The sequence below is a fragment of the Eptatretus burgeri genome, chromosome 3 (assembly GCF_056783735.1).
Source record: "Eptatretus burgeri isolate ZD-2024b chromosome 3, Ebu_testis_v1, whole genome shotgun sequence".
NCBI classification, from domain to species: Eukaryota; Metazoa; Chordata; class Myxini; order Myxiniformes; family Myxinidae; genus Eptatretus; species Eptatretus burgeri.
Window position 1 is genome coordinate 124,612,959 of NC_140963.1, and position 72,089 is coordinate 124,685,047.

The 72,089-nt window shown below is 45.1% G+C and overlaps 1 protein-coding gene across 1 annotated transcript; it reads left to right on the top strand.

The window, feature by feature from the left end:
* Positions 1-21,379: 21,379 nt before the first annotated feature.
* On the top strand, positions 21,380-50,693 carry LOC147030911 (uncharacterized). Its single transcript, XM_085875474.1, has 3 exons — positions 21,380-21,488; positions 21,688-21,900; positions 48,001-50,693. The coding sequence occupies exon 3, from the start codon at positions 48,328-48,330 to the stop codon at positions 50,002-50,004; it is 1,677 nt and encodes a 558-aa protein (XP_085731600.1). The 5' UTR covers positions 21,380-21,488; positions 21,688-21,900; positions 48,001-48,327; the 3' UTR covers positions 50,005-50,693.
* Positions 50,694-72,089: the final 21,396 nt, after the last annotated feature.

The window sequence follows — 72,089 nt, forward strand, 5'->3', positions numbered from 1 at the left end:
TGCACTGTAATTCAAATACAATCAAAAATGGAACAAGCCACCAAAGCCATCTCTTTGACAAATGCTACCAGGAATCTGTCTCACCTTGCCACGTCGGTAACTGCCACACCACCGTTCTACCTGCATCCTCTTTGTTATGACTTTTTGTGGTTGTTACTGTGATTCAGCTCCAGTTACACATAATCTCTTTCAATCTTTGCAAAAACAAGTATATCTATATATATATAAATATATATATATATATATATATATATATATATATATATATATATATATATATATATATATATATATATATATATTTGGAAACACCTGGGTAATTGAGGGACACTAAGTATATTGAGAGCAACGGTTGCCACCCAGGCATGGCCCATGTATTAATTAAGCAAATAACATCCCAGCATGCTTAGGGTCATGTAAAAAAATTGCTGCACAGGCCTGGATGCCTGCAATTATGGCTTGCATGGCTGCAAAAAGAGACCTCAGTGACTTTGAAAGGGGTGATTGTTGGGACACGTTTCACAGGAGCTTCGTTGACAAAGACAGCTCAACTTGCAGATGTTTCATGAGCAATGGTGTCTAATGTGATTTCAGAACGGAACTCAGAGGGGAAAGACATCATTAGCAAAGGGCAACAGTGTGTGGAAGCGCATACACCAGCATTGTGATATTCATGCATTTATTTGAAGTGCAAGGCAAAGCAGGTTTGCAACTGCAGATAAAATGACTAAATTTCAACCTGGGGAGTCAGGTAAGGTCAGGAATTGGAGCATGCACTGGAGCAGCGAATCGCTGCGTCCACTTCCCACCGGTGATCCAGAGACCTCTGTCTGGCCACCCCCCAGGCAGATGCCTGGCCCATCACCATCTCTTTGAGATGCCGATCAATCTGCGGCAACCACGAGGTGCATAGTCGGCCATTAGCCACCTCCACTCATGAGGCTCCCTTGCTGTGAGAATCTGGTGAGCAGGATCAGTGTCAGGAAAACAAGCCACATGTCCATACAGCCGCAGCTTACACTGCACCAAATACAAGTACCAAATCTCATCTGAGTCTCTCTCAGCAACCGCTCATTGGACACAAAGTCTGACCAGTGATAGCCAAGGATTCTCCAAAGAGACCTGGTATCAAAGCAGTTAAGTCTCAATCTTGGATCCCTGCCTCACATCAAGTCTGAAGTTCAAGTCTCACATCCGTAGAGCAAGAATATAATCACCAAAGACTTAAACACTCGGCCGTTCGTCCTCCTGCATAGGCACTACAAGTGCCACACTCCATGATCCAGGGACTCCATTGCTCCCTAGGCCAGACCCAGACGTCTACTGACCTCTGGCTCACAATATATGGAGACACCAATATCACTGCCAAGGTAAGTGAATCTCTCCCTGACCTCAACATCCTCATCACAAACAGGTACAGACAATATAGCAGCATCCACAATGTCATTGAAAACCTGGATCTTACTTTTGACTCAGGAAACCCATAATCTCGTGGCTCCAAATCCTCGTTTAGCATCTTGTGGGTCCCATAAGGATAACTAGTCTCCTCAAATATGACTGAATCATCTGCGAAATCAAGGTCAGCGACCTTGATATTCCCAAACGATGCACCGCAACTTGATCTCTCTGACATCCTCCCCAGAATCTAGTCCATACAAGTGCTGAAAAGTATGGAAGCCAGAACACACCCCTGATAAACTCCAGTAACACCTGGAAATAAGTCGGAGATGGCACCACGTCACCTCACAGCACTATCAGTAGGAGAGTATACTTCAAAAATCAGATTCATCACTTTTGGTGGTATCCCACAAAGACTGACTATCCTCCAGAGGGCATACCGATTCACTGAATTGAAAACTTTGTGGAGATCAACATAGGCTACGAGCAGCCCCTGCCAAAACTCTCGTCTGTGTTTGGTGAGGACCCAAAGGCAAGGATATGGTCAATGGTTGACCTCTTTGGTGTAATGCCCGACTCCTCTTGGTGCTGGTGTTCAAGCAGATGGTGGCGAAACCTATCAAGAATTATCTGAACAATGAAATTGCCTGGCACTGAGAGCAGCGTCACCCATCGGGAGCTGTTGCAGTCCTGGCGATCACTCTTCCCTTTCCAAAGAGGAGCAAAAGCCCTCCCCCCTCCTCTTCCACTCAGTTGGGATGATGCCTGTGTTCGAGACGGAGTACAGAACTGCATTCAATGGCATGAGTACAGCATTTCCACCAGCCATGACAAGTTCAGCATGGATGCCACAGATCTCAGGAGCTTTGCCGCATTTCAAATAGATCAACGCAGCCTGTATTTCCACAAACAAAGGTGGATCACAGTTGATTGAAGGATCATCAATATGGATAGTAACACCCCTGACATCCAACTCAGCAGCTGGTGAATTAATCTGGGACAGGCGCTCAAAGTAACCAGCCTAGCAGGCTTTCACTTCGGACTCCACTGTCAAGAGCCTACCACCCCCTCCACTCGAAATGCAGTACACCGAGGGATGGGCTTGGAGGAAAGCAATGCATACAAGCAGGATGGGAATTACTTGACCACAGGTGATGCTCTACCTCTTCACAGATTCCTCACACATATGCCTCCTTGTCTGTCCTCAGCGCACATACAGTTTTATGCCTCAATCCATGAAGAGCTCTGCTCTGCCATTAAGCCTGGCCCTGCGACTCTCGTCAGTGATATTCAGTATCCTTAGGCGTCAATGTTCTTCTTCACCTGACGGTGGGTTTCGAGACATCCACCGGCAATGTCAAGGATGGTGGTGTTGAATGCACTGCACAACTCTTCAGGATTCCCCAATACACCCAGACCCCCAAAAATCTCCACTCAGCCTGTTCGCAAACTCCTCAGCTACCCTCTCATTCTTGAGCTTGCCAACATCCAGTCTCGGCTGGGATGGTACCAATCTCCTGCATTTTTAGATGCAAATTCAGAGTTGCTTCAACAAGCCTGTGGACGGTATTGAGGAACTAATCACTCCGGTGGACCATGCAGTTCTGAATCATTCTCCAGTGCCCATTAACGAGCACATGGTCATTCTCCTTTGCCACACCACCAGCATTGGAATACCAAATCCATCGAAGAGGCTGTAGGGCAGGGGTCGGGAACGTTTTTGACTCAGAGAGCCATTAAAGCAAAATATTTGTAAATCTATTTCAGTGAGAGCCATATAATATATTTTAAGACTGAATTCAACTAAATGTGAGTATAATAAGCCTCTGAATTTATTCTTTTAAATAATGTTGTTATAATACTCACCATTAATGGGACTTCTGGTGCTGCATGGATTTGCTGATGGCTTTGTAGTCTGGTTGGTACTTGGTGAGGTTAAGCTTCATGCAAGCGTTGAGGCTTTCATCCGTTAGACGTGATCGTAGGTTGGACTTGATGTTTTTAAGATGTGAGAATGACTGCTCACATGCATACGTAGATCCAAACAAGGTCAATACAGCAATACTCACACGCTGCAGTGTGAGGTATGTGACAGGAAGCGCGTTCCAAGTTTTGATAATCAGCTCGACTTCGGGTTGATGTTTTTTCATTTCTGTCCACATGTGCTTGCTCGCCAACTCTGCTTTCTGTCGTGCGATTCTTTCCAAATCTTCATTCAGTGACTTGAACTTATTCACCCACATGTCTGAGGCCTTCAGGTCAGCCACTTCTGCTTCAAAATCTCTGACGGAGACACCAGGAATGTAACTCAGGTCGGCTGTGTTCAGTGAACACTCGTTTGGATGGATGATGAACTTAAAAAGACGAGTGTGCTCACGAAATTCTCCAAAGCGTGCTTTGAATGACTGTAGGAGACTGGATGTGAAGCCAGCTAACTGGTGGAGATCAAAGTTTTGAGTGGGCTCACTTGCTGTGCATGCATCTTTAAATTGTCTCAGTTTTTCAAAATGTAGTAAACGACCTGTTTCAAGATCCATGATAAAGAGCTCCAGCTTGTTTTCAAAAGCAAACACGGCTTGTTGAAGGGATAACACTGTATTTCCAATGCCTTGCATTTTCACGTTTAGCTCGTTCAGATGTTCAGACATATCCACGAGATAGTAAAACTTGAGGAGCCACTCAGTTTCGGCTAGCTCAGGATGCTCAATCCCTTTCATTTCAAGGAAAGTCCGGATTTCGTTCAGGCAAGCCGCAAAACGGCTAAGCACCTTCCCTCTTGACAACCAACGCACATTGCTGTGCAAAAGCAGACCGTGATAGTTGTTTCCAACTTCATCCAGCAGTGTTTTAAACTGGCGACCATTTAAGGCTCGGGCAACAATAAAGTTGATCACACGAATGACCAGCGACATCACTTCGCCAAGCTGCCCATCACACATCTGAGCACGAAGTGCCTCCTGGTGTAGAATGCAATGGAAACTTAGGATGGGTCTATTTTCATGTTCACGGAGAAGCGCCACAAATCCTTTGTTTTTCCCCACCATACACGGAGCACCATCAGTACACACCGAGATAAGTTTATCCATTCGTAGATTTTTTTCTTGAGCGAACTCCATGAAAGACTTGAATAAATACTCACCTCTTGTGGACCCTTTTATTGGCAGAACAGCAAGACTTTCTTCGCGCAGTGTATCACCAGCAGCATATCTTGCAATCACACTGAACTGCGACAAATGGCTTTCGTCTGTTGACTCATCCAAAGCCAGGGAAAAGAACGGCGCTGTATTTATGTCCTTCACTTGCGTTTCATCCACTTGGTTTGCCATCATGATGGTACGATCATGAACAGTTCTTGCCGACAGAGGCATGTCTTGTATCCGTTTGATTATCTTGTCTTTGTTCAGAAGATCATCAAAAAGTTCATTGGCGACATCCAGCATGAACGTTTTTGCATACTCGCCATCTGTGAATGGTTTTCCGTTCCTCACTATTGCTAAAGATCCAGCAAAGCTGGCGGAATTATAGTCACCTTGCCGGGTCCATACGCGGAGTTGCTGCTGGCTGGCTTGCACCATGCTCAGTAGCTCTTGGCACGCTTTCTTTCTGCTGTCTCCCACAGGGTATTTTGATGCAAAGGTAGCATGGCGCGTGTCGAAGTGCCGCTTTATATTCGACCGTTTCATCGATGCAATTTTGTCATTGCAAATTAGACACACCACAGAACCTGCTCTCTCCACAAAGGCGAATTCTTCGGCCCATTCGTCCTGAAATGTACGATGCTCCTCATCTTTTTTTCTTTTCGCCATCTTCTTCGTCGAAGGGTTAGCTTTGAGCAAATGAGAGAGAGGGAGATGTTGACTCAAGTGAGTCTGGCTGGCCTGCGCACGGGCTGACATACTCGAGAGGTGCGGCGCGGCCGGCCGACTCTGGGATGCTGTCGCCTCAGCGGTGGCGCGTGATTGATCGAGATGAATTCCGTGACGCGTCTCGGCGGCGGCACGTCATTGTAGGAACCGAAATCACGAGTCGCCTCAGCGGTGGCGCGTGATTGGTCGAGATGAATTCCGTGACGCGTCTCGGCGGCGGCACGTCATTGGAGGAACCGAAATCACTACTCGCGTCGGCCGCATGACTGGACGAAACAAAAACCGCTTCAGACAATTCAGAGGTGTTTTTTCTTCTCTCCTTCTGCCAAGTTCAGCCCTGCACGTGAATGAAGCACGACACCATTCAAACTATAGGTAAAGCTTCTGCGAGAAATATTGGGCTTTCCAAGTTTCAAACTCCAATTTTATCTGCGAGCCAGATGCAATCATCAAAAGAGCCATACCTGGCTCGCGAGCCACACGTTCCCGACCCCTGCTGTAGGGGCTGAAACCATGAACTAGCCATCCTAAGTCCATGACTTCTTGCAAAGTTAAATAATTTAGTGCTATTCTGGTTCACAGTTCCAGATCTATGGGGACTGACATATGTTATGTCTAATAACGTCCCTGTGAGTGCCAGTCAACGCATTGAAATCCCACACGACCAGAAGCGTATCTCACCTGGGGCACCAATCGACACCAGACTCGAGTGCAGCATAGAATGCTTCCTTCACAGTAAGATCACTCACCTCAGTCAGAGCATATGCAGCACTTGGGAAATGACACCCAAGGAGTGACAAATCCTCAGTCTCGTAATCCGCTAGTGTTACCTCATTTACCTGTGGGAGTCAGCTTATTGGACATGGCTATGGCAAACCCTTGGGTATGGTAACCATCAGAGCGACCAGACCAGTCATATGTTTAACCACCCGCTACGATCTCACCACAATTCAGTCTCCAAACATCAAAGAGTGCTGCAAGACTGATGTTCAAACACTGGAGCTCAGATTATGGCTGACAGGTGATCATCGTCTCTTCAATACAAGACATTTCACATGACCATACGTCATGCTTGGAGAGTGAAATCGGTAAGAAGTTGCTCCAACTGCATAAACGTGGTGAACTGTCGAGGGAATATTACAAAAAGATCAAGCCGGTAGGCTCTCCGTCCGAGAAGGTATGGTCCACTGAAGGTTCACAAGAAGAATGTTCCACTGAGACCAATCCTATCCATGGTCGGCTCTGCCCAGCATCAGCTGGCGAAATGGCTGGGAGAGTTACTGCAACCAGCGCTCGAGTCGGTCTCCAAGTTCGTCATCAAAGATTTTTCACTTTTGCTGATGCCATAATGGTGACGTGTCCTACTGGTTTGGAGAATGTAATGTGTTATTTTGACATTGATGGTCTGTTTACAAATGTCCCTTTGACAGAGACCATCGATTATATATGTGCAGATTTGCAACATCACATGGAACTTGAGCATCCGCCCATTTCTGAATCTGTCTGAGTCGAATTGATCGATATGGCTACAAGAGATGTCGAGTTTAGCTTTAATTACATTATATTCGTCCAAATTGATGCGGTTGCCGTGGGCTCTCCTTTGGGCACAGCATGAGCAAACATCTTTGTTGGCTATCAAGAACTGCACAAGTTGACCAAGTTGCAGGTAACTCAATCCCCCATCGGATACTACAGATATGTGGATGACATATTTTGCCTCTTTGAAACTCCTGAAGTCTGTGACCGCTTCTTGAATGAATTGAATTGAATTCTCTTCGTCCTGCTCTCAAGTTAACGGTGGAATTGGAATGCTCGAATTGCTTTCTGGATGTCCTCGTAGAGAGATCTGCATCATTGTTTACTACGTCCATCGATAGAAAGCGCACTTTCACCAGCCAGTATACTCGATGGCACTCTTTAAAAGGGCTGTCACACCTTGACGTTTTAGCCAGCGTATGGCAAGGTCTCAAAATGTATGTAAAACACTGGCATACGCTGAACTATTGATGTTTTTTTAAGTTTTGGGCATATAATAACGTGTTGGACGTATGCATAACGTATTAGTAACGTACACAGAACGTTTTAATCACATATAGATAACTTATACCAACGAATGCTGAGCGTGTTGTCGGCGTTCACAACCTATGCCCAACGATGGTCTAACTTATGCATAGCGCGGCAGCGTATCGCCGACGATCACGTGGCGTAGGCTATTCATCGGCTGCGGCTCGACGATTCAAATCATAACCGCACGAGACATCAAAGTGTGAAGCCGCTGTCACACCTTGACGTTTTAGCCAGCGTATGCCGACGTATTAAAAATTTGCCGAACCAAGCTGGTACACGTCAAATACGTTATGGGTAAGTTTTGTATACGTTAAGAGCACGCTGGCATACATCGTAATACGCTGGCATACGTCGTCATACGCCGAGTACGTCGAGAAATTTTCAGCATGTTTAAAATTTCTCGACATACTCGACGTATGACTCACACGTTCCGCATACGCTGGCATAAGTTGTAGGCATGCTACGCGATCGTTGACACACGTCAACACACGTTACTTGTACGTTACTCATAAGTCGAAACACGTCGAGGTAGTGGTTAGCGTCAGTGTTCCAGACTCCCTGGTTTTTTTTTTGTTTTTTTTTCTTTGGTATGACGGTGATGTTGACACTTCAATTTCTAGTGCGGTTATGATTTTGATGGTTGAGCGGCAGCCTATTAATTATATTATATTATAACCGCACTAGAAATCGAAGTGTTAACATCACCGTCATACCGAAGAAAAAAACAAAAACAAAAAAACAACCAGGGAGTCTGGAACACTGACAATAACAATTACCTTGACGTGTTTCGACTTGTGAGTAACGTACAAGTAACGTGTGTGGACGTGTGTCAACGATCACGTAACGTGCCTTCAACACGTTACTCATAGGTTAGAAATAAGTTTCGGGTACGCTAAACATTACCTCGACGTGTTTTGACTTTTGAGTAACTTACAAATAACGTGTGTCGACGCGTGTCAACGATCGCGTAACGTGCCTACAACTTATGGCCAGCGTTATGCGGAACTTGTGAGTCATACGCTGACATACGTCGAAAAATTTCAAGCATATAAAATTTGTCTAACAGCTCGGCGTACTACGACGTATGCCAGCGTACTACGACGTATGCCAGCGTGTTCTTAACGTATACAAACTTACCCATAACGTATTTGACGTGTGCAGGCGTTTTCGCCCAATTTTGCATACGTCAGGCATACGTTGGCTCAATTGTCAAGGTGTGACAGGGCCTTTAGTTCAACGAGATACAAGATTGGTTTGATCAATGTATTAGTGAGTCGAGCTAAGAGGATATGTTCTAATTACAAGCTTAATACAGAGATGGACAAGATTGCCAGCATCCTCAGTGAGAATGGATATCCTGAGTATGTCATCAGGAGGTTTATGCACAAATTCCTTACTGCTACAGATGAACGGAAGATGGGTCCTGAAAAGTGCCCGGTCCGCATTAAGATTCCTTGGAAATGGAAAATGTCGCAAAGATATGAGGAACAAATCAAAAGATGCATCTCGAACACGTATCTGGCTGTTCGTCCAAGAGAGATTTTAACCTCTCGAAGTCTGATTCCTGCAGTGAAGAAGGATGTTCTGCTTGCCTCAAAACTGAGCAACATCATTGATGAGTTCAAGTGCCGATGTGATGCTCGGAATGTAGGCAGAACTACCCAGACTCTGACTGACAGAATCAAACAGCATTTCCCTTTGTCCATCAGGAAAAACACAATTGGTCCACGAATACAGCAGGAACATGCTGGTAGGAAGGTCCCAGCATCAATTCCAACATCGTGTGCATCTGCGACTGGACAGCATTTGATTGAGAATGCAAACTGTGCTCAACATTATAATGCGGATGCATTCAAGATATCGAGTAGAGGACTAAGTATAACGCATCTCCGAATACCAGAAGTGACATTTATCTATTCCATGGATCCCATGTTATGTCGGCAAAAAGAGTTTGTCCACTCGCTTTGCATATTTGTGGAAAGAAGAAGAGGAACACGAACTCGTCTCACGATCACAGATGGTGATGAAGAAGATTCGACAAAAGCCTTGGTGGCTCCGCCTCAGACTCTGCAACCTCCAATTTGAGATCTGAACCCTGAACAGGCTCCTCCCACCGAGACGATTGGGGGGTGATGACGCATCAGTAGGGAACGTCCAATCAGAATTGACTTTGTTGATATATATATATATATATATATATATATATATATATATATATATATATATATATATATATATATATATATATATATATATATATATATATATATATATATATATATATATATATATATATATATATATATATATATATATATATATACATATATATATATATACATATATCCATATACATATATATACATATATATATATATATATATATATATATATATATATATATACATATATATATGTATATACATATATATATATATATATATATATATATATATATATACATATATATATGTATATACATATATATATATATATATACATACATATATATATACCTCCCTGACCCTCAGCTCGACTCAGGTCAGCTTCCCTGACCCTCAGCTCGACTGTCCTCCGGGCTGGAGGTCCCATTGAAGACCAAGGGGGTCCATTTCTGTCTGGGTGTGCGTGTGTCTGTTTGTGGCGCCAGTCTTGTAAGGAGTAAAACTGTATAAGTGCCTGTGCTGTATATTATTTGCCTTGCTTTTTATTCGGTATAAATCTTCCCTTGCGTGCTCCCCAACAATTCCCTCATTATTTGTAAAGTAAACCCCAATTGTTAAAAGTACTCAGCCCGTCGTATCGTTTCCTTCATTAGCTGAGCGTGTTGTGCGTGTGAGGGATGATTCGACCATTGCCAGGGTCCCAAAATAATCGCGCCGGCGGAATTCGGCGATATCACTGCTCGGCTACGCACACGGGACGGGCCGCTTAAGCGGCTCGCTTCTGTACGAATTCCGCCGAGGGTGAAGTACCCCGGTAGCTGGATCACGTGGGTACTTAGGTAAGTTGAAGTTAGCAATTAACCCTACCCCACGTGATCTCCCCATTGGCGTATTTCGGTCCTAAAACTACCAGGACCTGTCGACCCGCGCCTACCTGGGCCGTCGATCTGTAAATTCCGGGCGATTGAGCCGAGACAGCCCCATTGCTTCATCGAGGGTCGTGCTCGTGGCAACGCGCCGGCGGGAAACCTCAACAATATATATATATATATATATATATATATATATATATATATATATATATATATATATATATATATATATATATATATATATATATGTACATTATCTATCTATAATTCCAGCAATGTGTGTGTGTGTGTGTGTGTTCACTGTTTCTCGACAACCTCTGGTCCGATCTAATTGAAACTTGCCAGGTATATTGCTGGGGACCTGAGTATGTGCCTTTTCAAGGTTTGATATTAATCGGACAAGTGGTTCCCAAGTTATGGCCATTTATTTCCCAAACCAAAGACAGGACATGTTGCTGCATAGGCGTGGCCAATGGGGAAAGGGTGCCATTTAAGCATGAGTCACATTTGCTCTACAGCTAGGATACGGTGGCCGTACCCCCCCCCCCCCGAATTGACAGAAACGTGCGGCGGCCGCAGAGTTTCTGAGGTGGCCCTACGCCGTATGGCTATCTTTTACAGGCCGTAGCGGTCTCTGTGGAATTAGAGCTCGGAGTTATAGCTTTTTTCATTTCTAGGTTGGCCGTAGTAATTCGGCAAGCCGTAGCCATGACGCAGATGTGTTCCACGTCGACCGTACGGTGGGCTTGCGTTATTCGTGCGGCTGCCGTAGGCTCTTATCAATGAAAAATGAATTTTGCCAACCCCCAAAAAATTACGGTGGCCACACTATTTCCATGGTTGCCGTAGGGTAGTCCTAAGGCATCCCTGTGTTCAACGTACGGTGGCCTTGCAGTCTGTGTGACTACCTGCGGACAATGCGGGGTCGACGCATGGTTCCTGTACTGCCTCCGTGGCAGTCAGCGTCGACCGTGCGCTACTGCCTGAGATCAGAGTATAGGTGTTTGCCACCAGTGTTGGGCACAAAATCAATAATCCGATAACAGATAATTATCGAAGTTTACTTTTTTATCGGAAGTTAACTTCCATTTATCGTTATCAGACCAGTTAACTTCCGATAACTCGTTTTTTTTTTTTTTGTTTTTTTTTTAGTCCCATAATGTCCGTTGATTTTTTTTGTCCGATAACATTTTTATCGTTTCCGGGTCGCATTTCGCCGAACTAATTAATTATCAATGAGGAGAAAAATGTACATGATTATAGATTACTTGTTTTACAAGATAATGCTGAATCAGGCCACCACGTGAAGAAGAAGAGGAGGAGGAGGAGGAAGAAGAAGAAGAACCCTTGCAATGGCGACTTCCTCAGCCATGCGGCTGCTAGGCTCTGCAGGTACTGGGTTCGGTCAAGGTTGGGAAACCCGGAAAATAAAAACATGTGACTGCTACATTGTGTGACCGTGGAAATACTGCGGCCGCCCTATAATTGCTAGTGGCCGTAGATTTTTTTAGACCCTACGGCCGCTAAGCCAAATGTGACTGACGCATTAGTTACCAATGACAGGACACGTTGCTGCGTAGGCATGGCTGTTGGGGAAGATATCCTCAGCCGCGTTCCCCATTACGGGTTACAACGTACGGACTTCCGGATAGTGATGACTTACTGTATTCTAAAAATTTCTCGATTTCTTATGCGCATTTATAGATAAACACAATTCCCCAATCCAGGCGTCGTTTACAAGAGCGAAGGAACGGCTGTGTGGTTGTTTGAAAGTTTTTTTTTTTTTTGCACGTACGGCCACGCACGAACGGCCACGCATGTATGGGCATGCACGTACAGGCACGTGAGAGCGAAGGAATGGCCTGTGTGGTTGTTTCTGGCATGCGGTTTGAAAGTTTTTTATTTGTTGTTTTTTTTGCATGTATGGCCACGCACATATGGGCACGCACTAGTATTACTAAAACTCTCATCTTGTATGTACGTATGTATGTATTATGTTCCCGAAATACAGCCAAAACGGTACACGATAGCGCAAAAATGTTAGGGCCACCTTACTCACCATTCTCCTGTGGTGTGCAGTATCAAGTTTCATTCAAATCGGGCAACGAAAAAAATTATTAAAAAATCAATTCCCGATTCAGTGAAGTCCTCTTCGGGAGAATTAGATCAATGCAAACAACCTCGGTGGTATAGTTCACTGGAGCTATCTTTTTTTTTTTTCTTGAAATGATTTATTTAAAAATCTTATACATTTAGTATGGACAAAGAACAATTTCTTTTTAAGCATAAAATAAACCGCCATTTTTATCTCATACTTCAGTGTTCATTAATAAATATAATTGTGTTTAGAAGATTACGCACAATATTTTCAACTTTTTTCTCATTTTTTTTTTCACATTGACGTGCAATATCAACTTTCGTTCAAATCGGGCAATGCAAACAATTATTAAAAAATAAATTCCCGATTCATTCAAGAACTCTTCGGGATTATTTGATCAATGCAAACAACCTCAGCGGTATAGTTTGCTGGAGCAATCTTGTTTTGGGGTTTTTTTTCTTTTTTTGATGGTTTTTGTATCAACAGCTGTAACAACGGGTTCACGGGTCGTCATATATATATATATATATATATATATATATATATATATATATATATATATATATATATATATATATATATATATATATATATATATATATATATATATATGAGATGTTAATCATAAATGTATATAATAATAAATGTCGTGTGTGTGTGTGTGTGTGTGTGTGTGTGTGTGTGTGTGTGTGTGTGTGTGTGTGTGTGTGTGTGTGTGTGTGTGTGTGTGTGTGTGTGTGTGTGTGTGTGTGTGTGTGTGTGTGTGTGTGTGTGTGTTCCATAACTCCAAAACCATGACACCCAGCAGCCTGAAAGTTTGCATGCATACCAAGGGAGCTTGCTGAGAGTGCTTGAGTGAAAATTGGGTGTTTGGGTTCATTTAAACATCCCTTTTGAAGATAATTTACAGACTTATTTAATTGAATTATCTTTGTCAAGGCATCAACCTTGTTCAGCCCTCTGTTAGCTTGCTTGGTCTCAATTGGCCATTTTAATTAGCCTATTTAAACATGCCTTGATGTGGAAACACGATCTACTCTCACAGACTAATGAAAGTGTATAATCAAAATACTATATCTGATTTGAGAATCGGATCTTGTGGACTAAATATGTGTTGAAATTTAAGTGAAATCTGAAAATTTAAACAAATTAGTAATTTTTAGAACTTATTGTATTTACTGAAGCAAAGCATTAAACTCAGTTCTTTTTTTTTCTACTCTTTGGATGATTATCCATCTGTAATTCCAGCAATCTATGTCTGTCTGTCTGTCTGTCTGTCACCGCTGTTTCTCGACGACCGCCTGTCCGATCTGATTGAAACTTGCCAGGAATATTGCCGGGGCCCCGCGGATGTGCCTTTTCAAGGTTTGATGTCAATCGAACGAGCGGTTCCCAAGTTATGGCCATTTATCTGTCGACCAATGACAAGACATGGTGCTATGACATCACGAATGACATCACAATTAATGTTTGTTTATTTTTTATTTATTTTTTTATTATTAATTTGTTTTTTTTTTGCACGATTGACTGTCGAATCTGATTGAAACTTGCCAGGAATATTGCTGGGGACCCGCGGATGTGCCTTTTCGAGGTTTGATATTAATCGGACGAGCGGTTCCCAAGTTATGGTCATTTATCTGTTGACCAATATCTGCGAGAGTGGAGGGGGGAGAGAGGAAGGGCGAGACTGGGGGGCAAGAGATGGTTGGAGAGAAGGGGGCAAGAGAGAGGGGATGAGAGTGGGGGGGGGCGAGAGAGAGGGGGCGAGAGAGGGCTGCACATACTGGCACTCACCTATGGGTACGCACCTATGGGCCCGCCCCTACGGGCCCGTACTAGTATTTATTGATGAAAACATTAAGAAATATACCAAAGTGTAACTTCAGTGTGTGCAGCGCCGTGCTCTCTAACCTGCTTTTGCAAGCCATAACGATACAGTACACAGGGTCCTTTTTCAGCAATTATGGACACAGTTTTCTTTTTACCAATTTGTGCGATCTACTTTCATGACAAAATATTAATATAAATATACTCAAAGTCGCTGCAATATATTAATCTTAAAACGAAGAGGTATGTTGACTGCACACACGGATGTGGTATAAATGACTCCATGGGGTGTGTGCATGCCTGCTTGTGAGGATGTTGGAGGAACAAGTATTTGAGGGTGGAGGGGCATGCAGGCAGGCCTTTGCCAGGTAGATAGCATGGGTTTTAATTTTTAAATGCTCCCACCTGGTTTTATGTACAACATGGCATTGAAAAAAAAACACTGTTTGGGTGCATTTTATCACCCTGGTAATGCCCTGGTGCACTGCATACCTGTTTTAATGCACCCAATTTCATTCAATCCTGTACTCATGCCGGCATAAGGGGACCATGCCCCCCTTCCCCCTCAACTTTCTCTCAAGTCCTCTTCTCAAACGCATGTCCATAACACCCCCTTTCCCTCCCCACTGCCCTCCCCACTCCCAGAGTGGATGGCAATGTGTGCTGAGGCCTTGCTCTCCCTCTTCCTTGCTCTCGCTCACTCTCCCCCACTGCCCTCCCCACTCCCAGAGTGGATGGCAATGTGTGCTGAGGCCTTGCTCTCCCTCTTCCTTGCTCTCGCTCACTCTCCCCCACTCCCTCACTCCCTCCCCCATCCCTTGCTTTCAGCCACTCCAGGCTCCTCTTTCCTTGCTCCCCCACCCCTTACTCGCTCTTCTTCCCCTCCTCACTTCCCTTATCCTCACCCCCCCCCCCCGACTTAACATTCCCTTCAACGAAGCGATGGATTGTATTTGCTAGTTTTGTAACAAAGAAGCAAGAGCAGACCCAGTCTCAGGCGACATTTCAATTTTTGGTTGGATGCACCTTTTTTTTTTTGGTTTGGTTCGGCCAGGATTCGAACTACTGACCTCTCACATTTAGAGAGGAAGCTCTCACCATTACTCCACCAAGTCTTGTTAAGTCTGGTTATACCACATAGTCTGGTTACCCCACAGCCACCAAGTTGGTTGCACAATTTCTGGATCTATGCTGCTGATGTAGTATTACCACAGAAAAGGGACAATTTGCAATTAAACAACGCCACATGATTGATCTATTCTTTTCAAAAGCCACAAGCGAATGTGAGCAGGCAGGACGACAGACAATGCTGCTCCAAATTATGGCGTACTTATTGGTGGAAAGCATCAGTTTGACAGGCTATTGCCTGATTGGGGATGGAACCCACACGAGACAGTTCAAATGATGAGTATCTGAGCTATCTTGCCAGCCACGTAATTAGACAACACAGCTTCATTTTGACATCCTTATGTTTATTTTGAGACCTGTAATTCATTGCAAAACATCATCAGACCAACAAAATCAGCAAGTTCGTTTTTTTTGGATTACAAATACATCGTGTGTGTGTGTGTGTGTGTGTGTGTGTGTGTGTGTGTGTGTGTGTGTGTGTGTGTGTGTGTGTATCTCATATAATATTATATATATATATATATATATATATATATATATATATATATATATATATATATATATATATATATATATATATATATATATTGTTACGGTTGTGGAAATTCGCATTACACCATAAAGAGTCCTCAGGTGAGATATCTCGGTAAGTTCATGTGTCGTTAGCCCAAACCCGTTGTATAGAGGGAATATGTGTGATTCATCCGGGCTGCGACGCTTTGAGTTAGCCATTTTTTCTTTCTCTATTGTTATTTTCAACCATTAATCCCCCAACAACTCAAACACCACCACCTTCACCTCTACCTCCACAACTCCATCCCGCAAACATCGCTTCACCACCATTCTCAAACGACGCACACCAACAACCAAACTCCCACCACCTCCGCCTTTCTACCACACGTCGTGCCATGAGCTGTGAATGCGTTCCTTTCGCTTCGAAAAGTGGATCAGGAATGCTTCACGCCCCCTTCTCATCCACCCAATGACTGAGCATCGGGTAGTGTAGCCCCGCCTCCGAACCCGCTGTGCATGCGTTCCTTTCGCCCCGAAAAGCGGATCAGGAATGCCTCACGCCCCCCTTTTGCCTGACCAATGGCTGAACAGAGGGTGGCGTGGCCCCGCCTCCAATCACGTTATGATCCGAATATTTGCATATAGGCTCCTCCTGAGGCCTATAAAGATGTGAGCGCAATGCGACTCGCGCTGAGTTGAGTTCGGAGTTGCAGGGAAGTTGGAGGGGAGTTGCAGGGAAGTTGGAGGGAGTTGAAGTTCGCGCGGTTCGGTTGCAGGCGGCTGGTTGAGTTCAAGTTCAAGTCAAGGGAAGACGGCGGTTGGCAACGAGGTTGCGGTGTGGGGGTCACTCGTCTCGTCGCGGGGTCCAAGCCAGCCAGCCATACCCCTCTCCCTGAGCATCAGCGATTTTTTTTTAATCCCCCCCCCATCCGCACTGAGATAGTGCCGGGGGGGGGGCCCGTTCCTCCCCCACCCTAAACGTGGTGCCAACAAAACCGCTCGCGCGGAGCACGCCGGAGAGGGCTCGCCGACCACGCTCGGGGCACGGAGTCGGGGCGCAGCTGCGCGAACATTGCGGCTTGCCCGCCATCGTGTCACGAGGACGCGGGTAAGACCTTCCCGGTCTCGTGGACCTGGCCGATCCTCCAGGATCCACGTACATTTGGTCTACGGACCTGTCTGCCTCCTTGACTATGAAGGTGGCTTTCTTTCTTTCGGATTGAATGCATGCTGTGGCGCCGTGTCCAAGAAGTAGAACGGCTTAAGTGTCTGTGCCTGTACATTGCCCCTTTTATTCGGCGTCACTCTTTCTTTTGCATTTGCTTTTGTTGCATGTTTGAATGGCTGTATATACGTGCCCTCCATGTGTGTGAAATAAATGTGCTTACTTGTTGAACTGTTTTCCCGCTTTGCTTCGTCTCCTTCCTTTTATTGAATCTCCATCTTGCATCACGTAAGGGATTTATGGTGGGTTTAAAACGCCCGGTAATTAATCGGAACCGTCAAGGACGACGATAACTCCGCTCGGTTATCCCTGTAATATGGAATGAACCGCTTAAGCGGTTCATGTCCAGAGTCGGCCTGTGGCGTGGTACGATCGCCCGGTCGACCACTCGCGCAGGTACTTTAGTAGGTCGAATTTGGCGAGCAACCCTATCCTGCGCGGGTGGGCAATTGGCACGATCGTGGTGAGGTTAAAGCCCCACCCGTGACTGGCTCCGGGCGGTAGTTCCCGGAGGGTCACGACTGAATTGTCCATTCCGGTGGGCGAGGCGGCCGCTTTTCGCTACACGCGGTCAATCGCACGCTGGTGGGCACGAATTCGCAACAATATATATATATATATATATATATATATATATATATATATATGTATATATATATATATATATATATATATATATATATATATATATATGTATATATTTATATGTGTGTCCAGACATACAAACATAGATATGGATGTGTATATTTATATATTAAAGACCCACCCACATCTTTCACCTGTGAACATATATATACACACACACACTGATGAGCCGAAACATTATGACCACTGACAGTTGAAGTGAATAACATTGATTACGTTGTTACAATGGCACCTGTCAAGGGGTGGGATATATTGGGCAGGAAGTGAACAGTCAGTTCTTGAAGTTGATGTGTTGAATGCAGGAGAAATGGCCAGGAGTTAAGACCTGAGCCACTTTGACAAGGGCCAAATTGTTATGGCCAGAGCATCTCTGAAACGACAAGGCTTGTGGGGTGCTCCCGGTCAGCAGTGGTGAGTACCTACCGACAGTGGTCAGGGGAGAGACAAACCACAAACCGGCGACAGGGTGTTGGGCGCCCAAGGCTCATCGATGCGCGAGGGCAATGAAGACTATCCTGTCTGGTCCGAACCGACAGAAGGTCTACTGTGGCACAAGTCACAGAAAATTTTAATGGTGGTCACGGGAGGAGTGTGTCACAATCCACAGTGCATCGCACCCTGCTGCGTATGGGGCTGCGTTGCCACGGACCGGTCAGAGTGTCCATGATGACCCCTGTCCACCGTCGAAAGTGCCTACAATGGGCAGGTGAACATTGGAACTGGACCTTGGAACAGTGGAAGAAGGTCGCCTGGTCCGATGAGTCCAGTTTTCTTTGAGATCACGTGGATGGCCGTGTACGTGTGCGCCGTTTACCTGGGGAAGTGATGGCACCAGGATGCACTGTGGGAAGGTGACAAGCCGGTGGAGGGAGTGTGATGCTCTGGGAATGTTCTGCTGGTAAACCCTCGGTCCGGCCATTCATGTGGATGTCAATTTGACACGTGTCACCAACCGAAACATCGTTGCAGACCAGTTACACCTCTTCATGGCAATGGTATTCCCTGATGGCAGTGGCCTCTTTCAGCAGGATAATGCACCCTGCCACACTGCACACATTGTTTGGGAATGGTTTGAGGAACAGGATGAAGTGTTTACGGCAGGGGTCGGGAACGTGTTGCTCGCGAGCCAGGTATGGCTCTTTTGATGATTGCATCTGGCTCGCAGATAAAATTGGAGTTTGAAACTTGGAAAGCCCAATATTTCTCGCAAAAGCTTTACCTATAGTTTGAATGGTGTCGTGCTTCATTCACGTGCAGGGCTGAACTTGGCAGAAGGAGAGAAGAAAAAACACCTCCGAATTGTCTGAAGCGGTTTTTGTTTCGTCCAGTCATGCGGCCGACGCGAGTAGTGATTTCGGTTCCTCCAATGACGTGCCGCCGCCGAGACGCGTCACGGAATTCATCTCGACCAATCACGCGCCACCGCTGAGGCGACTCGTGATTTCGGTTCCTCCAATGACGTGCCGCCGCCGAGATGCGCCACGGAATTCATCTCGACCAATCACGCGCCACCGCTGAGGCGACTCGTGATTTCGGTTCCTCCAATGACGTGCCGCCGCCGAGACGCGTCACGGAATTCATCTCGACCAATCGCGCGCCACCGCTGAGGCGACAGCATCCCAGAGTCGGCTGGCCGCGCCGCACCTCTCGAGTATGTCAGCCCGTGCGCAGGCCAGCCAGACTCACTTGGGTCAACATCTCCCTCTCTCTCATTTGCTCAAAGCTAACCCTTCGACGAAGAAGATGGCGAAAAGAAAAAAAGATGAGGAGTATCGTACATTTCAGGACGAATGGGCCGAAGACTTCGCCTTTGTGGAGAGAGCAGGTTCTGTGGTGTGTCTAATTTGCAATGACAAAATTGCATCGATGAAACGGTCGAATATAAAGCGGCACTTCGACACGCGCCATGCTACCTTTGCATCAAAATACCCTGTGGGAGACAGCAGAAAGAAAGCGTGCCAAGAGCTACTGAGCATGGTGCAAGCCAGCCAGCAGCAACTCCGCGTATGGACCCGGCAAGGTGACTATAATTCCGCTCGCTTTGCTGGATCTTTAGCAATAGTGAGGAACGGAAAACCATTCACAGATGGCGAGGATGCAAAAACGTTCATGCTGGATGTCGCCAATGAACTTTTTGATGATCTTCCGAACAAACACAAGATAATCAAACGGATACAAGACATGCCTCTGTCGGCAAGAGCTGTTCATGATCGTACCATCATTATGGCAAACCAAGTGGAGGAAACGCAAGTGAAGGACATAAATACAGCGCCGTTCTTTTCCCTGGCTTTGGATGAGTCAACAGACGTAAGCCATTTGTCGCAGTTCAGTGTGATTGCAAGATATGCTGCTGGTGATACACTGCGCGAAGAAAGTCTTGCTGTTCTGCCAATAAAAGGGTCCACAAGAGGTGAGTATTTATTCATGTCTTCAATGGAGTTCGCTCAAGAAAAAAATCTACGAATGGATAAACTTATCTCGGTGTGTACTGATGGTGCTCCGTGTATGGTGGGGAAAAAACAAAGGATTTGTGGCGCTTCTCCGTGAACATGAAAATACACCCATCCTAAGTTTCCATTGCATTCTACACCAGGAGGCACTTTGTGCTCAGATGTGTGATGGGCAGCTTGGCGAAGTGATGTCGCTGGTCATTCGTGTGATCAACTTTATTGTTGCCCGAGCCTTAAATGGTCGCCAGTTTAAAACACTGCTGGATGAAGTTGGAAATAACTATCACGGTCTGCTTTTGCACAGCAATGTGCGTTGGTTGTCAAGAGGGAAGGTGCTTAGCCGTTTTGCGGCTTGCCTAAACGAAATCCGGACTTTCCTTGAAATGAAAGGGATTGAGCATCCTGAGCTAGCCGAAACTGAGTGGCTCCTCAAGTTTTACTATCTCGTGGATATGTCTGAACATCTGAACGAGCTCAACGTGAAAATGCAAGGCATTGGAAATACAGTGTTATCCCTTCAACAAGCCGTGTTTGCTTTTGAAAACAAGCTGGAGCTCTTTATCATGGATCTTGAAACAGGTCGTTTACTACATTTTGAAAAACTGAGACAATTTAAAGATGCATGCACAGCAAGTGAGCCCACTCAAAACTTTGATCTCCACCAGTTAGCTGGCTTCACATCCAGTCTCCTACAGTCATCCAAAGCACGCTTTGGAGAATTTCGTGAGCACACTCGTCTTTTTAAGTTCATCACCCATCCAAACGAGTGTTCACTGAACACAGCCGACCTGAGTTACATTCCTGGTGTCTCCGTCAGAGATTTTGAAGCAGAAGTGGCTGACCTGAAGGCCTCAGACATGTGGGTGAATAAGTTCAAGTCACTGAATGAGGATTTGGAAAGAATCGCACGACAGAAAGCAGAGTTGGCGAGCAAGCACATGTGGACAGAAATGAAAAAACTTCAATCCGAAGACGAGCTGATTATCAAAACTTGGAACGCGCTTCCTGTCACATACCTCACACTGCAGCGTGTGAGTATTGCTGTATTAACCTTGTTTGGATCTACGTATGCATGTGAGCAGTCATTCTCACATCTTAGAAACATCAAGTCCAACCTACTATTACGTCTAACGGATGAAAGCCTCAACGCTTGCATGAAGCTTAACCTCACCAAGTACCAACCAGACTACAAAGCCATCAGCAAATCCATGCAGCACCAGAAGTCCCATTAATGGTGAGTATTATAACAACATTATTTAAAAGAATAAATTCAGAGGCTTATTATACTCACATTTAGTTGAATTCAGTCTTAAAATATATTATATGGCTCTCACTGAAATAGATTTCCAAATATTTTGCTTTAATGGCTCTCTGAGTCAAAAACGTTCCCGACCCCTGGTTTACGGTGTTGCCCTGGCCTCCAAATTCTCCAGATCTCAATCCGATTGAGCATCTGTGGGATGTGCTGGACCGACAAGTCCGATCCACGGCGGCTCCGCCTCACAACTTACAGGACTTGAAGGATCTGCTGCTAATGTTTTGGTGCCAGATACCACAGGACACCTTCAGGGGTCTTGTCGAGTCCATGCCTCGGCAGGGCAGCGCTGTTTTTGTGGCACACGGAGGACCAACAGCATATTATGCAGGTGGTCATAATGTTTTGGCTCATCAGTGTATGTATAATGTTCCACTGTTCAGTCAGGTTATCAGCCAGGTATGAGTTTCCTCAGATGGGTTTTAGGTGAAATAGGCATTCATGGTTGAGATGGAATATTTTGGGTTTCTGCTCATTGTGAGCCGATGTCTGCTCAATAACATTCCATTGCTAATGATCCACAATGAATGGCGGGGGGGGGGGGCAATGTTCTTACATTCAAATTGATGCCCTTGCCTTGGAAGAGAGAGAGGCAGGAGGGATTGCTAGTAGCAGGTGGCAGCTTAAGATATTTCTTTTAAGAAGCCTTGAGTTGTGTGTATCACTGAAATCCTTGATAAGAAAAAAAAAAACAACCCTTTCGTTGTTTGTATTACGATATGCATGGTGTTGGTATTGCAGGTGACACTTGCTGATTAAAAATTGCATGGCAATGACAGCAATCTGGCACAAATTTTTACTCAACAACATATAAAAAGTGAATGTTTAAATGAAGTCTCAAAGGAGATGTCCTTGGGTAGGGAATAGTGCCGTGCTGATCAAGCGAAGCCGTTACACCCTGCTTATGAAGCCCAGTTGACAGAAACCCTTTCACAGATTGACCACAACTTCTCTTTAGCCTTGACATTGGCATGATAAGGGTCTGTTAAGACAGTCTTTGACAGTACAGAGATCCGCCTATGGGTGGAGGTATGACTTGTGTTCCATTTGTCCATTGGATGACAGAACACTAAAGTGCTGTGCAGTATTAATTTGCAAAACCTTTTTCCTGACTAACCTTATCAAAAAACAAGTGAAATCCTTCATTACAGCGCGTGTGGTGAATCAAATGAGTACACTAATGTTAAAATATGCAATTTATGCTTTTTTCAGATGAAAAACAATTAAAAAGCCTACTTAATATTTGGAATGTAAAAATCTTGTTATTATTGTGATAAGCACCTTTATATATAACAGAAGGAATGAAATCGTTCGACACAGCGTGGCAGGAGGCCGCAAAAGATTGATTGTAAGTAAATTTCAACTACTAATGCATGACGAAACACTTGTTTATGGCTAATGTTAAAGAGAATGATGGAATAAGAAGAACTTAGCCTTAAATCCTCATGCATAACACCGTCCACACAACACACGTGGTGCCCTTTGACCAATCAGGAGCAGTGCAGTTACAGTATCATTTCCTTCAGCTCGATTGGTCTTGTCCTGCACGTGATGTTTTCGGGGTTTTTTTTCGTTCTTGTTGAATCTGAGGAGATTATTTTTTCGTTCTTGTTGTAAGTAAATGTCAACTACGAATGCATGACGAAACGCTTGTTTATGGCTAATATTAAAGAGAATGATGGCATAAGAAGAACTTAGCTTTCTGCATTCGGCGCGAAATGCCATGGTGGACAGAAATGACGTCTTTCGTTCGTTCGTACATGAGGGGAGCGTTTCTTCGTTTTTTTTTCCGTCAAGCAATAAATTAAACTAGCCGAAACCCCGTCACAGACGGATTCTGTTCATTCAACAACCTTCACCAGCTCACCCACACTCGAGGGACATGGACTGGACAGGGTGTGCTTGCCCCCACCTACTCATCCCCTGCCCCATTCCCCCGCCTCCCACCCGCCCAATTTGCTTCCCCCCGCCCAAAAATTTAATTACCCCGGCCCCGCCCCCGCCCCCGCCTCTTCACTCCCCGCCCTCCCGTCTCTTGATTCCCTGCCCCACTTGCCCCCAGCCCCTGCCACCCTGTCCACCCCTTCACACTCAACCCTGCCTAATTCACCCCAGCCCCCGCCCACTCATCCCCCCGTCTCCTGCTTTCAATTTCCTTACCCCCACCCAAAAATTTGCTTACCTTGCCCCCCGCCCCTTCACTCCCTGCCCCCGTCTCTTCATCCCCTGCCCCCGTCTCTTCATCCCCCCCCCCCGCCTCTTCACTCCTCGCCCCCGTCTCAACAAAAAGTGTTTATTCTGCTTCAGAGTTGAAGTTTGATTATTGCCACTATGTGCGATACACTCTTACAGACACGAAGTTTCTTTCAATCCAGGTCACAGTACCGAGAAAAAATGTGACGCGACAGCTCGGAGGAGCACAAAATTGGTCCTTCAGTATTAATATATAGATACAATGTTTCTTGTTACATTTTTTTTGTGTCAAATTCACATTCTGAGGTAGTCAGCAAGTGCAGCAGAGGGTTTTACATTGCAGACACTATTTTCAAGGAGTGGAATTACACCTCTCAGCAGTGACGGTCTGTCGAAGACAGACGTAATGGCGTCAGCGACCGATGATGTCATGACGTCCTGACGCCTCTCAGCGGTGACGTCACACGTCGCCATGTAAACGAATGTAAAACGAAAAGTGTTTATTCTGCTTAAGAGTTGAAAGTTGACTGTTGCCACGATGTGTGATGCACTCTTACAGGTACGAAGTTTCTTTCAGTCCAGGTCACAGTACCGAGAAAAACGTGACGCGACTGCTCGGAGGAGCACAAAATTGGTCATTCAGTATTAATATATAGATGGTTTTCACATGTATAACACATTAGTTTCACAAATTTCCATTGAAATACTCGGGTATTTCCGTCAATTGTCGCCATTTCCGTCGAGGTTACGCACTGCATCGACCGGACGGCCGTCATTGGCTGTCTTGAGGCACGTGGGGGGGGGTGGACGGGGGGACACCGGACCCACCGGAGACGTGGTAGACGACGCCGGGGACATTTCAAACTCGGTGCAATTGTATACAGCGCACGCGCTGTAAAAACTCCTTTGCTTGTTTGTGATACCATAGGCATCGTATTTGTGTGTCAATGGTCACAATAAGACACCAACTTGTGTCAACACAACAGCGGATGAAAAATTGTAAATGTTTAATTGTTTAGTTATACACTCCTTGCAGTTTTTGTTGGTCGTAAAGGCAAACAAATCTAAAGATAGGAGATGTACTAATTAAAAATCGAAATCATAATTTTAAAGATCAAATGCAGTAAAAACTAGAAGGGCACTCTGTAGAGCGCATACCTCTGCCACGCAATGCCTGATCCACGATAATATATGAAGCCTGATACATTTTTGAAACATCATGCTTGACATCATTTTGGGCCCAATCTCTCAATGGTGAAGAATCACTCAAAATTAATTCTCGTATCCGGATCTGGATTCAGATCTTCACCAAAATCTAATCAATTTGTCCTTGTCACCACCAAACCTCTCCACCAAATTTCATCCAAATCCGTCCACAACTTTTTGAGATATCCTTCACACAAAGAGACAAACAAACAGATGGGCAGAGGTGAAAACATGACCTCCTTCCACTTTCAGTGGCAGAGTAAATGATAAAGTAAATTATAGAAACTTTTCCATGGTTTCTGTGTTAGGAAACATTTTTGTGATTACAAGGTACAAAGAAACTTCATTTTCATGTCCTCCTGGGGGGGAGGGGGGTGGGTTTATTATAATTATTATTTTTTTGTTTGTTTTTGTTTTTGTTTTTGTATACGTTGTCGAGGCTCGTGTGAGAGCTAACACACAAGGCACAGCAAGGGGGCATGAGACAAGAGGGGCGGGAGTTGGAGGGACAAAACAGTGGGGAACACACATGAGGAGATCTGTGGAAGGGAGAGGGATGGGACGATGGACATGGGGAATAGAAGATGGACATTTCAGGGACTTTCAGGAAGGAAAGCAGGGAATTTGAAGGAAGTGGGCTTGGGTGGATTATCGGGGGTAGAAAAGATCGAGGATTTGGATGGGGGATGACAAGAGGTGGTGGTGAACTGCTGTTTTGAAGGCCTGGAGGGAAGAATGGGAATGAATAGAGTGAGGGAGTATATTCCAAAGGCGGTAAAAAAGAGGAATGAAAGAGTGAAGGTGAGCAGTGATTCGTGATTTTGGTAGTTTTCCCAGAAGGGGGTTGTTGGTGGATCTTGAGCGCCCTGCGGAAATGTGGTGGGGACAAATCGCAGAGAGAGCAGGGGGGCAAGGCTGGAGAGGAGACGGTAGAAGACAGAAAGACCACCGACCAACCTGCGGTGATTGAGTGAGAGGCCCAAAGACTCGGCCTCATTGCGGGAGATGCCGATGATCCGAAATGCTCTGGTTTCTGCAGCGTGAAGCCGAGAAAGGTGGGAGGTAGGAGCACCAGCCCAGAGGGGAGAGCAGTACTCCATCAGGCTATGGACAAAAGCTTTGTAAGTGGTCAGGAGCTCAGGAGGGCTGAGGAAGGACTTTGCACGACGGAGGATTCCCAGTCGGCGACTGGCTTTGGAGGCGAGGTTTGAAATGTGGCTTTCCCAGGAAATGTCAGGGCAGATAGTGAGACCCAGAAGCTTGAAAGAAAGGACTCCTTCCAGAGGATTGTTGAGAAAGTGGATGGAGGGGTTTCTAAATGGTCCTTTCGAAGAGACATAGTGAGATTTGTCCGGATTGAAAGACATGTTCCACGTGTTGGACCAGTTTGTAATTTTATCCAGATCTGCATTGAGCGAAGAAGCTGCTGCTTGTCGGTCTGAGGGATGACAGATGGTACGGCAGAGGGTGGAGTCATCAGCAAAGAGATGTGGAGGATTTTTCAGAGAGTCGGATATATCTTTGATGAAAACCAGAAAAAGAACAGGGCCCAGAACGCTACCTTGAGGAACTCCAGCCTGGACAGGAAGAGGGGATGAAAGAACTCCATTTCGGGCCACACGTTGACTGTGACAGGAGAGGAAGTCTGCGAGCCATGAGTGGAGATGGCCTTGGATACCATGGGAAGAGAGTTTGGTGAGTAGTGCAGGGTGCCAGACTGTGTCAAAAGCACGTGATATGTCCAGGGATACGGCTCGGATTTCCTTTCTGGCATTGAGGACCTCCATCCATTGTTGGGAGAGCAGAAGCAGCATATCCAGGGTAGAGTGACCTGGTCTGAAACCAAATTGATGATCGGAAATCAAGCCATTGGAGAAGAGGAAGGATTTCAAGGGTTAAATCCCGAAGTTACATTTTGTGCTCATGGCATGTTAATTACCTGCTACGTGTGTTTTAGTTCAGCATCGAATGCTAAAACAGTTTTCTTGACCCAAATGATTTCATGGCAACAGTGGTAAATTTTTATGCAAATGTTTTACTAAAATGCGAGTTTGTAATTCGACTTGGTTCGTTAATTTTATGGGATGCACCCTGTTTCAATTTTTTTTTTTTAACCCTTAGACTATTTGGATTCTGACCCATTTAACTCAACCAATTCTATAAATATTGTCAAAGTGGTTCTGTGAACTGAGTAGATCATTATAGGAGTGGATTTTGAATTATATTGACATTTTTCCTGCCATGTCCTCTGATTAATAAAATATACCCCTGAGCCTGGCAACCTGTACAAGTGATAACAAACAGGCAGGATATAGTCAGCTTAACCAACCTCAGTTTGGTGGCTAATACGAAGCCTATAGCTCTGCATTGCTTGACGATAACCCAGCTGGAAATGCATCTAGATTGTTGGGTTATCAGGATAGCTCAGAGGTAGCATACTCGCCATTGAGCTGTCAACTCTGGGTTCAAATCCAGCCCAAACTATAAATGTCACCCCGGTGCTTCAAAAGCAGGAGTGTTGCATGATCGACTTCACTGACCTTCGGATGGAGGTTTACCCAGGGGGTCCTTTCTGCGAGAATTGGCGAGTTAACGTTAAATATACCATCGTACTTTCGATAAGGGTAGGCCATTCTCTAATTAATTCTTGCCGAATTTGACACTCCTGCCAGAATTGTGCAGAAAACAAAAATGCTTCAGTGGCAGCCTCACCTCAGTATTGATGCAACCAGCAGGGCGAATTCATAATTTAATGTTAGTCCAATCTCCATTCACAAAGAGAAGTGGGACTTCTTACTCCTCATATATGAGGGGTCTTCAAAATGTTTTCAGAATGAGGCAATAATTCAAGAGACTGCAACATTTTATTTATGTGTCAATCTAAGTATGTATCATGAGAAATAATCTACATATAATGACTGCAAGCCTCATAAATGGTGATCAGCAAGGCAGAGGCAATGTGTTCATGTGGCATGTGACATTTGTTGCTAACATGTCGTGTAGCAAGTGCTGTAATGGGACTCAACCTGTGCCCTGCTGCCTCATCAAGTTAGGGGGTTTGATTTGTAACATGTAAACATATCTACAGTATACAAATGTATAAGTCTGGTGTTGGTGAAACGGTTAAGGTGGCTGGCTTAAGATCTTAGAGTCTTGAGCTCGAGCCCCTGTTGTGTCATTGTCATAACAGGCTGAGTCATCCCACCTGGTGTTGAAATAACACCAGGTGGGTTGACTCAGCATGTTGTCCTTCTGAAGTCAGCAAAATGAGTACCAGCTTAATGGGATAATAAGCCATTCAAGTGTCCTGCATCGGAGTGGTGACCAGTCCAGGACTGTACTCCGCCATTGAAACTGTCTCAGAAGCCCTATGCGCCTCATAGTGTGAAAGGAATGGTTGGTTACACAAATATGTAAATATAGTAATTTTGTGCACTCGTATCTCATTCCTATTCCTTTTTTTTTTTTTAAACAACCCTCATACAACATGTTCTGTTCTAACCATGATATGATAACTACAACACTAGCATGATAACGCACAAGACCAATGCACAAGCTTCCCTCCCGAGGCTCCAAGTCATTTCAGAATCTTTAGCGGTTTCATGTATAGGGATCGTTCAAAACTCATTTAAAATTGCACAGTTGATTGGCGTCATAATAACTACATTGACACATCAGCATTCACAGCACTCATGTCCCTAGCATATTCTTAGCACAGCATTCTAATTACACTTTCAGAGGTTTGTGGGTTGTTTTTTTTGAGAAGTGGGTATTAATTAAACACACCTCAGTTTCTGTCTTCCTTATCAGCCTCAAATTGAGTACTTTTGCTTGAAAAAATTATTTAATTCCAAAATATTTCACTTTTTCAAACCTGGACGCATTTGCTCGACTGTCTGTTTTTTTCAAGTTTTCGAACTCACTTTAGAAATTGACTTCAAAATTATGAGCACAGGTGTTTTGAGTAACTGCAGTTAACAAGCTTTCATGAGTTACTTTGTGGAATAACTCATGTCGGTAATCATTATATTGACTTCGTTTTCTGAAAGACCACAATGTTTTCACCTGAGAGGTATTTAGACTTGAAAGCTGACAAGAACATTATATAAAATAGGCGTAACAGTTAAAAACGTAAACAAAACAAACTTTCCTTGTACAAATATTTTCAACTCTTCTCAGCAGGATGGTGAGAATTTAAATTGGAAATAAAAATATCTGAACGATTGACAGCCGACAAGAACTTTGTCCACAGCTCAATGGATTACTGCTCTCCCCTATGGGATGGCAAACCCAGCATAGCATGTCTTTCCTAGATTCTAAAACTTTCAACATTATTGGCATCTCACACGATAAGGTCGACGAACAAGGGATGTTCATATTTCCACTTCAGCTCAGGGCTATCTCCCTCTGCTCTCTCATCCCTCTGATTCTCCCCAGGAACTTCAGGATGCACAATTCCTCCAGTAACCCCTCTGGATTAAAATTCCAAAATACACGCTCACTGAACACCTTTTGCTCTTGTTTGCTCCTGCTTGTGGAACGGAATTCTTGAGGCTATCAATTGTATTCTTGCCTCCAGGATTTCAAGCAGCAGCACCAACACTACTACCTCCAAATCACCCCAGTCCCAACCCATATTTTCTATTCCCATTAACTCTCCTAACCCAACCCTCTTAATTGCAGGTTACTGTCCTCCTCCCCCACCCCTCCCCACATCTTCCATCACAGTGTGCACCCAAATTTCAAAACAGGTGCACAGAAATAATTTTACATACACCAATTTTTATTTGGCAAATAAGCCATAACGTGTTTCATCCACTCGGCTATGTGGCATTTGTGGCGTGTATCCAGTTTTACTCTTCCTTATTTAGGGCATCGTGTTTTCAGCACGTTGGGCTGTAATGAGGCTTCTCAATCGCAGTGCAAGTTCCCTTTGTAACGATGGAAAATCCGAGTTATCAACTTCGACTCACCGCTTAAGGTTGATGACTTTGTCCAGTCTGAGCGATGTCCCATAATCTGTTGAGCTGTTAAGCTTGAGTCCTGGTGAATATAGTCACAAGTTCAATAAGAAGCAAGAAATGTCATATCACAAGTGTGCCAATTCGACGTCATGTCCTCAAAATAATATGATCCACTCGGTGATCGGGTGGCATAAATGGCCAGTGCTTGTGGGAATAAGCTGCTCACCATAAGAGGTTCGGTGATAGAAGTCCTACTGTTGAAAGGAGTGAAAACCCTTACAAATAGAGCCATGACACGGCACGTGGTACAGACATGCTGCTGGAGGAAAGGGTCACAAACAGACACGTGGTTTGAAACTCTGCGAGTCAAGAGAGGAAATGTGTTGTTGAAGATTGGGTTACGAATGCAGTTTAACTTCAGTGAACTTTTGTTTAACTCCAGAGAAAATCACCTCCTTGAGTCATTTCCACAATGGTGCAAAATAGTGAGCTGCCAGGCAGGAAGCATCGTTATCCTTTTTCCTCACCCTTCAAAGCCTCCCTCACCACTCGTCCCCTGAGGGGGAGGTCCAAGAGCCCAATAGTAGTGTGGGGAAAATGATTGGTTCGAAACCATATTAAAAAAAAAACACACCGACACTACAGCCATTGGTTAGACAAGTAAATGGAACAAAGTTCATGATGTAAAAGTACTAACTAATTGGCACCGATGAAAAGTACATTACTGAACTGAAGTTCATTTTTATCAATTCTCCTCCATGTATTCCTTGGCATCCCCCTCTTCCTCTACCCCAATGTTGCCCAAAACATGACTTCTTCAGTCAAATGTCCAACTTGCTTTCTCATTCTGTGTCCAACCGATCACCATCTTTGTTCTTTGACCTGTGCCACAATGCTTCTTCCTCCATTTGGCCAGAAAATCTTTAAAATCCTTCTCAAATATCTCCAGTGGAAGACTCCGTTTTTTCATGTCACTGCACCATTAACAATGATTTGACATTTGAATTGAACAGTTTTATCTTGGATTTTTACTTAATTAAAGTGGTCTGAAATACCAAAAATTTCATAAAGAGTTAAGCATTACTTGAGCTTTTGCAGTTTTGTTTATAACTAGATGACCCGTGAACCCGTTGGGTTCCCGTTGTGATAGCGGTTGATTAAAAAAAAAAAGATAGCTCCAGAAAACTATTGCGCTGAGGTTGTTTGCATTGATCAAATAATCCTGAAGAGTACTTGACTGAATGGGGAATTGATTTTTTAATAATTTTTTTCGTTGCCCGATTTGAACTAAACATGATGTTGCGCCTCAGTGTGAAAACATAAAACGGAGAAAATAAAGTCGAAGAAATGATTGTGTGTAATCTTCGAAACACAATTTTATTTATCAACTAGAACGGGCACTCAGTAGAGCGCATACCTTCCCCAACGCTACATTTTGCCCCCCTGCCCCAGAAACCGTTGATTGTGAGGGTATTTAATGCCATACTACATCTGCCATCTCATATGTGTTATGATGGCTTAAAAACATGAAATTTCCTGTGTCATATCGTATATCACAAGATTGGGCATTGAATTCACAGCATTTTGGCATTGGTTGCATGCAAATTGGATAAAAATCGACCGCACAATGGCAAAATGACGATTTTGACCTTTTCATGACCTCGACCTTCACCTTTGTACTCTTAATTTTGTAATTGGTATTAGAGTGTGGGGAACAGAACACTCAACATTTTGGTGTTGTTTTCATGCAAATCGGATAAGAATTGACCGTGTTATGACTGAAACCGCACATTTTGCAATGTCATGACCCCCCCTGACCTTTGACTCCCAACCGCTAATAAGGGTTATTACGTCATTGTGTCATGTCACAAGATGGGGCATTGAATTCTGAACATTTTGGCATTAGTTGCATGCAAATTGGATACAAATTGACCGCGCTATGGTAAAAAGACGATTTTGACCTTTTCATGACCTTGACCTTGACCTTGACCTTTGACCCGATCGCTCCCAAAATCCTATCAAATGGTCCTCGGATAATAACCAATCATCCCACCAAATTTGCTGCGATTCAGTTCAATACTTTTGGAGTTATGCGAATAACAAACAAACAAACAAACAAACAAACACACATATTCACAAATAAATTAATAAATAAATACACAGCGATCAAAACATAACTTTCACAACAAAGTTTGCGAAGGTAATGAACACGGAAGTATTAGATCAAAATGGTGGTTTATTTTATGCTTAAAAAGAAATCGTTCTTTGTCTATACTAAATGTTTGAGATTTTAAAATAAATAATTTCAAGAAAAAAAAAAGATAGCTCCAGCGAAATATACCACTGATGTTGATTGCTTTGATCAAATTCTCTGGAAGGGTACTTGACTGAATCGGAAATTGATTTTTTAATAACTTATTTCGTTGCCCGATTTGAACGAAACTTGATACTGCACATCGCAGGCACATCACCTGCACATCGCAGGTGAGTAAGATGGGCTGAAATTTTTTGCGCGATCGTGTACCGTTTTGGCTGTATTTCGGGAACATACATATATATACAATATGAGTTTTAGTAATACTAGCTGAAACCCCGTCACAGACGGATTCTGTTCATTCAACCACCCTCACCAGCTCACACACACTCGAGGGACATGGACTGGACAGGGTGTGCTTGCCCCCGCCTACTCATCCTCCGCCCCTGCCCCCATTCAATTTGCTTACCCCCGCCCAAAAATGTAATTACCCCAGGCCCGCCTCTTCACTCCCCCCCCCCCGTCTTTTGATTCCCCGCCCCACTTACCCCCGGGCCCCCACCCCCCTGTCTACCCCCTTACACTCAACTCCGCCTCATTCAACCCAGCCCCCGCCCATTTCCCCCTGTCTCCCGCTTTCAATTTGCTTACCTAGGCCAAAAATTTGTTTACCCTGCCCCCCGCCTCTTCACTCCTCGCCCCAATCTCAACAAAAAGTGTTTATTCTGCTTCAGAGTTGAAAGTTGACTATTGCCACTATGCGCGATGCACTCTTACAGGTACGAAGTTTCTTTCAGTCCAGGTCACAGTATCGAGAAAACCGTGACGCGACCGCTAGGAGGAGCACAAAATTGGTCCTTCAGTATTAATATATAGATACTAGATGACCCGTGAACCCATTGGGTTCCCATTGTGACAGCGGTTGATGAAAAAAAAAATCATTTCAAGAAAAAAAAAATAGCTCCAGCAAACTATGCCGCTGAGGTTGTTTGCATTGATCAAATTCTCCCGAAGAGTACTTGACTAAATCGGGAATAGATTTTTTAATATTTTTTTTCGTTGCCTGATTTTAACGAAACTTGATACTGCACACCGCAGGCGAATGGTGAGTAAGGTGGGCCAAAAATTTTTGTGCTATCGTGTACCGTTTTGGCTGTATTTCGGGAACATACATACACACATACATACATACTAGATGAAAGTTTTAGTAATGTATAGATAGATGGATCACTTTCACGACCCCCTTGTTTATCGGTAGACACCAAACAACCACTACAGGCTCTTACGCCATCGCTCATAGGTCGCTTGGTTCAGCAGGGATTCCTAAATCCCAGAAAAAAATGTCGGTCAAAATTTGCAGGAATATTTTATGGCCTTCGCACACGAGGTAAGTTTCACTTATTTTAACACGTTTGTCATGTATGCAACATCTAGACCACACCAGTAAGATATTTATAACAAGCAGAAATACATGGCGGACACGTCACTTCCGGGTTGATGCCAATCCTGAGGCGTGTTCCGTTAGCAAGTGGCTTGCTTACCGCTCACCACTCACCTCCCTTGATTGCTTGCCAAGCGGCTTGCAATGCGGTTGGTGGCTTGGAAAGCAATAGCAAGCCGCTTGCTAATGGAACACAACACTGATCAATGTCATGTTTTGGTATTGGTCATTAAATATGCCGTACATCTCAATGGTAAGTTCATATAAAACACATATGTACTTTGTAACGAGTAATTTTCAACTTGTAACTTTGTTAATGAACAAAACACACAATACATCACACCTTGTGCAATGTTATAATTTTCTGCCACAAGGTATAATGAGTCTGATTAGCCTTGGCAAAATGGCTGAGCTCAACATACAGCCAGCACCATTCAGGTCAGGTCAGGTCAGCACCATTGCATGACATGTAATTATGGGCAGGGGAATAAAGTGTCCATTGCATTACCAGTGGTTGTGGATGTTCCCACATCAATCAAAGTGGACATTCTGAGGACCAGGCCATAGCTCGAGGGTAAAGAAAATGGGAGTTGGGACAGTTTTAAGGCAGGGGTCTTTCGGTCGAACATCGGTTAATGCATGGAATGCTCTCCGTGGAAAGGTAGTGGCAGTGGAGGGACTGGATAAGTTTAAATGGCACGAGCACATCACCCGAAGGATGATTGCGTCACCCCCCCACCCCCCCCCCCACAGTCACACAATCACACACAAAATTAGATTTTTGCTGTGACTAAACTTGCACATGCAATTCTGACAACTCCTCAACAAAAAAGTCTCAGAACCTCCCCCACCCAAACTCCGTCCCATCTTTACTTCCCCCTCCCCAAACCCCAAAGCCTCAACCTCCCCTTTCCAAAGCTGTCCTATCATCTTTCTCCTCACCCTCCTCCCGGTCATAAAAGCAAACGAGCATGTCCACATCGCAACAGCGGAATATTTAATGCTCTCTGCTCCCCTATCATGCTATCACCGACTTCACAGAAACCCAACACAATTTTAAGAGAAAATAGTCAGAAATAATAGCAAACCTGCGTAACCTCCGCAGTAAAAGCGCTGCTGGAGAGAAAGGGGTTCTCAAGGGTAATCGTGAAGGGTGCATCCTAAAGTTCTAAATGGTTCTAAAGAGTAAAATATATAAATTGTGTATGGAATCAGAAGAACTGTCAAACCAATGGGTGGAACTTCACACATGCATGGACTGCTCCGTTTATACATACATGGGTATTATGATGCATTGGAGATTGGCTTATGTGTGTGTGTGACGATACTGGGCTTATGGGTGATGATACTGGGGTTGGTGCAGCACAGGTGTGTGTGTGTGTGTGTGTGTGTGTGTGTGTGTGTGTGTGTGTGTGTGTGTGTGTGTGTGTGTGTGTGTGTGTGTGTGTGTGTGTGTGTGTTGTGTGTGTGTGTGTCAGAGTGGTAAATAAAGTTATTGGGTTACATTTCAACATAGTTGACGTTTTCTTTTACTTTCACACAGTGCACCATCAAAAATCCAGCTGCATTTATGCATGTAGGTAACCATAATTTAGAAATTTAGAACCCTGCCCCCCCCCCACCCACTCCCCCGCACAACACCATCTCGTTTCTCTTTACCTGTTCATTAATACCCTTCCATGTCCTAATGTGGCCTTACTAACCCATTGTCAGCATGTTGCCATTTTAGCATCAGTCACCTCACTGTTCCAATGAACCTTGATGTTATTGAGAAGAAGCAAAAATAAAATAAATCCCTCTTTGACCAAATTAAATAATATTTTGATGATACCGAAACGAAACGTGCTGAAAAAGAAAGGTACTTCAGACAGTTTCAGCATTAAAACGGCTTTAGAAATTTGAAATGATTTACATGCAAGCATATGGCCAGAAAACGTCACCACGACATGATTCAAAGGCTCGTAATTCCGCTTGGGAGAAATATGCACATAACAAATGTCTTAAAAAATAAACCTGAAAAACAATGATAGCAAGAATACATGACAGCACACTTTATCATGGACATTATTCTTACATTAATACCAAGGTATACTGAGTTTATAACAAAAAATATTACAATTCAACCAGGATTTATGGAGTTCAAAATAAAATAAACACAAAATTCAGATTGTGATGTCAGACTGTATTTTTGCCAACATCGGGTGTGGTGACTTGATTTGAGAAAATACAAACAAACCAAAATTAAGCCTTTGGATTTTGAGATTTATTATTTCAGTCCTCTGCAATATTTAGTCTCCAAAGGTCATTCCTCTCGTCCACAAAGTATATTGTTACAGATATAGTCTCGGGAGTAAAATGGGTTATAGATTAGAATAGTTATTTTTTCATTGTTCATGTTGAAATAAGTGTGTTTTAATTCCAGTAATTAACTTTTTTCCCCCAGCCCAGTGTCAGTGTCCAAGACCCATCTTTCCCCTTTCCCTACATTCTTCAACAGATCTCCGTTGTACAATCTGTCCATGTGCAAATTTCCATCACCCGCAGTAATCCACACCGTGGCTCAACAATGTAGCATAACTAGGCCAAATGTGTTGGTATGTGACCATATATGGACATCTGCATGCCCAAAGCCAATGGGCACCACGGGTATGGAATTCCCATGGCTTGCCCGCCAATCGGGACAGCCCATCGAGCTTCACCTGACAGGCCACGGAGGCCAATGGGTGCGTGCCGCAGGCGTTCCGACTTGCCCACGATGGATTATAAAATGCATGTACACCACCATAATATTTTGTCTAAGTATTGCTAAATGAAAGAATCTTGAAAGGACCAATAAGCCGATTTGTTCCACAGTGTTCAAGCATATAATTCAATTGAAATAAAATAAAGATTTTAAAGGTTGTGGAAGAAAAAAGGAATTTGAAAATTTACCGCCATTGTTGCAGCGTCTTTTACGTCACCTTATTTAACACATTACATTAGATCTTCATGCTTGTTATTTGTGTCCTTTATGATGTCCTCAACAACAGTAACATTCCTGTTTGGAATGATTTTCAATTTTGTTTGACTTCCAGACAGGCAGATAGAGTGAAAAAATTGTCTCACTCCTCTCTGTGCATGCACAATCGGGACAAATTCAGAGCTAAAGTACTGCAAAACTACAGGTTCGTTTTCCAATTCATGTTTAAAATATAACATTCAATTAACATTAAATTGTTCCTCGACCATAAAATTGACGTTTGTATACAGACAGACACACAAAGTGAACCAATTGCTAAAGCCCGCTTTTCGCTTTGCACGCACAGGGTGATCATGCATTCACATGCGGTTTACAGTTATACATCAACAGCGGCAAAACAGGTTTTTTTATGTAAGATCGAAGTTCATGGCATAGCAAGGTGACAGAGGGAAAAATGTCACCACATTTGGATACAATAAGCAAGGGAATAATGGATAGGAAAAGAGGAGGAGAGGAAACAATGTAATATCCAAGTAAGGGTGTTGGGATAGGTCAGGTTAATCGAGGAAGAAAGGATTACAGGTAGGGATCGGGGATGACGTGATGGTGGTGTACCACTTGCTTGAAGCCCTGGAAGGAAGAATGTGATTCAACCACCATCTTTGGAAGGAGGTTAAACAAGTGGGAGAAAGGAATAACAGAAGAATGAGATGTATGGCAAGTCTCGCAGACTTCCTCTCCTGTTGCAGCAAATGTGTGGCCCTTCATGGAGTTCTCTCATCCCCTCTTCCTGTCCAAGCTGGAGTTCCTAAAGGCAGTGTTCTGGACCCTATTCTTTTTCTCATTTTCATCAAAATTGCCCACTGTTAACATTCCAGAAGCAGCAAAAAAAATCTGAAAACCCACTCCGTGGGAGTACAACCTGTGCAGCTTCCCCTTGTGGGGAAGCTCACCAGATGATGGGATTGGGGCAAAGCCTTCAGGACCCCCAATCTTTGATGATAGGAGGGAAACCAAGGGGTAACCTTCCAGAGTCAGATTGTGGTAGTGTGTATTGGGGTGGTGCTGAGGTGTCGTCCAGCAGACGGCAGTCTCCTTGGGTTAACCTGAGGTGGTTCCTTCAGGTAGGTGCCTAGAATGTCCTATCCCTAAGAGAGGATGATCACCTGTCTCTGTTATCATCTGAGCTCAAGCGTTTGGACATCGGTATTGCAGCTCTCTCTGAGGTTCGGAGACCGGATTGCGGCGAGATCATGGCGGGTAGTTACACCTACGATTGGTCTGGTCGCTCTGATAGTTACTATGCCCAAGGAGTTGCTGTGGTTGTGTCCAATAAGCTGACTCCAATGATAATTGAGGTAACACCAGTCAATGAACGTATTATGAGATGAAGGATTCGTCACTCCTTGGGTGTCATTTCTCTGGTCTCTGTATATGCTCCAATTAAGGCGAGTGATCTCACTGTGAAGGACGCATTTTATGCCACTATCGAGTCTGTGGTTGATCAGTGCCCCAGGCACGATATATTTCTCGTCTTGGGGGATTTCAATGCATCGACTGGAACTGACGGTTGCTTATGAGATGTGTATTTGTCCCCATGGGTCTGGAACTCCAAACCAGAATAGCATTAAGTTCCTTGACTTTGCAAGAAGTCATGGACTTAGGTTGGCTGGTTCATGGTTTCAGCATCCACAGGCTCATCGCCGGACTTTGTATTCCAACACTGGCGGTTTGGCAAAGGAGATTGACCATGTGCTCATTGATGGTCGCTGCAGGATCTACCAGAGTGCTCAGTTCCTCAACACTGAACATGGCTTGTTGTAGCAACTCTTAAGTTGCACCTTAAATCCAGGAGAATGGTACCATCCCAGTCTCGGCTGGATGTTGGCAACCTCAAGGATGAGAGGGTAGCTGAGGAGTTTGCAAATAGGCTGAGTGGAGATTTTGGGGGTCTGGGTACTTTGGGGGATCCTGAAGAGTTGTGGAGAGCCTTCAAGACCACCATACTTGATGTTTCCAGTAGATGTCTTGGAAGTCACTGGAGGGCGAAGAGGAATTTTGTCCCTCAAGGACATTGGATACCATTGCCCAGTCACAGGGCCAGGCATAATGGCAGAGCTGTGCTGTTCAGGGAGCTGAGGCATAAAACTGGATGTGCACTCAGGGTGGAAAAGGAGGCTTCGGTGCAACGAATCTATGAGAGGGTGGAGCATCACCTGTGGTGAAGTGATTCTCGTCCTGCTGACAGGGGACTTTGCGCATTGTGTTACTCCAAGCCAATCCCTCGGTGTACTGCAGTTAGAGCAGAGGGTGGTGGGCTCTTGACAGAGGAGTCCGAAGTGAAGGCCCGCTCGGCCGGTTACTTTGAGTGGTTGTACCAGGCTGATCCACATGCTGTTGAGTTGGATTTCAGGGGTGTTACAATCTCTGTTGCTGACCCTCCAATCAACTGTGGTCCACCTTCCTTTGTGGCAACACAGACTGTAGTGAACTGGTTGAAATGGGGTTATGCTCCAGGGATCTGTGGCATCCATGCTGAACTTCTCAAGGCTGGTGGAAATGCTGCACTTGTGTCATTGCATGCAGTTCTGTGTTCTGCCTGGAACACAGTCTTCTTCCCAACTGACTTGAAGAGGGGCCTTATTGTCCCTCTTTGGAAAGGGAAGGGTGATCGCCAAGACTGCAACAACTACCGATGGGTGACGCTGCTCTCGCTGTCGGGCAATGCCTTTGTTCGGATAATTCTTGATAGGGTTCGCCATCATCTGCTTGAGCACCAGCGTCCAGAGCAGTCAGGCTTTACACCAAAGAGGTCAACGATTGACCGTATCCTTGCTCTTCAGGTCCTCACGGAACGCAGATGAGAGTTTCGGCAGGGGCTGCTTGCAGCCTATGTTGAACTCTTGAAAGCGTTTGATTCAGTGAATCGGGATGCCCTCTGGAGGATTTTTGGTCTTCGTGGGTTGCCAACAAAACTTATCGATCTGATGTCTGAACTATTCTCTGGTACTGAGCATGCTGTAAGATGTGGTGCTCCCACCTCTGACATTTTCAGGTGTTACTGGAATTCGTCAGGGGTGTGTACTGGCCCTCACACTTTTCAGCACTTGTATGGATGGGATTTTGGGGATGGTGTTGGAGAGATCAAGCCTGCGGTGCATCATTTGGGAATGTCAAGATCTCTGACCTTGATTTCGCAGATGATGCAGTCATCTTTGCAGAGACGAGATATCCTTTTGGGGGCCCTCCTGGTGTTGAATGAGGAGTGGGAGCCCCTGGAATTATGGGTTTCTCAGTCAAATCAGATCCAGGCTTTCAATGACATATTGGATGCTGCTCTCCTGTCTGTACCTGTTTGTGGTGAAGATGTTGAAGTCGCGGACAGATTCACTTTCCTTGGAAGTGGTATTCATGTCTCTGCTGGCTGTGAGCCAGAGGTCAATAGACGTCTGGGTCGGGCATGGGGAGTCATGGATTCACTGGAGCATTGGGTTTGGCGCTGCCGGTACCTGTGTGGGAGGACGAAACTCCGAGTCTTCAGGTCCTTGGTGCTCCCAGTCTTGCTCTATGGGTGTGAGACTTGGACTCTCACCAGGGATCTGAGACGGCGACTTAATTCCTCTGGGACCAGGTCTCTTCGGAGAATCCTTGCTTATCGCCGGTCGGACCTTGTGTCCAACGAGCGGTTGCTGAGAGACACTCGATGAGAATTGTAACCTGCATCGTCAGTGACTGTCATCTGCGGCTGTATGGATATGTGGCTCATTTTCTTGATGCTGATCCAGCTCACCAGATTCTCTCAGAGAGGGAGTCTCGTGAGTGGAGGAGGCCAATGGGCCGACCACGTACCTCATAGTTGCAGCAGGTTGATCAGCATCTCAAGGAGATGGGGATGGGCCAGGCATCTGCCTGAAGGATGGCCAGACGGAGGCCCCTGGAGTACCGGTGGAAAGTGGACGCAGTGATGCGCCACTCTGGCGCATGCTGTCATACATGACCTGACCTCCAAAGCCAGTCGCCAACTGGGCATCCTCCATCGTGCAAAGTCCTTCCTTGGTACACCTGGGCTCCTGACCACATACAAATCTTTTGTCCGCAGCCTGATGGAGTACTGCTCTCCCCTCTGGGCTGGTGCTCCCTTCCCTCACCTTTCCCGGTTTCACGCCGTGGAAACCAAGGCATTTAGGATCATTGGTATCTCCCGCGATGAGGCTGAGTCTTTGGGTCTCTCAATCACTCACCGCAGACAAGTCGGTGGTCTTTTTGTCTTCTTCCGGCTCTTCTCCGGTCTCACCTCTCCACCCCCCCTCACTGTCCCCCCCTCCCCCCATATTTCCACAGGATGCTCAAGGTTCTCCAGCAACCCCCTTCTGATAAAACTACCAAAATCAAGAATCACTGCTCACCTTCACTCTTCCATTCCTCTTTTTTTTCCCACCTTTGGAACAAACTCCCACACTCTCTTCAATTCCACTCTTCCCTCCAGTTCTTCAAAACAGCTGTTCACCACCACCTCTTATCTTCTCCCATCCAAAACCACGATTTTTTTGACCCCAAACCCACCTCCTTCAATTTTCCTGCTTTCTTTCCTGAAAGTCCCGCCTGGTGTTGGCTTAGTGGTTCGGGTGGCGGCTTGGGATCCCAGGGTCCTGAGTTCAAGTCCCGTTGGCTGCTGAATTAACACCAGGGGGTTGACTCAGCCTGTCATCCATCTGAGGTCGGCAAAGTGAGTACCAGTGTACTGGTCTCGGTGTATGCCCCGGTTAGAATAGGTGTACCATATCCCTGTGTGTCGTAAGAGGCGACCAGGGTTGGCGTCAGGAAGGGCATCCGGCCATAAAACATTGCCTCAAGAAAAAGCCCAACCCCTGCACAGCAGGGAAAAATGGCTGTAAAAACGGTCATTTTTTATATTTTCCTGAAAGTCCCTCTCATGTAAAGACCTGAAAGTCCCTGGAGTGTCCATCTTGTTTACTCTATGTACCCTGTCCCATCCTTCTCCCTTCCTCAGATCTCCTCATGTCTCTGTTCCCCACTGTTTTGTCCTCTCTCCCACACCTCTTATCTTCTGCTCCCCTTGTTGTACATTCTGTCTTAGCTCTCATGCAAGCCTCAACATTGTGTCAAAAAAAAAAGTTTTGGGAGTTTAACCAAGAAGGCTTCTGGGTAAAACTGTTATGGTGGCCAACTTCGTTGCATGTATTGTGTAACAGTGCTGTATCCTGAAGTTCCTTGTGAAGGAAAACATCAAACCAGCTAAAAGTAACTGAAACCTGTCTGCACAATTTGGTAATTCATCCTTTTCATGTCGCTCTGTGTTTAAATGGTACAGTTAGTTCAAAATGGGCATTAAATTGTGAGCGATATTAAGCATTCTTGCACGCAACCAATTGTGGTCACTCAAGCAAACATTCATATTGCATTAAACAGCAAATATTGATGACTTTATGGATTTATACGACACCTGAAATTGGATCCCAGTGATGGAAGTGTGGATCAATCATTAATTCCCATTTTAAATTAAATGGGATTTGTGCACCCTGGGTACCAATGTACCTCACATTTGATCAAAAGGCTAATCGTGTTGCCATTGTAAAGAACTTCTGTTGCGGTACCAGAGAAAAGATGATATTTTTGAAGAATGTGGTGATTTAAACCTGGGTCCATACATGACACAATCTCTTACTTGCATTGAGTGGAGACATTCTTGTTGCTCACCACCAATACATTTTTCGGTTTGGCAAACAGCTGGAAAGCTTGCGGTAATAGAGATTTGGCACCTTCACTGCTCAATTCATATGGAATTTCTTGAACATGGGAAAACGGAATGCTGCAGTGACTTGTTTCACATTGAAGTGAACAAACAAATATGCAGACAATGGCCAGGTACGCTGTCTCTGGAATTGATTTGTCGTGCAATTATACTCACTCTTATATGGCAAATGTGACTACTAATACTCGAGGGAAGACAGGTTGGGGAGTTCTAAATCAACCTCCATACAGTATATACTTGTTTTCTTATAATTTTAATGTCTCCTATAAAACATGCACACACACTTCTTGTGTGTGTATCAACAATCGTACAATGCATTAATCTGATCATGTGTTTGTGAGAGTCTACATCTCTCTGGATTTTGCCAGAGAATTGCCTCAATACCGTAGAGTCGAGCAGTTCACCCAAGCTGACTGGCAGAGACTGCAAGCTGCCCTCATGTCAAGACTGGTCCTTCATTTCCACCTCTCCTGAAATCAGTTCTGCCTGGGTATCCTTCCACACACATTGCTTTCTCTTATGTCCAGATTTATACCATCTCGGCTGCAGTAATCATACCTATCCTCTTGCCCCTGGTACACAATCCTGTGGTGAAGCAGTTGCCTTGAAACAACTTCCCTTCTCTTCCTCGAAGGAAAATCCAACCGAAAGCAACCTCAGATCATTCCGCAAAGCCCAGAACAAGTGTGTATCCACTCTCAGTAAAGCAAAAAAACAAAATCTGTCCAACCACAAAGGTGAACTCTCAAATCAGTCTCCTTCACAGACCTGGTGGCCCTTGTTAAGTCTGTCTTTGGAGTGTGCCCCCCTCCCCCCAATCCCATCCCTCGTTAAAAATGGAACCACAGATTGTAATGTACTGAATGAAAGATGCTTAGCAGGCAGACACGATGCGGAGGAACAGTCGAGCCGGGCTGTGGTGCACAAGCACGAGCGCGAGCGTACTCTGCCCGTGGCTCTCCTTTATTGCGTATTAGCACACTCACGAGCCGGACGACTCCAGCATTACTACGACGCCTCAGGCGGCGCACACACCTTATATCCCTTGCAGATACGATGACCACTCCGACCACTCCCACACCACCATGCCCTTCCCCGTAGGCCCGCAGACTCCACTACACTCCTCCCCCCTAAAACTATGATTATTAAATGATCACCATTATAAGAAGCATAAACAACACAAAGGACTTCGGTATAATAATCATGAAAATAAAATGAAAACAGCGAAGTATAACAGCACACCACATCATATAATGCGTGAAGGCGGGTTAATGGAGCTGCCCCGACCAAATTCCGAAGACACAGCACCTCCCAAACTCTGGCCGTGTTACCGATATGAAGCAGCAAGGCGAAAAAAAACACAGCAGCCCTACCCAGCGGAAACGCCCCCAGGCGGCTCATGCTGACATGGCCCTCGCTGAGGTCGTGGCGATCTTTCGAGCCAACCTCCCCCGGCACCATCAAACGCCTCCGGCCCACTCCCCCCAGGCAGACCCGACGTAGATAAACATTCCGAGGCCGGAAGCCCGCTGTCTGGAAGCCGTGGCGCCAGCGGCAGGCTTGATCGACCTTGGCCGGGGGCGCTGAACAGCGCCGCTGGCTGTACGCACTTAATGCTCCAAAACAACTCACGCACCACTATCAGTTGAGACGCCAACGCCCGTCTAAACGGCCTTGAGCGAACACAGAGAGCTGCGCTCGCAACCAGAGGTGGGGGTAACGCCGACCAGTGCACCAATCTTGGTTCCGAGTCGATCTCCGAGACCCACATGGCAGCTAGACGGTCGCAATTCCATTTAAACCACACTTCAATCATAGGCTCGTTATAAATCACTACGAACATCACTCGAAGCATTGCAAACTCATTTTTCCGTACAGCGCGGTCTTTTGATAACCTCCCAGCACATGACAAAGAAACTACCTGCGGCCCGGACAATGGAAGGCCAACCCAACCTTTTTATTTGCCACCACTGCTCCCACCTCACATTGATCATAATACCAACCCCATTGACTGATCTCCGCCAAATCCACTTTCACACGAGAACTGCTGGCATTTATTTCAACAACGTTAAACTGCATCACTAGAGCAAGGAAAAACACATATGCCATGAACAACAACCCACAACCCACATCACGAGTCCGTTTCTTGGTTGTCGACTCGATGTTGTGACTCGCGACTCCCTTTAACGCCACGGGCTCACCGCCACCTGTTGAAGCTGCCTGAACAACACCGACGCGCATTGCCTCACGAACACTGCCGAAGCACAGGAATTCATCGCGAGCGAAGCGCGGGAACTCATCGCGAGAGCTGATACGGCTCTCCCCACTCCCGAACCGCACATCACTGCCGCCGGCAGCAACGAACGGTCGCTCCCGCTGCATCGATGCGGCTCCCGCCGCCAGAGCCTCGCCCTCGGTACTCGACGAAGGCCTCGAAGAGAGCACTGGCACATCTGGAGGTACGAACCGGAGATCCAGTCCGAGGTGCGCCAGCCAGTCCCGACCCAAAAGGGGGGGCCCCTCCCCTCGTACAACGAACACCGAGAGCTGGGCGCGTCGATCTCGGTAGCGCACTGAGACGTCGGCCCTCGCAAGCGGTGCAATCGCTTCACCGGTGTACGTGTATAACGACAAGGCCATCTTGACCAGGCGAATACCGCGAAGACCACGAGCCGCCTGCTCATCCATGACCGACACTGCAGCCCCGGTATCCACGCAAAACACAGTCGGTTGGCCATTCACTTCGACCTCTACCGTGAAAGGCGTCGTCATCTCCGAACCAACGGAAAACAGACTCAACCGTGGTTGCATCTCCTGCTCAGGCTCGCCGGCATCGTCATGCCCCGGTTGCAGGCCGATCTCCAGGTCACTGGGGTCCTCCCGCACCTCGTCATCCAAGACCCCAATGGAGGCCCCCGCCATCCGACACACACGCTTCAAATGTCCCACCTTGTGACAATGCAAACACACGGTGTTCTTATACGGGCACATCTGTCGCAGGTGCGGTCCCCCACACCCCCAGCACCCCCGGAAAGCCCCTTCACTCCAGATGTAACCGTGCTGCGGTGCCCCTTCGCTCCCAGTGCTGCGGTGCCCCTTTGCTCCCGGTGCGACCGTGCTGCGGTGCGCGCCCTCGTCCCGCACCGCTAGGCGTGCGTGCAACCTGCGGCACTTGAGCCATCGCGCGGACTCCGGGCTGCGCGACCTGCGGCACTTGTGCGGTCACCGCGTGGACCTCGGGATTAGCCGCCATGCCCCAGCTGGAGCTACTCATTACGTCCTGGCCAGCAATGGCGCGGACATCCGTGAGTGTCTGCTCGACAGACGAAGCAGTCGCGACCGCCGAGTCGAATGTGATGTCGGTCAACCGCAGGATGGCTGCTACCATCTTTGCGTCTCGCAGACCAGAAATAAAACGATCTCTGAGCCATGCCGGACGCTCCTCTGTCGTGAATTTGCACGGCACAGCCGAATGCTTCACCCGTGCTACGAAGTCCGCAACGCGCTCCTCGCCACCCTTAGCGAGATGATCGAACTGGAACCGCGCGAGATGTAACGACTTCTCTGGCGCCAAGTGGGTCTTCATTTTCGCCACGATGTCCTGAAAGGATAGCACATCATCACTGGGCCTATTTGGAGCCACCAAATCACTCAGCAGCCGGTAGTGCTCCGTTGATAGCAAGGCGAGCAAGATCGCCTTGCATTTCTCTTCATCCTCTACATCATTCGCCCGAAAGTAGCAACCTAACTGTTCAGAAAACAACTCGAACTCATCTCCCCCGAACACGGGTACGCGTCCGTGCGCCGTGCCCCGACCTTCTGCCATGCTCGTGCTGGCGAGACCCTTGGCTCCGTAGCTTGGAACCGCCCTGCACACGCCGATCCGAAGATCCTCGTCAGCCAACTGTAATGTACTGAATGAAAGATGCTTAGCAGGCAGACACGATGCGGAGGAACAGTCGAGCCGGGCTGTGGTGCACAAGCACGAGCGCGAGCGTACTCTGCCCGTGGCTCTCCTTTATTGCGTATTAGCACACTCACGAGCCGGACGACTCCAGCATTACTATGATGCCTCAGGCGGCGCGCACACCTTATATCCCTTGCAGATACGATGACCACTCCGACCACTCCCACACCACCATGCCCTTCCCCGTAGGCCCACAGACTCCACCACACAGATGACTGCGTGTGAGAAGGCTGAATGGCTCAATTCTGCTTTTGGGTTCCAAATCCTGTGTACCTAACCCCTTACTCACTATACCTACCCTACCCTCTCATACCAAACTGCTACTATATCTTGTTTTTCCCCACTTGAGAAGGTGGAGAGGTTTCTGGGAAATCTTGACTCTGATTCTGTGACAGGCCCAGACGGCATCAGTGCACGTGTCCTAAAAATCTAATGTTCACCTTAACTTTTTTCTTTTTGCAGGATCTAAGGCTCATAGTGGAGCTGACACACACACACACACACACACACACACACACACACACACACACACACACACACACACACACACACACACACACACACACACACACACACACACACACACACACAACTGTTAGATGGGACAAACATCCACCAAGCTTGGGGGAAGCACTACTACTTCACGGGTCACTCTGAGTGCGAGCAACATCACAACAATGGCACCACCTTTGTGACCACATTTTCTTTCCCGACATGAGAAAATTCTGCGACTTCGCAGAATTCCGCAAATTTATTCGCCCAGGAACGTTCCTGAGTTAAGCACAAATCTGTTGAGAAAAAAATAGGGGAGGTATGGGGTGGGGGGGTTAAGTCAATTGTTGGGAGTGATTTCACGCCGCCGACGATCTTTATAAAAAGTATTCCGAGGTCCCTAATACAGATTCCTGGCACTCTGCACTGACGTCATTGCCAGATTCATTAACATAACATTCGGACCACCTCGCCGCATTACTCCTGAAACTGTCACAGCAGCATTAATCGAGCTAGAGGCGTGGTGTTCCGAGTGTGCAAGGTCAAGGTCGCTTCTAAAACATGGCCGCATTCAGTAGCCGCAGGCTGTTACAGGATTGTGATGCTTGTTTGGCTGCACTAATTGACAAGACTTGCAAGAATTCCTGGAAGTGGGAATGGCTGGAGCATATGCCATGCGGTACGGTGGCTTGTGGGACTTTCATTCAAAAGATAGCCCAGCCAGGAAAGGCTGTATGCACATGGTGCTCAAAGGAGATTGTTTATGGAGGACGTGGGTACAAGTCATTGGAATCCCATGCGGAGAGCAAGAAGCATCGTGATATTCGGAGAATCCGGGCATCCAATTACAGTCTTCCTGGTAAATATAGCCTTGGGCTTTATACATGCACAGTTATCAGTATACATGTACACAGTAGACATCTATGCTGTCAATGTAGTGTAGTGTGGTGTGGTGCACTTTCACTACAGCAATAAATTATGTTAATTGGCAAGCAAGCCACAACTCAGAATTGGGTCAATCTTGTTAACCACCAATAGCACCTGGCAATGACTAATAGTCTGAGGCTTAGTGTAATCACTGTACTGGTCACTGTATTCACTTTCTGAAGCACGTATTATAAATGGTGATTGGCTTTTCTTTTTTTTACTCTGCATTGGCTTTGGATTTTGCTTTTTCTCCAGGTGTTTCCTCACCTTCTACTACCTCTTGCACTGCTGCTTCTACTGCCCCCATCCCCTGTACACCGATGCCTGCTGTACCAATAGGTGACAGGGTATCCAATGCTCAAGCCATGGTCCTTGCCTTCCTCGCACAGCATTCCCTACCATTCAGCCTTGCCCCTGAACTGATAAGCCTGGCCAAAGCACTCAACCTGGATGCAAAGGCCCTTGGTCAGCTCACAATGGACAGGACATCTGCTTCCTACAAGCTTAGGTTTGGACAAGGACATCCCGTACATCACCAGTTGATATCAGCACTGCAGAGGGAATACTTCTCTCTGAACATTGATGAGTCAACAAGCACAAACCATCAGAGGGTCTTATGTGTCCTGGCCAGTTACTACAGCCCACTGCATAAGCAGGTCAATAGTGCAGCATCTCGAGTCCCTTGTTGTGATCAAAGTGGACAGTGCCTCGTTGCACCAGGAACTGGTTGACTTGTTGAAGAAGTATGAGCTACCGTGGAAGAACTGCATATCCATCCTCATGGACTTCTGCTCAGTCATGCGGGGATCCAAGTCAGGAGTCGAAGTTCGCATCAGGGAAAACAATGCCCCACACATGTTGGACATAGATGGGGACTCCTGTCACCATGCTCACAATGCGTCCAAGAATTTGAAAACTTCGCAGAGCGCATGCTCTCTGACATCTACAATGATTTCAAGTGGTCACCTGACAAAGCAGTTCTTGCAGGAAATCTGTCGGCTGATTGGTGTCAGGTATACCATGCCAGAGCGGTATGTCAGTCACAGGTGGCTCTATGTGCATGATGTCAGTGTTGACACTCTGTGGCTGTGGGATGCCTTTGTTTTCTTCTACTTTGGCTTCCTCTCTCAAGCTAATCGCACACACTACTTGTCACGGGTTGTGGAGGTCTACCATCGCAGGCACGTAGACACAAAAGCCAAGGAGAGAATACGCCAGATCCATGATGTTCTGAAGAAGAAGAATATGACCAAAGATGGCAAGGCACGAAAGGAGCGTATACTGCAGCGAGTCTTCCACAAGAAGAAATTGATGAGACTGATATTGATGTTCTATACATCAGTGTTCCCGCTGCTGAAGAAGTACGTCCTCCTGTTTGAGATGAAGGCCTCACTGATCCACAAGCTCAATGACCAGCAGGTGGACCTTGTCCGAGAGTTCATGGCCTGCTTTGTCAAACCTGAGAAGCTGCCATCCTCAGGCAAGAGACTTCAGACCCTCGACCTGGATGAGAAAGCCAACCTGCTACAAGTGAAGAAGATGTTTCTTGGAGTTGGTGTGTTTGAGATTGTCAACACTGCCCGGAGTGGAGATGGAGAAGTGCATGACTTCTTGCAGAGTGTGAAGAAGGCCTATGTGACATGTGGAAAGTACCTCCAGAAGAAAATTCCCCTGCAGTATGCTGTCCTCAGAAGTGCCTCAGCAATTTATCCACTCAGCAGAGGGCACACTGTCAGCCAGGAGCAGCTCCTGAAGTTTCCATGCCTAGTGACAAATGTCCTTGCACCAGAGGAATGTGATGCCTTTGAACTGGAGGTTCGGAGTTTCCAGATCGACTCTAGCCTGCCACCAGCTCAGGAAGATGAGTCTGCTCGCATCGACGACTGGTGGACCAAGGTCTTTGAAGCTGGAAAGTACCCCCTTCTCTCAAGAATGGTGAAGGCTCTGCTGTCCTGCTTCCATGGGCCACAAGTTGAGAGTGCCTTCAATCTCATGGGAGATGTCTTGGATGTCAGATCACACCGACTAAACATGGAGACCTACAGCGCAGTGATGAGTGTCAAGTACAATCTTCGATCATCAGGAAAAACTGCAGTGGAGTACTACAGTAGGACTGACAAACTGCACAGTCCCATAGACCTAGACCTGTGCAAGAACATGAGGGAGCCTACAAAACCTACAAGGCAGAACTGGCAGACAGGAGGGACAAAGAAGAAGAAAGAAGGCGAGAAGTGGGTGCAGCTGCTCTCAGTAAGTTGACCAAGCGCAAGACCAAAGAACTGACTGAGAAGGCTGCAAAGAAGGCAAGACTTTCCCACCAACGTGCAAGCAAGAAAAAGCACAACCTGAACCAAAAGACAAAGAAGTGAACATTGTTCAGTGGTTTGGCGCCTGTCGACATTATCGACTCAAGAACTCAACAACTAGTGGATGCAACAGTGTTACCAATTGTGAACTTAAAATGCAAACTTTTAGTGCAACTTGTTATCAATTTTTGTCAATTTATTATGCAAACTTATTATGCAACTTGGTATCAATTATTGTCCACTTATTATGCAAACTTATTATGCAACTTGGTATCAATTATTGTTAACTTTGTTTAATTTGCTATAAAGACAATGAAAGAATATTATCCTACAGATTGATTCCTGATTTGTACAATGAATTTTGACAATTTACATTACAACATTGATTAATAATTTGCAAGATGAATTTCATGTCTTCAATGATTGTCTTCAGTGCTTTTACCCTGTTAACAAGGACAACACTGTACACAATCCTCTTAAAAGGGACCAGGAAATGCAGTAGAATGCAGGTGAGAACACCTGGAACCTTTAGCGTTCGGGGGCCTGGGCGGCCCCCGAACCCCGGCCTAAATTTTTTTCGCCTCGGCCTTCGGCCTCGGCCCATCGTTTTTTTTCAGCTAATTTTTTTTAGACTCACTCTCATGCCTGCAGGAAGAATTTCCTCCTCCCCATGGATGGCAACTTATGGGGATTGTCCATGCTCTATTCTTACAAGGGAGTGAGAGTGCTATCCAAGGGAGCACATGAATGAAAATTGGATATTTGAGTAAATTTAAACACCCCTTTTGAAGATAATTAATGTCTTACCTTCATGAAAGGCTTATATTTGGTCAAACCAACTTCTCCTCACAGGGGTCTTAGCCGCCATTTTGATTCAGCCTGCTATGCTTTGCCTTGGAAACACAATCTAGTCTCAGGAACCAATTACAGTATATCATTAAAATATGATTTCTGATTTTATGATCGGATCTGGTGGACTAAATAATGGACAAAATCTGGAGTGAAGTCTGAAAATGTGAAGAAATTACCAATTTCTTATAACTAAGCATATTTATTTAAGGAAAACTATGCTCCCACCTTCTCCAGAATTACAAAAGAACATGTGAAATTTCCAAAGTATTAAACTTAACTTGTTCTTCTGTTCCAACAATTATATTGAGTGAAGAAAAGATAACGAATAATGTGAAACTCCTGTGGCACGAACACTGTGCATGGCGACTGCCGCTCGGTTCTCTGTGGGGGAAATCCCCGGAGTTTGGAAGGCAAAATAAATTAGAGGATTAGAATGAGTAAACCAAATTACGAGTTCAAGAGAGAATTGAAAAATGTTTTCAGTGGCTACAAAAGCAATGCGTCCCTACTCCACGGCAGGATGGCCGAGAGGCACGCACACTCTACTCCAATCTAAGCTCTTTAGCCTGGGTATGAATCTCAACCAAGTTACAAACTGTCATCCCAGTGTTTCATAGGTAGAGTGACTAATCAAGATGTGTTCCGTCCGTCAGATTGACATTAAACTTGGCATCGCATCTGCCAGAATTAGTTTGTGGACATTAAAGATCCCTTCGTGGTGTCCACGTTTAAAGATCCACGTAGAGTAGGGGAGCTATCCCCAGCATCTTGGTCACAAATTCCAATTCCATTTCCACTGCTCTAACCTTCAAGGGTTAGAGGGGTCCCATCAGCAGCACTGCCACACCCTCAGTCAATGATGCCACTCGCAGCCTTGTGCTCCACAGGAAAAAAAGAAGACCAGACCTTTCCGTGTTGTATTTTATTGTGTAGTAGTATCGTACGTACTGTAATAATATTTTTAATAATTTACTCTTTGAAAAATTCCCGTTCAATTTCCAGATACCTGTGTGAGAGGAGGGAGGGAAAGAGTGAGGTGGGAGGAGGGATGGAAAGAGTGAGGTGGGAGGATGGAAGGGAATGGGTGGGATGAGATTCTGGATGGGGGGTGGGTGGGGTGAGAGGAGGTAGGTGAAGAGGAGGGAGGAGAAGGAATTGAGGTGGGGTGGGAAGAGGGAGTGAGGAGGGGGGGGTGGAGAGGGAGTGAGGAAGAGGGAAGGGTAGGATGAGGAAGAGGGAAGGGTAGGATGAGGAAGGGTGGGAAGAGGGAGTGAGGAAGGGTGAGAAGAGGGAGTGAGGAAAGGAGAAGAGGGAGTGAGGAAAGGTGAAGGGTGGGAAGAGGGAGTGAGGAAAGGTGAAGGGTGGGAAGAGGGAGTGAGGAAAGGTGAAGGGTGGGACGAGGGACTAAGGAAGGGTGAAGGGTGGGAAGAGGGAGTGAGGAAGGGTGAAGGGTGGGAAGAGGGAGTGAGGAAGGGTGAAGGGTGGGAAGAGGGAGTGAGGAAGGGTGAAGGGTGGGAAGAGGGAGTGAGGAAGGGTGAAGGGTGGGAAGAGGGAGTGAGGAAGGGTGAAGGGTGGGAAGAGGGAGTGAGGAAGGGTGAAGGGTGGGAAGAGGGAGGAGAATGGGTGGGAAGAGGGAGGGGAATGGGTGGGAAGAGGGAGGGGAATGGGTGGGAGGCAGGAGGGGAAAGGTGGGAGGAAGGAGGGGAAGTGGTGGGAGGAGGGACCTGGCATTGCTCGGCAACACCGGGTACCTTTGCGAGTTTAAAGATATATATGTATGTATATTTTTAATGCATCAGAATGAATAATGTTACAATGAAATACAATTGAAGAACAGCAATTAATTATCCATGAACAGTGCATATGTGTGAATTTCCAAAGTGTGGTCATAGGTGAACAGCTGAGAACACAAAACCACTGTGGCTTTCACAGACTAACTCAAATGTCTTTTTCCCATAATTGGCCTTTTAATATAATTGGTCTTTTAATATAAATTGCCTTTTCCCATGCAAAGTATCTGCAGACTATTCATAACACAAACAACTTGGTACTATTAACATAAAACCAGTAAATGCAATTTCTTACCAAACTAATGAACAACAAGCATTCATGATCACGTGGTATCAAACATGTAAATATTTCATGAATGACTGATTTGCTTTTATTGGAGATCAAACTGGGACGGTTTCAAAAGCATATCGACTCGGGTTTACGTTCTCAACCCCCATAACAAAGCAACTTCTTGCCTGCCATCTTACCAAATCTATGTACTCATGTACACCTGAAAATGAAGGCAGGACTAATTACCTCTACAATCCCTGATGACATCTCTCATCTGATCTCTTGGGAACTACAAAGAAGTTTTCGTAAGTGTGAATAGATCGGTTTAGCATTATCCTGTGGTGAGCAGACGCATCACAATGAATATCAATTCTGACTTTTGAATTATTTTGCACACAAGCCGCGCACAGACTGGATTAACAGCTATCCCTTTGGTATCGCATGTGAGCTAAACTTTCACTCAATCCATTTTACCTGCAAATTGAAGGACCACTTGCACTTATTCTTCGACCATCTAAATAAATGAATACAATGTGCAGTAAAGCCAACGTCGACTGGATCTTTATAGTCTTTATGCTGTGCAACGTTCGCAGACTTGAGATTTCCATTTCAAAAGATTTTTTTTTTTCTCTCTCATTGATGTAACTAACAAGAAAAATGTCATGAAATCTGAGATTACATGGAAACGATGTCGGTGCAAGCATAAGAAGCTCTACCCAAAATGCACAATCGGATATTCAGCCAGAAGTTGTTCAAGAATTTTGTATTCAGTGAGTTGCAAGTTTCTGCAGGTAACAAGGTGAGGCTGACATTTGGGGTATAACCCTTCTTTGGAGCAAAAGATTGAAGTTGTCGAGAGAGGATTATATATGAAAGTAAAGATGAAGAAATCAAACGTTAAGAAGTCAAGGGCAGGTGAGAAACCTCAAGATTCACGGGATGAGCAAGGGAGGGTTGACATCAATGAACTTTGGAGGTCGACAACAGCAGATCTGCAGAGAGGGAGGGAAACTTCAGGGGTCACAGGGAATTTTCACCATGAAAGGAAAACGGGGGAAAAAAAAGGAAAGTACCTGTTAATAGTAATTAGAAAACATGATGTGTCTGTATGTGTGTCGCCATTTTTGTCAGATGGCCAAATGGATCTTCGTCAAACGTTTAGAGAGGTTCATCAGTGAACCAGGAAGTGTTTTAGGCCAAAGAAGAAATTCTGTAAAGAAATATAAACTTGGAGCTTTTTTATTTTAATTTTTAGCGTTCTCTCGTGCCTTTGTAGCGATGTGAAAGATAATATTAAATGATGCCCGACCCCATTCCTAAAGCCTGGTGTTGGCTTAATGGTTAAGGTGGCTGGCTTAAGATCTTAGGGTCTTGAGATTGAGCCCATGCCATGCCTTTAAATTACACCAGGTGGGTTGACTCAGCCTGTCATACTTCTGAGGTCAGCAAAATGAGTACCAGCTAATTGGAAACAGGAGGCACTGCATCAGCAGCACAGCCACACTCCCAGCAATGATGCGACCAGCTTCTACAGGCTGCATCTGTGATAATTAATGTCAGTGTGTGTCAGTCCGTCAATGTGTGTCTCCTCCATAACTCCAAACTCATGAAATCTTGCAGCCTTAAACTTTGCATGCATACCAAGGGAAATCCGAGGTAGTGTGTGAATGAAAATTTGGTGTTTGGGTTAATTTAAATACCCCTTTTGAAGATAATTAACGGCCTTGTTTAATTATCCTTTATCAAGGCTTCATCCTTAGTCAACCCCTTTGTCAGCCCACTCTCCCTTGCTGGGGTCTTAATTCACCATTTTTGGCCTGCTCAACAATGCCCTGACTTGGAACAGGCTGCAACGGTTTCTTCACGAAAAAGTTCTCAAATGTTTTTTGGTTTTTGTTAACTTCCATCACTTATATCATTGAATGCCTCATCTTTATACCTACGGATCACTGGATACATCACAATGCTTATTAATGACCTGAGACGACAATGTTCATAGCTTTATTTCATTTCCGTACATGTCATAAGCTCCATCATATCTTAACTTGAGTCAAATTTCAAATTATAAACTGTGGAATTGACCTTAGTAGCAGTTCTGACTACTAAAAATAAAGTGTTTATTTGTCCATTTCGCACATTGTTTGACACTCCGGGCATCTCGAGGTGGTGGTTAAGATGACTGATCGGCGATTGCTAATTGCTTGCCAAGCCTGCGTTCCTTATAAACTGTTTCATTGGAATGCTTGCTTGAGTGCTTAAGCCACTTGACAAGTGCTCTACAAGCTGCTTGGATATTCTTTACCTTCCATCCATCCCTTCCCCCCATCTCTTCATTTGTCCTCGCTCCCCCACCCCTTTTTCAACTTTCATGAAGTGATAAACAATGGGTGGTTGTGATAAGTTCCCACAGGTGATCATGTTGTGGTTTGGAAGTGGTTATGTTGTTCCATGATGTTTGTGTTGTGTTTTCAGCCCAGAGTGCCGGGAAATGTGCGGGTTGGGTGGATGGGTACTTTTTTGGTGGTCGGGGCTGCTGCTTGGTTCAATTCCGAGGTTTTAATTTTGGGACTCGGCTCGGGTTGAGAGATTCTGGGGCTTATTCTTTCTTGATTGAGATTGAGAGATTCTTGGTTGTAAAACATGCACTGAAATTAAATAAAGCGACAAAACACTGGCATCTCTGGGCATGTATAAGCATTGCAGCTGGGGTGCGATGAGCTCTACGGTCTCTTGGCCTGAGCTGGGTTTCATGGTTTGGACTGCAGGGTTGGGCTCAGCGGTAAATCCGGCTGCTGGAGGGGTGTTCGTTTGTCTAGTTCACACATTCTTTGGCGCTACGGGCATCTGGCAGTGTGTGACCCCACTCGGAGAGATCCAGTTCCAGAGCAGGTAAACTGGGTGGCAGCCATAGTGTGAGTTGCATACCTCAAGGGAAGCCCATGTTATAATCTCTTTTAAAATGGTATGTGCTGTTTGAAAGTGACAGCTGGTTTTGCTGTCCTGTTTTAACATGCTGTTTTAATGCACCCCATTTCGTTCAATCCTGCTCTAATGCAGCAGACGTGACAATCCCCCCCTCCCCCGCTTCCCCCCAAGTGCCCCTCCCAAATGAAAGTTGAATCCCCCCACCCTTCTCTTGAAGTCCCAATCCCCCCAACCACTCCCCTTTCCTTGAAGTCCAACCACCAAACATGAGTCCAGCACACCCCTTCCCTTCCCCAATTCCCCTTCCTTGCTCCTCCATCCTCTTTGTTACCACCGACTCCTCACACCCCCGACCTCCCAGAGTCTATAGCAATATGTGGTGAAACATCACTCTCCCCTCCCTTTCATCGCTCTCCCCCTTCCTCACTTTCTCCTCCTAGCTCTCCCCTTTCTCTCCCTCCCCTTCCTCCTCTCTCTCCCCACTCCTTTCTATCTCTCCCCTCTCCTATCCTCTCACCTCCTTCCTTTCCCACCCCTTCATTCTTGCTTCATCACCCCTCCCTGCGTGTGCCCCCACCCCACCAACCTTGCTCCCCCCCCTTCCTCTTCTCTCTTTCCCTCTCCCTCTCCCACCTCTCTCCCCTCTTTCTCTGCCCCCCCCCCTTTCTTCGTATTCCTGTCAGTGAAGTGACTGGTGTTATTTGCTTGCACAAAATAATAACAACCCCATTCCTTCGTGGGTGTAGGGAAGTATTGTTGCGGATCCGGGGTGGTGGGATTCTCGCCCGACTCTTGGCGCCACCCTCACCACCGCCGTCTCCGGGGTTTATAACGCCGGCCGGCTCAGCACAGGCCTCGGGTCACGCGTCTTCAATCGCGATCCCAACGTAATCTTTGTACCTTACCAGTTGGGGAAATAGAACCCCGGTTACAGACTGGTTGTGTCAGATGCCGAGCGTTTTCTGCCAGTCTGTAACCATTTTGGTTTTATATGCCAATCGAACCTTACTGCTCGACGAACAAAACTCCTCGACGCGACACGAATTAACTCAAAGCGGCAACTTCATCCAAATCAAGCAGATTTATTGGGGAACCCGACACAAGCAAACCATTCAGGACAATGTTTTTATGAACAATCTTTAACCCGTTCTTAACTAGGGAACTACGGACTACAGGTTTTGAGGGGGTCCCTACTGAGATATGCCTTATACAACACGTGCAGGCAAAGACAGACAGACAGCATGCATGCAAGACAAGACAGAGTACTTGGTGATGTTTCCTGGACGAGGGGACAGTGTCAAAAGCACGAATGTCGCTCGCAACAGGTGGATGTCCACAGATTCGAGCCCCAGCTCGAACGCGCCGCGTGGCAAGATGGCGGCGCCGCACTCTTTCCTTTCCGCACCTACCCCTCGCAAGGTCGATGGCACGAGACCGCCAGATCAACGATGAGCCTCAGCCGATCTCTCCCAAGGTCACGCACACAAATTCAGGCCTGGCCTGTTCACCAGACAAGGCCCAAATCGAGGTGCCCGGCTCTGGCAAGCGGATCGGCAAACGTGTCGATCCGTTGGTGTCAGTAGAGACCATCAGAGGCTCCGTCGTTTCCTCTCTTGCCTTCCCGCCTCGAAGCCCGACTTCTCAACTCCGTCCTCTCAGTCTCTTTCTCTGTAGAATCACCTTTTCTTTCCTTTTACACGCTCGCCTCTCAAAGCCGGCTGCTGTCTCTCTCACGGCAGAATCACCTCCTCATAAGAGTCGATTGCCGTTTCGACGTGCAGGCCGCCTCTCTTTCGTTCGCTCTCTTCAAAACACGAGCACGCCTCGAGAGCAACTGCATTCACACACTGAACTTTTTTACGAGGCCTTCGTTCGCTCGCTTCGAAGCCACCCCGAGCACGCCTCGAAAAACCCAAATGTTTTCTACAAACTCAACCTTTTTACGAAGCCTTCGTTTCTCTCTCGTTCGCTCCTTCGACACACCACCACTCTACGGACAATAAAAGCGTGCATCCTACACCTCCCGACACACATGTAACGTACATTTTACCACACAACCTCGCTAAACATGCATTTAATGGGGGATCTGAGCTAATCCTATATTTAGTAGTCCAATAAGGGACATTTCCGTAACAGTATTTTAGGCACTTGTAAAAAAAATAAAATTCGATTTCTTCAAAACGTCAACAGGATTATAAGAGTAAGGGGCAATGCTGGGTTCCCCTGCTTGGAGTGTGTGTGTGTGTGTGTGTGTGTGTGTGTGTGTGTGTGTGTGTGTGTGTGTGTGTGTGTGTGTGTGTGTGTGTGTGTGTGTGTGTGTGAGTGTGTGTATATATATATATATATATATATATATATATATATATATATATATATATATATATATATATATATATATATATATATATATATATATATGACTCTTATGTGTTCAAATTATGCCGCACAGTGCTGCAAATATTGAGTGTGTGCGATTCATTCTTCGACACGAAATGGAGTGTGAATCAAGTTACAGAAGCAAATGTCATTTAGCCACACACGAGGTCGAGCAAGAAGAACATAACGAGCTAAATGGTAATTAGTATAATCAGGGATAAGAAGTATCTATACATGTCATGCTTCGTTTTTTTAATGTGAACTTGCATAATTCAACATCCATGTAGCCCTTGGAAAAGGGAGGACATGTGTACATGTCAAAGAGAGTGAAGGGGTTAGTATCACAAGAGATCATTCAGATGAGTTCAATTGTTTTGAATAATCATTCAATCAGCAGAAACTGTTAATAAACCACGTATTTATGAATATGCTTATTATGAAGTAATCTGAGACCTAATTTGCTTCCCCTGTATATCAGTCTCTGTTCTCCATGAAGCAGATGGTTTTATGGTGATATCGTCATCAATGATGCGTGCACCTTACATAAACACATTTAAACGACCCAGGTTATGGAAATTCTCTTGCATTGCAAGGTGTCACAATGTCATTTACAAATCACATGTAATGAAATTATTATCATTATTATTATTATGATTATGAAGGAGTAGATAACCCGGTTTCACCGGGCTGTTATCAGAGAATTTAGTTTCCAATATGCAGTAGTGGAATATTTTGGGAGTTTGACAGGAATCTTCTTTGACAACATAATGGCATTGACCATTGGAAATCCCACATCATGTAAAATGTGACTTCAAGTCCTCAACCCCTTCCCACCATCCCAGCCCCAAGTCCTCAACCCAAAGTCTTCAAGCCCTGCTCTCAAACCCCAAGTTCTTAAGCCCACTCCCAAGTATTTAACCTCACTTTCCCAACACAAAGGCTTTAATCTCCCTCCTGCCCTCCGCACTCCAAGGCTTCAAAACACTCACCCCCAATCCCACCACAACCCACTCCCCGTCAAACCCCCTGCCTCCCCCCCTACAACTCCTCCACCTTCACCACACCACCTCAACCTCCCATCCCCACCAAAAGTCCTCAACCCCACCCCCATCCAAAGTTTAAACCCCTTCCCCCTGCCAACCTCCCCGTCCAAACTCTGTCCCACCATTGCTCTCCCCATCCCTTCCAAACCCAACTCCCTGTCCTCACCCTCCAAACTCTGTCCCATATTTGCTCTCCCAATCCCTTCTGAACCCCAACTCCCTGTCCTCACACCCATCCCCCTCATAAAAATGAAAGCACATTCCAACATCAGATAGATAGACAGACAGAATGAAAAATCACTCATCGAGTGACACTTGGCAAAATGGAATGGCACTTGGTAGAGCGCAGACCTCCACCAGGCTGAATAGTTTACATTTTGTCTGCCACTGATAGGTCGGATCTGAATCCAGACCGAAACCAAAGTCGAATTGGCTTGGTCTTGTCACCCACCGAACCAACTCATCCACCTAGTTTCGTCATAACTCGTCCACAACTTTTTGAGATGTCATGCGATACATAGTTTTTGGCCACATCTCTCAGTCGTGAATAATCACTTTAAAAATTCTCGGATCCGGATCCGGATTCGGATCTTCACAAAAATCGAATAAATTATTCCTTTTCACACACCTAACATGTTCAGCAAGTTTAATCCGAATCGGTCCACAACCTTTTGAGATATCATGCAATATTGTTTTTAGCCCGACCTCTCAATGGTGAAGAATCACTGAAAAAATTCTCAAATCCGGATCCGGATTCGGATCTTCACCAAAAGTAAGTGTTGCTGTCCTTGGCCGATCAACAATATACACAAATCATTTCAGAATGATTGCTTGAAAACTGTGGCCAAAAATCGTGTGACAAACAAACAGACAAACACAGACAAATGCGACAGACCAACATACTTGGCAAAAAAAATCCTTTGCCAAGTAACAAACAAAATTGCATTACACAAGGGCATTCTTACAACAGACAGACAGACAGACAGACAAAATGATAGGTAAAGAAGGCACGCACACAGACACACACACACACACGCACACACACGTAAACAAAAATATATATATATATATATATATATATATATATATATATATATATATATAAATATATATATATATATATATATATATATATATATATAAATATACACACACATATATGAACAAACACATAAATGGATAGATAAATCGACAGACAGAGATAAAAAGACACACACACACACACACACACACACACACACACACGTAAACAAAAAAAAAAATATATATATATATATATATATATATATATATATATATATATATATATACACACACACACATATATGAACAAACACATAAATGGATAGATAAATCGACAGACAGAGATAAAAAGACACACACACACACACACACACACACACACACACACACACACACACACACACACACACACACACACACACACACACACACACACACACACACTGTTAATATGTGCATGAAAAGAAAGTGGAAGCATAATATTATAGGATAATTCGTTCGTTTCCACCAGAATTAAGTTTTCTCGGTGAAAAAAATGGATGAAAAGGTAATTATTCATTGGACGGAATTGACAGAATAATTTATGGTCATGTTATTTTTTGCTTCTGGGCGGTGTGCAAACCAGCGACACAGATTATACACCTCCCGTGAAACTTTGTGCTTCCACTCACACAAGGCATTGTTACCATGTGAGCATGTTCTTTTGTTCACCTCACACGTGCATGAAAATATATTGGGAACATTAGTAAGGAGTCTCAGTTTCTGTTTGCAAGGCAATTCAAATTTGTTTGTTTTTTTTTGCTATGATTTTCTTTTCACAGCATAATAGTCACGAACTGTTGAGACTGCGAAGGTTTCTCGGTAAGGTAAATCGATGGAAAGGTAATTATGCATTGACAGAATGGACAGAATAGTTTTAGGTTGTATTTTTTTTTTTTTTTACTTCCGGTAGAGGTGCAAACCAACGATTGAGCATATACACCACATGCACAACAAAAATGAATATAACTCAAAATAGCATGAATAACGATATTTGTAAACTTCTGCATGCACTGTCTGGACCCAAGAGCTCTTAAATGAGGTATCATTCAGCATTGTACGTGCTGTGGTTACGAGGTTTACCGTGCTCAGACACAATCTGGCAACTTGCATTCATATATTATAGACTCGCGTGGATCGGCTCGCTGTGCTCACCTCTTCACACGTCGTTGCAGAGATTGACGTCACAGATTTGCTCTACGGTCATGATTTACACCAATCATAATACAAACATTTCTTTTGTACAAATTTCTTTGCAATATTGCTGAGATTGTATTTATTTAAAATAAATTGTGATTTAAGAATGTCCATGTGGTCGAAATGGTCAAGGGTCTAAGCTGTCTAAAGGATGCAAGGGGTCTAAATAGTGTTCAGGTCGAAGAGGTCTCAAGGGTTTTCGGGTTCTTTTGAGTCCTCGGGTTAATGTCCCCAAATGCATATTTTGGGTCTTCAGGGGTCTTAAGGAATTAATGTTCAAACAGGACATGATTTATGGGCATTTTGTTTTCACTGACTGATGGACGGCTTCACCGACTCACCGCTTCATGGTGCTTTTCCATATATCTATATACATATATATATATACATACATACATACATACATATACACACACTCATCACCATTATCTCTGCAGTTTCTACATTTGGTGCTCATGTCATTTGGATATGATTTTTCATGTATTACTGGTGATAATTATCAGTGTGAAAGTTATTTTGAAGAGTTTAACATGTCTACCCACATAATTGTTCCACACAAAACCTGATCTGGTTATTATTAGGAGCACTTGTTGCTGAGTTGTTATTGCTGAGTGTCAAGCAAGGAAGCAGCACATCCCATTTATTTCTTTTAAGTCTTTGGTATAACTTGGCAGGGGATTGAACTGCCAGCCCCCCAAATTGAGAGTGAACCCACTCTAACCATCACACCACCGAGTCTGGTGAACCCACATGAGTACGACAAACCAGGCCTTTAGATTACCTGCTGACGACAGCGACTTACGCTGTGCCCAACGTAAATATGCCAATTAATGTCCCTAAATGCATCGCACAGTTTTAGTCCAAAAAAAAAAACATTGACAGTGTTGTTAAAAACAAATTCAAGTGGAAACGTCTGGAAGAGAGAAATACAGGAAGCTTTCCAAATGCTCTCTGACTGATTTTATTGTCATTATTGCCGACAAAAATAAATAATCATTTTATCAGGGGAGTGGGGGAACCCCACCACCAACTCATCTAACTCTCCTCCCTCCACCCCTCTCCCCTTACCCTCTGTCACTGCACTCCCTCGTAATGTGCCCAAAGTCTTGTAATCCCAAAGCCTGCACACACAACACATTTGTCGTGGGTTTTCCACGTGTTTGATTTCACAAACTGCGATTATAATTGCTGCCATTGCTTTATAACCAGACTATATTTACCAAGCAGTTAATGAAAGCCTCTGAGTGGTTAGCAAACCAACATTTTATTTTGTTCCTTCTTATTTACCAAACGTATAATAGAACTTGAGCTGTAATTATTCAGCACATAATTGAGGTTGTGTCGTTCACACTAAGTAAATCATTATGGTTATGTTGTATTAGTGAGACTCGCCACGATGATGTATTTACAAAGCGGATAATCGAGATGTTGTGTCGAGTTCTTTTGCCATTTTTAAAGCTATGTTTGACTTCTTCTCATCCCCCACTCACCCCTCTCCTCTCCTTTCTCCATTGCTGGCACTAAAATACTCTCCAATGGCAAACCAGGGTCATACTCGTGGGAAAGATGAGCAGATGCTATTTGAATATGTCTGATTTTGTGCTGTTTATCCGCTTATTCACCTTGATTTATGTACCTGGGCACAGTAACAGCTGCATTGGGAGTGGAGTTGTCCATTAGACATGCAGGTAAAGAGTATTTTTTTGTCATTGCTTTGTATGAACCTTAATGTTGTTGCGGATCTGGCCAAGGGGATAAATTGCACTGAGATCACAATAGTTATTTCATCGTGCATGTCAACATAAGCGTGTTGTAATTCCCGTAATCAAAGAGAGTGTTGAGAAAAAGTGTGTGCAGAGCTCTTGTTTTCACTGCCCAAATGTGTTTCCAAGCCCCCTCTTCCTCCTCCCCATATTCATGACCTTGCCACGATGTTTTTGTCCATAAATGATGTTTTCCACTCGGTAAACAGCCAATCAGCATGGCCTACTGCATGGTCAGATGGAGTGAATGTGAGACTTTCAGACTGACCAAGAGGTGCCAGATGACGACATGTCTGGGCGCCGTCCAATTAGGGCAGCCCACAAACATGCTCAGCGATCAAAAATGGCTGACTGACAGCCATTTTAGTTGTATAACCCCAATGTTGAACACTTCCCCAACCATTTCTCAGACATGCTTGGTCCGATTTTGTTCAAACTTGGCACAAGTGCAGTACATTATGGCATACATTTGCACCTCACTTTATTTTGCGATCTGATCAAAAATGGCTGACTGCTAGACTGGTGGCCATTTTAGTTGTAAAAAATAAAATAAAAACGGTATTGAACACGTCCTCAACCATTTCTCAGACATGCATTTACCGATCTTGTTCTAGGTTTTTTTTCCATACCTATACCATGAAGCATCTTTTCTGAAAAAAATTTTTTTTTTAATCTGATAACTCTTTTCAATTTCACCTCAGCCACCTTTAAGTACAGTTTACAAAAACTGATCAGACAGCACTTTCAACTGAATGATAATTTTCTATTGTCGACAGTTATGCAATTTATTTTATACATAAATAAATATTATTAAATGTTATACTGTTTGTGTAACTCAATATTGTTGTGAAAATGGGCTCTTAGTGGGTTACTAAATATAGGATTAGCCCAGATCCTCCCTTATATGCATGTTTAGCCAGGTTGTTTGGTAATCAGACATTACATGTGTGTCGGGAGGTGTTGCAGGCTGTCCAGTGTTCGTACAGTGGTGGTGTACCGAGAGGCGCCTTGCTTCTTTTTCCTTCCCCCCTTCTAACTAGCCCCCGCCCAGCGCTCTGAGAGTGTCGGTCGGCGAGACGTGTCGGCAGCCCATTGGTGGAGAGCGGCTGCGGGCTCGAGGGATGGACCAATCACGTATCCCCGGAGGCGTTCCAGAAGAGCGAGCCCCGAGAAGGCAAGGAAGAAACGGCTAGTGTCCAGTCTGCGATCTGCTTCGAGAGCAACTGCCCAGTGTCGAGTCTGCGATCTGCTTGATGAGTGACTTGACGGCTGTTCCTCCTCGGCGATGGACCCAGCATGCAGGTCATCCCCGGGTTCATCCTGAATCCAACCACGGAGCCTCTGACTGTCTTTGCTCCCGGCACAGCTCGACACGTCTTTCCATCCCGTCGATCCGCCTGTGGAGCCCTACACCCCGATTTGGCCTAATCTGGTGAGCAGGCCAGGCCTGGATTTGTATGCTGGAGCACACCATGGATCTTTCGCTCTTGTGCCGTCGATTTTTCGGGGGCCGGACGCGCTGAGGCTGCATGCGTGGGCGGTGCGACAAAAGGACTCCATCACCGCCATCTTGCCACGCGGCGTGCATGGGCGGTGCCAATGAAAAGGAGTCCGTCACCGCCATCTTGCCACGCTGTATGCTCGAGCTTGGGCGCTCAAATCCGTTGACATCGGCTTCTCACGAGCCGCATTCGTGCCTTTGACACTTTCCCCTCGTCCATGAGGCATCACCAAGTACTATGTGTCTTGTCTGCATGTCTTCAAGGACGAAGGTTTATCTCACTAGGGTTCCCTTCAAAACCCGTATCCGTAGTTCCCTAGTTAAGAGCGGGTTTTAGACGAATGATAACGTTCGTGAATGCTTTGCTTGTGTTATGTTTCCCCGATGTGTCCCCAATAAATTTGGCTGATTCATATGAAAGTTGCCACTTTGAATCAAGCCGTGCCGTGCTGAGGAACAATCCGCTCAATTTGTATTTAAAACTAAACAGGCTACGGACTGGCACACTTCGCTCGGTCTCTGACAAACCCAGTCTGTAGCCGGGGTCTATTTCCCCAACTGGTAAGGCCCAGGTGTTCTTTGGTATCGCGATCCGAGGCGCGTGACCCGAGACCTGTGCCGAACTAGCCTGCATTATAACCCCGGAGACGGCGGTGCTGTTAAGCGATGCCGAATGTTCAACATTTGGCTGTCAAGAGTAGGGTGCGAATCCCACCACCGCCGAATCTATAACAATATGTCTCCCCCAAAATATGTGAACATTGAATCCCTTCTGTGCGAAATTTGCATTCCCAATCGAAAACATCATACATGTCACGTGACCGACTAATCTTACACACGATAACTTTGTGACCCACATCATAAATATTCATGACCGAATAACCCAATCGTATGCAATCTACCTTGTCACATGACCACTCAAGTCAGTTACGCATACACATACATCTTGTAAATATGGGCAAGCCCTCAAACTCTGCACAGCAAAATTACTAAAACCACAGAGGCTATGACATTTTGTGTCTCTTTCTTCTTGTTTCTCTGTAGAAACGCCGAGAGAAGACTACCCGAGGGCAAGTCACCCTAACATACCTAATAAAGGTTAATCGCTATGATTGAAACCACAAACTAATTTTTTTCTTGTGTCACAAACTTTCCCATATATGACTTCACCTACAAGCTTTTTGCTTTTCGTGTTCCATGTAGTATCTTCGTTGGAAGGCATATGGTGATATTGCCTTTGTTCAGTATTACCAAGGATAAAGTAGTTATTATTATTATTATTATTGCAATAAACATCGTAACATAGCATCTGACATCTGGCACAGGCAAAGAGGGACAGCCGAACACATTTGCAACTGCCTGATCATTTGGACACGGTTACTGCATGTATTTTATGAGTCATCCATGTGCTGGTGTGTCGAGTTGTTCGTTTTACAGTCAATGAGGTGGCTGGTGTGTTTCACGAGCTCTTCAGGGTTTGGGTAGAGAAATGGGTAAAGTGGACTCTTCAGGAATATCGATTACAATAATTAATCAATACTACTAAAAGTGTGTGTGTGTGTGTGTCAGTCAGTGTGTGTGTCTCAACCATAACTCCAAAACTATAAAACCTAGCAGCCTGAAACTTTGCTTGCATACTAAGAAAACTCCAAGGAAGTGCAAAAGTGAAAATTTGGTGTTTGGGTTAATTAAAACACCTCTTTTGAAGATAATTAACGCCTTATTTAATTATATCCTTCATCAGGCGAACCTCGGCAACCTCACTCTCTGGGGTCTAAAGGCGTTTCTTGGGTAACCTCGCTGGGGTCTGAAGCCGCCATGTTTTTTTGGCCTGCTCAACCATTCCTTGACTTAGAACAGGCCACAATGATTTCTTCACGAAAAAGTTTTTTTTTCACTTTCCTCACAGATTTTGAATGCCTGTTCATCATAGCTACGAATCACTGCATACATCGCTTTTGTAAGTCCTATACTTTTCAAATTATGAGCTTGGAGCGATTTCATGCATAATATATGATTTTCCACGATCTACTCTCACGGACTAATTTAGGTATATAATCAAAATATTATTTCTGTTTTGAGGATCAGATATCATCCGAACTAAATAAATGTCCAAATCTCTTGTGAAATCTGATGATTTAAAGAAATAACGAGTCTTATAACGAAGCCGATATACCTGTTGACTTGAAACGATCAAGGCTATGTTCCCTCCTTCTCCATGTCTGCACAAGAAAATGTGAAATTTCCAAAGCATTAAACATATCTTATTCTACTGATTGCAGAATTATATTGAGTGAACAAAAAAAATTATGAATGTGCCAAAATTAACCAGCTTCATTGAGCAATATGATTTAATGCATTCATTGCTTGACATCGTGCCTTGTCCCCAAGAAGGACTGCTTATTCATAGCATCTGCCAGATGTGTGAATATATTTTCAGATGTTTCCCGAGGTGCTCTGCAAGGAAACAAAGCAAATCTGGTGAAAAACAAACGTTTTATGATAAAGTTATAATGTTTTTAAAGTTTTTTTTTTTAAGTATACATAATTAATCTGCAACCTGTCTATAAATTGCATTTGCTGCCTCATCAGCATTACTTGTATCAAATGACTTACTCTGACAGATCCCTGTTACATGGCAATCTAACCTACTTGAAACACACGGACCACACTTCGCTTACCACAGTCTAGTTATGGATTCCTCCCCCTTCTCCGTAACAATAATATATCTATGTCTATATTTTGCAGTCATGTTCATACAATGGACTTGCAGGAAAGCAAGTATGCACACTCACCTTTGAGCCTGTGTAGCCTGGGTTCGAACCTCAACCTAGCTATAAACTGTCATCCTGGTGTTTCATATGCAGGGTGAACATTGGAAGGACGTTAAGCCTCAGGAGTACCGGTCGTTGATGGATGTTAAATATTACATGGTGTCTTTCACGAAGAAAAGGTGAGTTTTCGTCGGCACTGAAGAAATTGCAAATTCTTACCTTGATTGACAACTGGATAGGTAATGGCAAATTACCCATTGTAGCTTTCAGAGGGTTATGAAACATTTTACAAATCAGCACGGTTTAGGGGGACCAAGCACTGGTTCGTATCACCATGAGGCTTGAGGCATGCACTTTGCATTCATTTTTTCAAATATTCACACAAATATATATCACACCTTGTTTTACCGGTTTTGGTGGAAACGAGGACAAGCTTTTTTGTGGCTATAAAGGCCTTAACCTTTCAACAACTATCCAAGATCATTCATTCCTAAGAAGTTTCACAATCATAACTATCATGACACTGCGTCTTCTTCCTTAACACTTTGTCAATCAAGTAAAATGTGGAGAGAAAATATGCTTGTATTAATGAATGGTAAGTAGATCAACAGTTGATTTGTAGTCTGTCACTGCATCACTACAATCATCAAATAATGGCAATGTTCTGGTAATTCATGCAAGATAGGTGTCACATGACTGGTCACATGACCACATATACACATCTAAAGACACAAGCAACAATGTATTAAGTACAACAGCACTTATCTCAAATAGCTTTTGAGACAGCCAGGTTTCATTGAATATTTTTTTCAATTCTCTGCTTGTTCATGACAAAATGAGACCCAAGGGATGATGACTTGCTTCTTATTTTGTGTGCAGCACAAGGCTGTGGGGTATCATCATTGGCTGAGGTTGCGGCTGTGCCGCTGATGCAATGCCCTCTGCTATTTTGGGCAGGAATTTGTCATTTGGCCATGGTGTCAGAGATGGCTTGCCTACTCTTTGCAAAGGACACCATGGGATCTTTGCGTCCGCCAACGAATGCTGTCAGATGGAACACCCGTTTAAAGTGCATTCAAGGAACAGCACACACATTGATGAATCACCCTGCCAGTAAAACACCAGGATGACAGTTTATAGCTTTGTCGGGATTCTAACCCAGGCAAGACAGCTTCGAGGCGAGTGTGCGTACCTCCAGGAGGCCATCCTGCTTACCCGATGATGTGCTGTTAAGAGGTCATATACCTTAATCTCGGCCTACATATAAAGGGATGTATCGAGGTATGCCATTCAATTAATCTTATTAATTTCGTTAGTGCCACTGTGTGTTTTCATACATCCTTCAACGTTACCCTGTGGCCAAGTCAAACCAACTATTATTCGCAATTTGTCAAGGTAATGGTCCAAACCTTCCCCTTGAGGAAAAATTGGTACTTTGTAAAGTGAATATATTATGATGAGTAGATTGAATATTTTTGGAATACAGCAATTGAGTTTCATTTCAAAAGGCAACATCTCGTTGTCAAAAAAAAAGCCATTGTCCTATAAAAGATCTGATGCCAGTCAGGAGGGCTTCCAACTTGCAAAAGTGTATTTCAGTGTGAAACCAGTTAAAACCTCAGAACCAATCTTGCATAACACTCCTTTGAACATGATGAAAAACGTCATCAGAGTCGCAGCCTACTACTGTTTAAGTCTTTTGAGGTTTGGCCACATCCGACACCATCAATCATAAAACAACGTTTGGAGTGGATGTCAGAATATTGTCACATGACTTTACAACTGGTTTTACTTTTTCAAAAAAAGTGATTCCAAAAAGTCCACAACATGAGATAATTGGAGAAGAGGTTCAAAGAAACATGTGTTTGATAAAAAAAATTATTATTTTATTTCAAAATAGGAGAGGGAATAGAAAACAGAACAGAGATATTAAAAGGAGCCAACTCCATGGGAATACCAATGATTTAACAAGTCTGAGACTTTGGCGTCAAGGAGAGGGAGATAAATATCCGCAGACACTTTCTGATAAGACATAAACACCATTTCATTACCTCCATGAAAAGTGAACATTGAATTCAGCTGACTGTTACCTCGTATGTGGATATGCAGCCAAGGTCAGGCCACTGAAGTTGAACTAAGCCTCTCACAAAGCCAGTGGAACTTGCTGTACTGACTAAGAAATAAAATTATGGTTGGGCTCAGTAAAATTCAGCAATGCAAAAAAAAAAAAAACCCAACAAGGCCAGGTGCTGTGCAAGTAGAAACGTAAACTGGAATTGGACATAAATAATCAAACAATGCAGATGTTATGAAAGCATATTACAAACGATACATGGGTTGTTCAAATATTTTAAGTAACATGATACAATAGTCTAAGAAATGCTGACTTGGTATTATTAGGACATACAATTACTGAATTGCCAATATAATAAATCCTCAAAAATTGTATTTCTGTGAAGGATGGCGACGTGTACAACATTAATTCTTCTTGCCTTGAAATATTTCTCAACTTGTTGTTAACCACCTCCCCTGCCCCGGTCCCCCTAAGATAGTTAGATATATATGTATATGTATATGTATATATATATATAGTTGCGAATTCGCGCCCGCTGGCGTGCGAACGGCCACGTGACTCGAATCGCGGCACGTCGCCCACCGGACGGACAATTCTGTCGTGACCCTCTCGGACTAACGCCGGTGCTAGTCACGGGTGGGCCTTTCGGCCTCACCACGATCGTGCCAATCGGCCACCCGCGTGGGATGGGGTTGTTCGCCAAACTGGACCAACCTAAGTACCCACGCGGAGGGTAGACCGGGCGATCGCACCTCGCCGCAGGTCGACTCCGGACACGGGCCGCTTAAGCGATCCGTTCCGTACTATCGGGCTAACCGAGCGGTGTTATCGTCGGCATCGACGGTTCCGATTAATTATCGGGCATATTAAGCCCACTACCAACCCTTTACGTGAAGCAAGATGGAGATTCAATTAAAGAAAAGACGAAGCGAAATGGGAAAACAGTTCAACATGATGCACATTTATTCCGCGGCACACGGAGAGCACACATATACAGCCAAACAGAATGCACATATATCAAATGCTACAAAAGAAACAATGACGCAGAGATACAACCGACTACGCGGGCACACGGCAACACTTAAACAGTTTTACTTCACAGACGGCGCCGACACGCATTTACTCAAAAGCAAAAGAAAAGGCCACCCTCAAAGACAAGGGGGCAGACGGGGCCTGTGGGCAAATATTTGCGCGGGACCTGAAGGAGCGGTCAGGTCCGCGAGACCGGGTGGGTCCTACCCGCGTCTTCGTGATGAGCCGCAAATGTGGCAGCACAGTGGTGCCCCGTCTTCGTGCTCCTTCGCGGGTTTCGTTGGCACCGCTTGGAGTGGGGTGGGAACGGGGCCCCCTTTTCGCACTATCTCAGCGCGGGGGAAAAAGGGAGGGGGGAATTGTTGATGCTCTGGGGAAAGAGTATAGCTGGCTTGCTTGGGTCCCGTGACGAGCGATTCTACCGCGACCTCGTCGCCGACCGCCGTCTTCCTTGCCTCGGACCCGAGCTCCTCTGACTCTTCCCCCAATTCTCCTCAGCCGACTGGTGAGATATCTCTGTAAGTCCTTGTGTAGTTAGCCCAAACCCGTTGTATAGAGGGAATTTATGTGATCCATCTGGGCTGCGACGCTTTGAGTTAGCCATTTTTCTGTTCTATCTTTTATTTCAAACAACCAGCATCTCAACAACCACGCCATCCCCACCACAGCGCCAACCACACTGCAACTCCACCACCTACGCTACCTCATCATCGCTTCTACAACCATTCGCAAACACCACCGCCTTCGCCTTTACCTTCAGGAATTCATCCCACATCATCGCTTCCACGGCCATTCCCACACCACCTGTGAACACTGAACGTCGGGCTATCTGGGGCCCGTTCGGCGATTGGTGCCGAACGCACCGAGCCGCGAGCGCTAATGGCGGCCTTTCCGAGGGGAAATTCAAATCAGAAACGCTTCACGCCCACTTCTCCTCCGTCCAATTGGCGAGCGCGGGGCGGCTTGGCCCCGCCTCCAAGTGTGTGTATGTGAAGTCCGTATATGCAAATTTTAGGATCAGGAGAGGTTCACGCCCATTTTTGCCTGACCAATGGCTGACCGGGGGGCGGCGTGGCCCCGCCTCCAATCGCGTTCTGATCCTAAAATTTGCATATTGGCTGCTCCTGCCGCCTATAAAAAGGCGAGCGCAAGGCGAATTGAAGAGAGTTGGGTTTTGGAGTTGCTTGAAGAGTGTCGTCAAGAAGAGAGTTGGGTTTTGGAGTTGCTTTGAGGAGAGTGTGGAACTGGGGGAGTTGAGCAAAAGAGTTGGGTTTTGGAGTTGCTTGGAGAGTGTCGTCGAGAGGTTGCTCTTGGGGACGAGGAGCGTTGCGTTGGCGGAGTTGAGGGGAGTGAGCACGGTGGAACTGCAAGCAAGGGA

What these genes read in the sequence shown, in the direction of transcription:
- LOC147030911 (XM_085875474.1), top strand. Translation starts at nt 48,328, where the DNA reads ATGAGTCAACAAGCACAAACCATCAGAGGGTCTTATGTGTCCTGGCCA.